The following is a 72,089-nucleotide window of genomic DNA, read 5'->3' on the forward strand; positions in this document are numbered from 1 at the left end:
TGTACCTTATAATTATTTTCAAAGACCTTACATTCCAACAAAATGTAAAAAAAAAGTATTATATTAAAGATTTACAGAATACTGATAAATTAAATATAAAGTTAATGAGGTGGTTATTAATGTAAGAATAATGGAGGTTTGGCACATATGCAAAGTACCTGTAATGGAGTCTTCACATAATAAGATCCTGGAGAAACGGCTTCATACTTCTGAGAGAGCATTGATGACTGATAATTGCCTTAGAGAGACTTGGAAACATTGCAGATGTTCTGTAACTGCTTTTAGTTTGCTAGCCATATAATAAAGAGGAATGGCTTTGATTGGTTCATTTTCATCCTTTTCAACTGTATAGGAATTGTACTATGCTGTAATAGTCTTTGAAAATCAAGGGTCATCCCTTTCACCATAATAAGAAAATCACCTCAGTAACAGTGGCCAAAACATTTCTACTTCCCTTTCCACCATGAACCTTTCCCCAACCCCTTCTAGTACCACCCCTAAAGCTACAGAGGGTATATTATCATTAAAACTTGAAGAGCTAAATTCTCTAAACTGTGATGAATCTCTTTAGTCTGGTGTATGCGCTTTGAGTGTAGAAGGGGGAATAAGCTAAGAGATTGTCACTCATGCATAGAATGTTTAATTCCATTGCAATTTTATATATATATGTATATATGTATATATGTGTGTATGTGTATATATGTATATATACATACATATATATGTGTATGTATATATATGTATATATATATATATGTGTGTGTGTGTGTAACTATCACCTACTGTGTGCAAGGTGCTGTGAATACAATGACAGAAGTATAAACAGTTCCTCCCCTCAAGTAACTTACATCCTACTGATTCTCAGTTCCATTTCACAATATAAACCAAAAAGGACACTGGAGCCGCTATATTGCTAGATTTAAACCTTTCCTGTAACCATTTATGTGAAATGCCAAACTAAGGGAACTGATCAAATTGATCAAAGGTTGATCATTAGAACTCTATGTCTAGGATTTTACTAGGGGATACAAAAGTAGTCTAAAATATGGACCTTGGCCTCAAGAGTATTACCATCTAATTAGATAATTGAAGCTAATCATATGACAATTCTGAACATAACAGCTTGGCTCTCTAGTATACATATTCTTTCAGCATGCAATTGGATATGACTTTTAATGAAAGTTCTGGAAACAGACTGAATGTAGTAGCCTTGAATTCATCTAGGTTGTTCCAAATCTTCCCTAAAGACCTTTTAGTATATTTGGAATATTTTTTGCTCACTTCAGGGAAGGTCTGTTTTCTGCTTGACTCCCACTTCCATCAGGGATACAGAAGTAGTAGCAGGGTTGTGTGTTTCCAACTGGAAAAAAAAAAGCATCTGAATGAGACCTCTGCTCTTAAAATGCTTTGTCACCCTTTAAACCTAAGTGTTAAAGACTTTCTTTTTGTTTGATCTGAAGTGGAATACCTTTTAGTGTTCCTATAAAAAGCTGTAAATACTGTTAGCAATCCCTTTACTATTGATTCATTTCCAGGGCTCTAGCTAATCTGGTTTAAAGATTAAAATTCTTCAGGTGTTTATTTTGCTAATGTTGCTGGCTGTAGAGCATTAAGAAAGACAACAAAGTAAAGAGTATGTCAAAAAGAATACTGAAATTTCACCCATTTTCTTCCTATTTAAAAAAATGCCTCTTTGGAGAATATTTTGAATGCTATGGGGAAAAAAGGTGTCTCCTCTCTTCAGTGTACCCTTTGTTTTCAGGCAGTAACTTTTTTTTTAAATGATCATCTGAATGAAATATCTACCTTCGGCTAGGTACCTGTTCATAATTTTCTTTTTTTAAGTTTATCTTTCCTGAAGTAAAACCTGGATTGAGTCAATTCCAGATTTTTTCTTTTATAAAGTATACCACATCTCTTAAACCTCAGCCATCTCATACTTTCTTAAGTCATCATGTCAATGCAGTAGATAATTTTAATTGTCTATTATGTACATGGCATGGTGCCGGGTGCTTATATCACACATTACCTAGGAAACAGTTGGAGCATTGAGGCATTTTGAGCACCACAGTAGGCAAATTGGGGAGATATTTTGGCAGAGAGTTCTTTGATTTAAGTTTTTCAAGGAATAACAGTACTTATTCCCTCTCTTCATAAAACCAGCTTTAGGTGGGATATGTAGGAACAAGAAGACGGATCTTTATACTTGGGGGAGTGAACAAGTGAATTTGCTAAACTCAAGGATGCTCTGCTCCCACAGAGATCCTCCATCTATTGTCCCAGTATTTTTCTCCCTTTACTTATATGATCTCAGTTCCCTAGCCTCAGGCTGGAATATCAGTCAGTACCAACTTGTATTTATCCAGAATCACTTCTTGAAAGAGCCTACAACAATTACATATGGGCTATGACCTTTGTCTTTCTCACCTGGCTGAAAGGCAGGTGCTATATTATAGAGAAACAGAAGCATGGAGAGGCTAGCATCACATAGATATTTAGCAGCAAGTCAAGACCAAGTTCCAGGTCTCCTGATCCTCCTCAATTTTTGACCCACTAGTTACAACACACCATTTGCCCAGGATGTTATTTCACAAAGAGATTTAAATGAATAACAGACTAGACAAAACATCAGTAAGATTATTATTATACACCAAATCATTCTGTCTTCCTGACAATGTATCTATCACTAGGCAATATGAAAACTGCTGATCACATCCAAGTGAATGAATAAATGAGTGAATGAAAACACGTCTATTAAGTAGTACTATTGGCCAAGCATTGTGCTAAAGTCTAGGGATAGAAATTCAAAAGCAAAGACAGCCCCCATCCCCAGGGAGATTGTATTTTAATAGGAGAAGGTGACACATTTAAGAATGATGGCCAGTGAGAGGTCTAGAGAGTGACAGCCATCGTGAGGGGGCCACAGGAAAGCAGATTGGCATACCCCATCTTGGAATAATGACAGAGCTGATTTGATCTTAGTTGATACTTGCAGAACAGAAGAGTGTTGTCAAAGAAAGAGGATGAGTACTCTGTTAAGGCCGTTGATAAAAAGGTTGTGGGAGAAGAGTTAGTGAAGTGAAGCTTTACTGATGCTTTCGTAAAATAGTGATCTGGGAGAGGCAGTCACTATCTGGAGATCAGTGCCTCAAGGGCAGGTATTCTTCAAGGGCATGGTCTCTAGGGAAGGCAGCAACTTGCTAGGCAATTGCTGATGTGACAGCACAGATCACAAGATAGACAGATGAAAGAGGACTCAAATTTGAGAAGTTACCTCAAATTTTTTATGGATATAGGTAGTTTCTAGTTATTTGTGCCACTTAAAAAAGGTTCTATATTTTGATTTGTCCATATTTCTTCTTTTTTAAAACTTGGTATATAGGCTTCCACTGGCCAGCAAATGTGTATAAGAATATAAATTATTTTTAGTGTTAACCTGAGCAAAATATAATAAGCATTAGACTATAGTGGAACAATCATTGGACTCCAAATCATTCATAAGGCAGGTTAATATCTCTATGCTATTAAATTAGTGCCCATATGACTATGAATACTTCTGTGCCATTCAAATTCTACCGTATTCAGTTTCTTTATACGTCAAAGAATAGAGTTGGACTTGGTGATTTTCAAGCTTTCTTCCTATTCTAAATCTTGTGAAACTATGAGCAAGACAGAATCGTTAGAACTAAACGATAATGCAAAGTAACATTGAAAATAAAAGGAAAATAATTTGCATCATTCTTGTCTTTTCGTAATAGTAGTCAACTTAAATATTCAGAAAGATTTAGTGTACCATAATACTGTTCCTTTATATTAGAATGTATACAAAAATATTTCAGTGCCTTTATATTTTGATCATTAGATGAATTTGTGATCTCAGTGATGTAGGCATGGCAATTAATCAACAAGCATTGATTATGTACCTACTATGTGCCAAATTTCAGTCTGGCAAGGGGGAACAAACAAAAATGAAATAATCTCTGCCCTCAAGGAGCTTGCATGCTTTCAGAAGGGACAAGATATACACATACAAGTAAATACAAAATATATGAAGATTGCAACCCATCTCTGGGGATGGGCCTGACAGGCTTATATTCTCATAATTCAGATTTAAATTTATATTGAAATGAGCCACTTGTAGGCATTCAGTAGGTAACAAAGGAGGTTTATAGAGTTGTAGCAACAAAAATACTTTAACACTTAGCTTGGGTAGACATGGCTTCCCTCATCTTCATATGCTCTAGTGAGAAGAGCCAGGTGTGGCAACTTGTGGTATTTTGTCTCCAACACCACGTGGTTTTGCCTTTTTATGTCCTAAGGTGACCAGGAAGTCACATAAACATGGGCAGAGGCTACCAGAAAGCTTCTTCAAGGAAGGTGCAGCTTAAGGCCTAGCTCCATGAGGTAATCTAGTCTCAGGGACAGCTTTGTACCTTTCTAGCCTAATCTGTGTTGTGTGGATAGCGGGAATACCTGGTAAATGTCCTCATCCTTTGTAATTCTAGTCTTTTTGTTGCTGCAATCCTCTGCAAAGAGTCCAGCCAACATTCTAGGAAACTTCCTCAAAAGTTCTTGACATTACATGGGTACCAATGTATTACACAAGCTGTCAGCCTATCATCTCTCAGTCTTACTGTGTCTCTATCCCATTCCCATGCCTAGTAATAATATTTTTGAAGAGATTTTAACACCATTTTTGATGCAAAGTTTTCCATTAGTGATTTCATAGATGTAACATTTTTTGTTGTTGTTGATGGTGGTATCTGACGTGTACTAGCTATGTGACCCTAGCCAAGGTCTCAGTGGTGTAGGAAGGACCTAACAATATCAGTTTTAGAGAAGGCACCAACCTTGATTGACAGGAGCTTCCCCATATAGGAGCCCCATATACCATTGCTAATCCAGGTTCAGTCCCTATTCCTACCTTGTCTGGCTTTATTCAGCCTTCTAAAGGAGTCATAATGTTATATGATGAAAAGAGCACAGTACTGGGAGTCAAGAGTAGTGGTTTCTAGTCCTGGCCCTGCCAGCAATAGAAAAATCATCTTGAACAAGTTACCTAACTTTTCTGGGACTCATTAGAACTAGATAAGCCTTCCAGATTTAGTCTTCTATAATTTAATAATCAGATTTGATACAACTTATACTTCTTGAAGAACACAAAGCATTGAGCAAATGAAGAATGAATTATTTTTTACTTAATTAGCATTGATCCTTCACTGCTGAGTTCATTTTTACATTTATAGATCCACTTAAAACTTGCCATTGCCAATAAGTTATTCCTTATTTGTGTAAGGAACCCATTAATTTTTAAGACTTGTTACTTTTCACATTTGTGAATATACAAAATGAACTATCTAATTAGTTTTCATGAGTAGTGATTTATTTTCTTCTATGTGTCTAGAATCTTGCTGGGTACTAGTCAAGGTTCTATAATGTCATAAAATAGTCAAGTTACTGTTGGGGAAGCAAAGTATATGGGCACCCAGGAAGCAAGTAAAGAACATCATCACATGTATGTAATTAAATATTGGATTTTAGGTGAAGAGTTCAGAGAAGGAGCAGATCTATTTGAACTGAAAGTATTGGCCAAGATAATACTTCACAGAAACGTAACATGAATTAAAACATAAATTAAAACACTTCATAGAAATGGATCATGAATTAAAGCATTAAAAAACCTAAAACATAAATTAAAATGTGAATTAAAGCATGTGAAGTAGGTAGGCAGGGAAGGGAGCTCTGATGCCTGGTAAAGTCCTTGAATTTTATAATTATCTTTCTTAAAAGTTGATTTCTATCTTAAACAGCTGTCTGGAAAGTAACTTTTACCTTTGATATCTCTCTCCCTTTATTGTGACCCAACCTTTAAAATTTAGAAGTATGGCAAATAATTTTGCTAAAGTTGTAGAATGCCTACAATCCAGTTGCAGAATTATGTGAAAATGATCCCTTCTTTTATTACTGGTTTCTTCCTTTCATTCCAGATAACTCTAGTCCTTTTGAATAGACTCATCCTTCTGCAACATTCTTATCTGAAACGTCATCCTGCGCCTTCCTGTCTTTTACTAAGCAGCTGAGATACTTCCTTTAAGCTCACCTTTGATATAGTTACTGCACCTTAAATTGCAACTCCCAAACAAATGGATGTCTTGATCCTGGTGAAGAGCAAGATGTGATTCCCAATCATTCACATACATACATGCATACATACATACATACATACATACATGTATATATGTGTATGTATATATAAAAATCTATGTATGATATGCATAAATACATATATGAATATATATTTATATGTAGATATATTAGTATATATTATTTATATATAGTACATTATTTATATACAATGTATAAAATACATATATGAATATGTATTTATATGTGGATATATTATACATAATATATAATTATATATTATGTATTATTTATATATAACATATATAAAATCCATATATATTTATATATAATCCATATTATATATATATATATACACATATATGTGTATATATATATATATGAAATAAGTTGTATGTCCACAGACAACATTATAATACAATTGTTGCTGTTATGACTAGTGAGGTTTTGGAACTCTCAGAACAAATAATTCTCAATAATTCATTCAGATGAGCTTCACAGTTTACAATGTATAAGGCTTACCCTGTGAAATAAGTAAGGCAAGTATTATTAACCTTGTTAGTTCAGATTATGAAAATGGGGCTCCAAGAAGATGTGGCTTGTCCACGGTTACATGAAACTCAAACCTAGGTCTTTTGACTCTAAGACCAGGGTTCCATCTACTACATTATAGTCCCTTACATGCATCATTTGATTTGCAAAAGGAACTTAAAGTTAAAATTGAGTGAGGCATGCAATATATTCAAATTTCATTTCCTTCCTTTTGTTAATGATAAAATATTATTTTTAAAACAAAGGCAGGCAGAAACCTAAATAGTGATGGAAACAAAATTCTTTAAAATACATGTCTTCGGTCACCATATTAAAACAGGATGGTGTGATGGAAAAACTGGGTTTGGATTCTGAAGACCTACATATGAACTTCAGTTTTTCCACTTACTGATTGTAATGCCTTAGGTGAGTAGTTCAATCCCCTTAGGTCTCAATTCCCTCAACTATAAAGTAAAGGGATTGAGTTAGATGATCTCAATCCTATTATCCTCTGACTACTCACATCTGATTCTGTGCCTATGGTTGTCTAATGCCCTTCTGCTATACCTCAAATGTTGAGCCCAAATTTCCGTGTTATAGAATACAACCTTTAACTAATAATGCATTTGAGAAAGATGACAAGATTAGTAAGTTCAAGACTTTATTGATGACTCCTAAGTTGGGTTTAGGCACAAATGGCATTCCTCTATGTTAACTAGACTATATAAAGAGTAGCAGCTGAGGCAGAAGGAGAAATTCAAGTCAAAATCCCAGGGGAAGTGGAAACAAACATTATAATTTTCCCCAAATTCTTTCCTATAATGTATTCATGAATTGTCCCATCTAGTCCTATCTCAATTCTTCTTCCCAAAGACCCCTACCTAGTAAGCCCAAAATTAATGTGATGGTAACTGTGTTTACTAACCAGCCTTAAGTTTAATGTAGTATATTTTGTAGTGAGATTCCCCACTCTTTGGAGTTTATCTTCTTTTCATCTTTTAGCAGTAGCTATAATTCTTCTTACCACTATTTCCCCACAAAGCTTCTTTCTTCTCTCCCAGAACAGTCTCTAGTCCTACTATTCAATCATTCATGTTGCCACGATCAGTCCTTCATCATCTCTCACCTAGACTACTATAGTAACCTCCCAAATTGTCTTCTTGTTTCTAGTCTTAATCCTTTCCAAGTCTGTAGATAAGTCACTTAAATGACCTGTCTTAGTTTCTTAATTTTTAAAACAGCAATGATAATATTTTCCCTATCTACCTCATATTGTGGTAGAAGTGATTATTATTGTGAAGACGAAATGACAAAATTCATTTGAAGTGCTTAGTAATCATAAAATGCTTTAAGAGTGTAATTTTGCAAGACTATTATTGCATTATCATTACTTTGTAATTATCTCATACACTTGCACGTAAATAAGGCACTTACTAGATTTGGGTCAGTTTTACAATGAAAATTAGTTCCATTTTTATGAACCATACAAACCTCTCTACTTGCTATTTCCCAAAATTAGCATTCAGTCTCTGTCATTGGTGCTGCGGTACAAGCTGTCCCAATGCTTTGAATGCATTGTCTCTTTACTTCCACCTTTAATAATAGACTATAAAATCTTTGATAGTAGAGGGGCTTTTTTGTTCCATCTTTTTATCTCTAGAACCTAGGGCACAGCAGGTGTTTAATAAATGCTAGTTGGATTAGACTGGGTTTATTTGAAGGGTGGTGGGCATAGTGGGTAGAGCACTGAACTTAATGTCATGAATGCCTGGGTTCAAATCCTTCCTCATAAACTCAGTAGTATTATAACTCTAGGCAGATCACATAACCTCTCTGGGCTTCATTTTCCTAATTAATATATGAGAGGGCTGGACTTGATCACCTTGTCTATCCAGACAAGTCTAAATGTCTAAGTATATGTATTTCTTAGTGATAATGTTTAGTATCATCCAAGTCAATTAAGAAAAAAACCAAAGGATTCAACAGGCTTTCTCTTCTTTCAACCCTGCATGATACTCAGTTTATGTCTGTAGGTAGTAAACTAATACAAATACGTCTGAGTCACATCTTTACAACTGTGATATTACATGAGGAATCTTATAGTAAAGGATATTAAAAAGTAAGTTGACAAGAGAAGATAAATGTATAAGATGGTATCATAAACAATAATAAAAAAAAAACAGTGCTTCCCAGCATTTACCACATGCTTCCAATTTTGAAAAAAACAAAAACGGCCTTTTACATGAAGTCATTGTTGGCATGGAAAGAGCAGGCATATGATCTGATGTACCTAAAATGTCGCTGCCTGGGCAGGCTCACATTGTTCAAATGCACTTATCTTTGTTATTCTAAAGCTGAGGGGACCTCTTTATTAATGTCCCCACTCTATCCTTCACAAGGTGGTCTCTTAAAGTCTCTAGGTCCATATTTCCCAAATCACAAAACAATTAAAATAATTCAGGCAATACATGGATGTTAGTATTTGCCATGCATACTTGAATGCTTTCTGTTATTTTAGTAATAACACTGGCTATCTGACATGAAGCTCATGATCACATTACTCCATTAAGGCAGTGTTGTCTCATATGCTCATGTTTTGTCTTCCTACTATACCTTTTACAAGCAATTTTTGTGGGCATCAACACCTGCACATTGAACAAATTACAAATTAAAGATGTAACAAAATTCTCTCAATGTGGTAAGTAATGCAGGGATTGCATTTCATTGCAATGAGAAAAGGCCTGGGACCACAGATGGTTAGCTACAGGAAGTAATGCTGCTTTCCAGTTCTCCACAGGATTCACTGCTGAACAACAAGAAAACAAAGATATTAGAATATTGTATAAAATGAGATCATAGTCTACACAATGACATGCAGGGACACCTAACTGACATCTGGTCCTGGAACCTCATAGCTAACTCTCCATAGGAATGACTATGAAAGGACTCTCTTCTGAATGAGGTTTTGAAATGCCAAATCACACTGAGCTAAAATATATACCAGTAAGAAATGTAATTCTTTGATAACATTATGCTCAGACTGATTTGGAATTTCAGCTGGCTGCAAAAGAGGCAGAATCAGCAGATATTGTAGCAATATCCCACCCAGGCTATGACAGGGATAAATCCTTCAAAAGTCAAAATAAATGAGAAAAGTAGCTTCCTTAAATTCCATAATTGTTCCTAAGATTGATCTGATAGAATGTGAATTATAAAGGGATCATAGATAACTTTAGCAGAGTGAATTGTTATTCATTTGAATGGTGGTAGAAGAAGGTTTTTTAAATGTTTAGAATGCTGAGAGATTTCAGGCTTTTGGAGCTCCCCAATTCCCCTTTCTAGTCAGTTTCTTCAGAATCTTGCATACTTCAACAATGAGATGCTGCTAATGCACTGAATGTACTTATTAGAATTCAGATGTCTTCTATACCCATAAAGTACACAAGAATTTCTCTGAGAGATGAAAACTACCTAAGTCACAGAACTAAGATGCCTTTAGAATTCAAGATTTTTTTAACTCAATACAAAAGTCTAATAAAAATAAATCTAATCAAAATATAATCAATAAGTTGAGAATCTATCATTTAACATTAACTCTAAAGATTCATCTATGCATTTATGTTCACGCAAAGAAGATGGCATTAGATTGTATCATCAAAATCCTGTTATTAAAGCTAGAAATTCTGTCACATGTCAGGTAACAGGAAAGGAAGGGTAAGAGAGACATAAACACACCACACACGACACACACACACACACACACACACACACACACACACACACACACACACACACAAACTGAGAGACATAGACACAAAGCCAGAGACACAAACAGATATTTTAGCTCATATATGAATTTATGTTCATACAAGGAAGATAGCATTTGATTGTGTTACCAAAATCCCATTAACACACCTAAAAATTCTGAGCCACATGAGGGGTAATAGAGAAGGAAAGAGAAGGGAGAAACACACACAGAAAGAGAGACAGAGACACAAATATAGCCAGAGACAGTGAAAAAACATGTAGAAACACAGAGAGAGGAAACAGAGAGACAGGGAGAGAGACAGAGACAGAGAGAGAATGCAGCACAGCCTAGCACCCATGAATTGACAGCCTCCTTTGTTCATTCATTTAGAAAGTGTTTCATCTTTTTTTTTTGATGTTACAAACATTTATAAATGATTCCTAGTCTATGGGAGGTCTCTTGTAACAAAGGAAAGTGATAAGCAAAACTAGTAATACAATGACCACATCTGAAGATACTTTGCTAAAATTAGTTCTTCAGAGCAGTTCCTGATGAGACTCTTTTCTTTCTTCAGTGACTTTTAGAGTAGTTCTTTCATTTTTACTTTTGCCTTTCACTTTCATCCCTCAGGAAATGTGGATCATATTTACATCTTACCTAAGGGATTAGTTATTTGGTAACTGGATTATTTAAATGTGGGATACAGCTGAACTTTACTGTTTCCTTCTACTCTGCCATGTTGGTCCTGAGAGTTCATCTTCCCTATTTATTCCTAAAGAAGCATCAGGGAAAGAAGAAAAAATAGGAACATGTATTTGGATATGACTACCTGCACATCAGGAAGAGCCAGAAGGCCTAACTCATCTATATCTCTTCTTACTTTCTGTTTTGTTTATATTTTAGTGTTCTCTTTTTTGTAAATTTTAAAAATTTTATTTTAAACCTAAATGCAAAACAAGAAAAGAAAAAAAGACACAGCAGAACATAAGAGAGTATTCAATATAAAATGTATATATCTATAAATGAATATAAAATAATAAATTTCCATTTCAAGAAAACCTAAATAATAAGCAATACAAATTGTTTTCAAATCTGCCCAGCTTTTCTTTTATTCCTTCTAGCTTTTCTTTTGTTCTCTACTGTGCACTTTTTACTTTATTTTCCTCTTCCCCCCCCCAAGAAAGCTACAACTAATAGGAATATATACATACATAAACATATATTTTTGTATATATACACACATATACATAGATATCTATAAATATACACACATATACTCATACACATATATGTAAGACAGTACTATGCTTATTTCAGCTTATCATCTGTTTCTCTGAAGGTGGATAGCATCATCCTTCGTAAGTCCAAGTCTTTCCATGTTTTTCTAAATCAACCAGTTCATCATTTCCTACACCACTGCAACATTTCAACCCACTCACAGCCTACATGAGAGATTCTGAAATTTTCTTTTTTGCTAATTTTCTCCATTCCTTCTATTCTTGTCTACATAGATTTTATTATACAAGAAAATTTTAATTTAAAATAATCAAAATTATCTATTATACACTTCAACAATGCTCTCACCTTATAATCTAAGGTCTGATACTGCTGAATCTGCTTTCCTGGTTTCTTTGATGTCTCTGATCTTTTGTGCTTTCAAATGAACTTTGTTATTTTTTCTAGCTCAGTAAGAAAAAAAGATAAGTAATTTAATTGGTATGACATGGAATAAATAGATTAGTTAGGTGAAATTGTCTTTTTTTTTTGTTATATTGGCTTTACCTACTCATGAACAATAAATATTACTTCAATTATTTAAATCTGACTTTATTTGTACAAAAAGTGCTTTATGTTTATATTTATATAGTCCCTGCATCTATTTTGTCAGGTATACTCATAGATATTTTATACTGTCTAGTTATTTTAAATGGTCTATAACAAAATTGAATAATATTACTGAGACATAGTGTAGTTTCTCTGTTTTTCTCTTTTGATTAAATCTATTTCAGCTTTAACTTTTTCTGAGATAGTGTTTACTATGCTTTTTTTTACATAATAAATTATATTCCAGCCCTTTATTTTGTCTTTGTATGTATACCTTATTTTTATAGTATTTCCTGAAAGCAGCATATTGTTGAATTCAAAATTTTAATCTGCTAGTAGTTTCTGTTTTATGGGTAAATTCATCACATTCACATCCTAAGCTGTAATTATTTGTTGTGTATTTTTCTCCTTCCTCTTTTTCCTCACTAACCTTCTCATCCTATTCCTATCCCTTTTCACTCTTTTGCTTTACTTCTACCTGCTACTTTGCCCTCCTATTCCTTAACCTACCTACCCATCCAAGAGTCCCTTCTCTGTCATCTCCCCCACCCTATCCCCTTGTCCTCTTATTTCTTTCTGAATTTAGAAGACTTTTATGCCCTTCTAGATATATATGGTGTTCCCTCCTTAACCCATTCCTGATGAGAGTAACATTCCAATACTATCTGCCCTTCCCCCTCCTAGCTTCTTCTATATCAATTTTTCCTTTTATGCCTCATTTGTATGAGGCAATTACTCTTTTTTCTTTCTCCTTACAGTTTTATTTTTTAGGATCACCCCATCATATGCAGCTCAGTCCAAGCCTTTCATTAAAACTATCCAAATAATGATGACAGTGCTGTTAGTTTTTTCACATATAAGAAGTAAACAATTTGGCCTTATTGAGTCCCTTATAAATGGTCTTTAATGTTTACCTTATATTTCTAATGGATGTTATATGTCAAATTTTCCTTTAAGTTCTGCTGTTTTGTCACAAATACCTGAAAGTCTTTTAGTTTGTTAAATGTCCACTTTTTTTTTTCATTCAGAATTATATTTAAGTTTGCTGGATAAGTTTCCCTTGATTATAACCTCAGCTCTTTTGCTGTATGAAATATAATATTCCAGGACCTATGGTTCTTCAGTGTTGCAGGTAATGCTAGGTCTTAAGATAATCTTTATTGTAGCTACATGATATTCAAATAGTTTTTTTTCTTGTTGCTTCCAGTATTTTTCCTTAACCTAGAAGCTTTAAAACTTGGATATGATATTCCTGTAAGTTTTCTTTCTGGGATCTCTTTCAGGTGGTGATCAGCAGATTTTTTCTACTTCTGCTTTTCTACTTCAGAGCAAATTTCCTTGATAATTTCTTGTAATGTTATATCAAGATTATTTTTTAATCATGATTTTCAGGTAGTTCAACTATTCTTATATTGTTTCTCTTTGATCTGTTCTCCAGATCAGTCTTTTTTCTGATGAGATATTTCACATTCTCTTATTTTTTCATTTTTCTGATTTTGTTTTGTGATTTCTTGGTGTCTTAGAATATCATTAGCTTTTCTCTGCCCAATTCCAGTTTTCAAGGAACTATTTTCTTTCTTAATTTTTTCATTTTCTATTTCAAGTACTTATCATAGCTTTCTTCATTTTCTTGGATTGCTCTTATCTCTAATTCAAAATAAAATTTTTCTAATTTTTTCTAATTTTCTATTTTTTTCCTCAATCTCTTTTATTTGATTTTTAAAGTCATTTTAAAGTTCTTCTAAGAACACTTATTATGCTTGGGGCCATTTCACATTTCTCATTGAAAAAGGAGTGGCTTTTTTAGCTCCATTATCTTCCTTTGAATATAAACCCAGATCTTGTCTATCCCCTCTTTCTTCTTAGCTTACCCATTTTTTAAAAATTTGTTTTCAGCAGCTATTAGTGTAATCAAGTTTTATTCCTAAGGTATGAGATGCCCCAAGCCCCAAGTTCTTCTTACTGTTATTTTCTGTAGATTGTCCCAAAGCTCAACCTTGGGCTTTCCTCTCTATTCCTAAGCCTCAAGTAGGGCCCCCAGCCATGCTGTTCCATGAACAATCTTGCTCCCTCTGGTGGCTGAAAACTTCAGCTGTCCTCTTTCCCCTGGAATGGAAACCAGGAACTCTGCTCAGCAAATGCCAACAGCCAGCAAGGTCCATCCCCTGCCCCCACTACTGTACTTACCAGGTGTGTGTTAGCTCTTTCTCCCTCACAACCTCAGCCCCAGTGGCCTCTGGTCAATATGGCTACACTTGGAATCCTTCAACAATGGAAGATCCTCCAATTTTCTCCTACTCAGTCTTCAGACCCATACACAATTCATGGAATGAAAATTTCTAAGGCTGAAGCTGACTCTGAACCTCAGCTTCCCCCAGGGATTTTTGTTTGTTGATTCAGCAGAGTTGGCCTGGAGGTGTTTGTACTTCATTCAGGCTAAACCTCTGCCCATGGAAGTCAGGTTTTTCCGGGGCTGTTCTCAAGTTGTCTTAGGAAAACAATTGTTTTACCCTGACTTGTTTATATCTGCTACTCTATGCTCACTGTGAGGTGATGTTCCATCATTTTTTTTCTTTTTTTTTTGTGGAGGAAATTTGGAGACTCAAAGGTTTTCTGACCTACTCTACTATTTTCCCAGAATCCTCCCCATCTTTTCTTTCCATGCTAGCATCTAGTGTGATTGTGTCCAGAAAGCACATAGTTTATCAATCAAAAGAACTACTTTCTACAAATGGCCACTCAGCTCCGCTATAGCTAGGGAGTTGATATAGTTTCTGCCTATACTCTGAACAGCATAACAATTAGAAATACCCTTACCAAAGAAGCAGCTCAGATATGAAGATTCAAATCCTTCTAGACATTTATTAACTGGGAGATCTTGGGAAAATCACTTTCCCTCTCTAAGCCTCTCTAAAATAAGAATTTTGGGCTAAATTGCCAGCAATATCCTTTCCAACTTCTTGTGAGGCGAAAAGCATTGTAAACTTCCTGTTGTTAGCACACCAAGCAATGCAGTGCTATTGAGCTTCTAAGATGAGAAAGAAGCAGATGTTGTCAATGGTTCCAACTAATGGAGCACTTTAGTCTCATGCTGAAGCTATTATTGGAAAGAAGCATTTTTAATATTTATTAATAGTGTTTGTGAAATATCCCAATTATAGCACTCGTGCAAAATGTGATAGTACCTTGAGATAGAAGAGAACAAAAAGCAAATGGAATTTTGCCTTGGCAAACACATAAGTGTGTTTGTATTGTGTCTATGAGCATGTTTTCTTATACTGAGAATATTTGGAGGTGATGGGGTATGTGATTTATGTGCTAAGGCACATAGTGTGTTACACCTAAGAAATACCAAAGGGATTTGGTTACAATAAATCTGTCACAAAATCAATGAATGCTGTGTCAGTTGAACCAGTTTGTTTTTTTTTTTTAACCATCAGGATATGTAGAATTTTAATTATTTTTTTTTACTTTTTACTTTACTTTACACTAGGACTCTCACATGGGAGAAGAAAGGAAAAGATTGAGTATATTACTATTTTCCTTTCCACTGGTACATAATATTTTCCTGAACTTAGTGGGTGCCTAGTCAGTAAGTCAGTCTATTAGCATTTATTAAGTGCTTCCTATATGCTAAGAACTGAGAATAGAAATAGAAGCAAAAAATAATGGAGGTTCTAGAAGGAGTCAATTAATTAGAAGAGGGACCGCAGAGATAGATGATAGCTTTGTTCTGTGACTGTACTTTGGCATAAAGGATTCCCTCCTGGAAAGACTTCCTTTACTGACCCCTTGCTTTCTACAACAAGGATCATAATGTCATACTCCCCCAGTGCAAGTATCAATAGGTTAAGTCCTTGTCCAGGTATACAGTTAATGTCTAAGAAAAGACCTGTGCACTAGCCAGAGACATGGAGGAGAACAAAACATGTAAAACAAAGAAAGTCAGTTCAATGCAAAGCTTTACTGGAAGCAATGAGAAAGGAGGAAAGAAGAAAGAGGAAAAGAGGACCCAACACTTAACTCAGACATGCACACTAACATAGACTAAAACTCATATAAGGGCAATATTACATTGGGGAGCACAAAGACACCAACCAGTCCATCCTGCAGGAAAGGGATACTCTAGTAGGAAGATGTGCTCCTGCTGGAGGTAAGGGTGTGCTTTCTGGGATAAAAGAAGAACTGAATGAAAAAATCCACATTATTTATTCATCATGATTAATCTTATTAACAGCCATCAAAATTCTCTGTGGAAAATGAAAGTTTGTTTTTATTTCATCCGTTTTCCTTAGTCATGGACATTGGATATGGATTTCACAGATACATGGAATGGATAAACCTCCAACACATGAATCTTAATTAGTGGGTAATTTTAAAAACATATTCTATATCTTACCTTGTGTCTTCCATTAAAAAGAAAATAATTTACTTGGTCAGTTACATAGTTCAAGGACTGCTTATGTCAAAAGAGTGACTGTCAGCCTCTTGAGACCTTTACTACTCATGATATGTAATGATAATACCTACAAGTATACCTACTATATGCTTTGTTGAGAAGCATGATGTCTTTTTAATTGTAGGACTAATTATCACAAAACAGGATCATAGATATAGTGCTAAAAGGTGTCTCCAGCATTATCGAGTTCACACCACTCTCCCTCATTTTAGAGAAGATAAACTTAAAGTTCATGGAGATTGTCTTTTGTCCAAAAGTCACACACATAGTAGGAATCAGAGGTGAGATTTGAACCTAGGTTCTCTGACTTCAACAGAGAGTCTTTTTCCCCACTAAATCTAGTTCTCTTCTGGATGTATATTACACAGAACTGATAGATAATAGATGGGACAGGCTCTGCATCCTTGGAGGGAGTAACCATATTGATAAGATCAGAGACATATTGAATTATAGGAATATTCTACAGCTCATGTTGAAGTATACAGGGGTAAAATAAATAAATGTAGGTAACCCAGTAGGAGACCTCTGTAGTCTGGAAACAAACTCATTTGTTTTGACAATCAAAATCACCCTGGGATACCCTAAGTAGTAGAAAAGCAAGAGTGAAGCATATTAATTTTCAAGGTTTGGTTCATTGAAAAGTAAGAAGACAAGGCATCAGTTAGAGAAAATTCAGGGAAATCAAGACTGATGAGTTCAAGAAAACAGAACATGTACCATGCTTTAAAATGAGTACTAAAGAATTGAAAATGTGATTGTCTCCTTTTTGCTTTGTTGTTGTTTATTCATTTTAAGTCATGTCTGACTATTCATGACCCTTTGGGGTTTTCTTGACAAAGATACCAGCTCGAGTGGTTTGTGTTTCCTTCTCCAGCTCATTTTGTGGATGAGGAAACTGAGGCAAACAGGGTTAAATGACTTGCCCAAGGGCTCACAACTAGTAAGTATCTGAGGCTGGATTTGAATTCAGGTCTTCCTGACTCCAGGCCCATTACTCTATCCACTGCCCTGTGCTTTTCACTGGACCTTATGTAAATACTTTTTCAACTATCTTCATAATTTAGTTTATTTAATATGATTTAAATATATTCAATGCTTTTTCTTTTTTATGATATCTTAATTATAATTGGAGATTAACCTACAAACAAAAACAACAAAAAAACACCCTTTAAAATATATGTTTTAAGAAAAGGCTTGCAAATACTTAAGAGAGAGTCAGCAGCCTAATGGTAGCTCCCATCTTGCATTTAAGTCCTTCAGACGGAGAACACAAAAAGAGAGGCAAAAACACAGAGGACAGTGTAAGTTGGCAACTCTCATACAATTTGGCATTTTGCTGAGTTGTCTGAAGTACTAAGAAGTTTGGTGATTTGCTGAGAGTTGTACAGCCAGTAGGAGTCAGAGGTAGGTCTTGAACCCAGTTCTTCATTACTCTGAGGCCAGATATTTATCCACTATGCCATATAAAGGGTACCTGGGTGAAAGGTCAACTCAGACCTCTGATATTAGCAGCTTCCAAAGTCTTCTGCTGATGTGATTATGCTCCTCCACTAGGCCAATTCCCTATTGGTCTCCACTGAATAAAGGGTTTCTACTGGACACATTGTCTTTGCCAGGTTATCATCTCTGGTAGGCTTAAGAGGGTGCTGTTGAATGTTGTTCTGCTGGTCTCTTGGTCACCACTAGCTACTGCTAGGTATAGCTGTACTGGGCAAATAATTACAGGGCTCCTTTCTGCTTCTAGCTTCTCACTTCAACTAGAATCTTTATATGGGACCTTTTCCTCTGACACAGCCTTTCAGTAGAAAACCTCAAAGCTTCCTTCTTTGAAGAAAAATGTAGAAACTCTATCAAACTCATTCATCATGTGTGTATGTTGGGGGAGGGCTATTTCTAAGATGAAAACAATAATAGAGAAACCAACCATTTCCCTCCCATCACCTCACAAGTAGCACCCAGTCTGATTTTCTTAGATCCTTGGAAAGAAAAGACTTTCACATCCAGGAGAGTCTTTGTTTCAAGTACTTAGCTCTTGGGACACCAAACAAGGTCACTCTTAGCTATGAATACCATTAGAACTTAATTTCCTGATCACCAAATTTAATGTCTCAGTCAGAAGCCTCACTCTGTCATGAGTGTCTGTTTAATTCTGATTGCTAGGACATACCTGGTCAGCTAGATGGTGCAGTGGATAGAACTCCAGGCCTGCAATCAGGAACACCTGGGTTCAAATTCAGCCTCAGTCCCTTACTAGCTGTGTGACCAAAGGCAAATCACTTAACTCTGTTTGCCTGAGTTTCTCAACTATAAAATGTGCTGGAGAAGAAATGGCAAACTACTCAGTATCTTTGCCAAGAAAACCTTAAATGGGGTCACGAAGAGTCAGACATGACTGAAACAACTAAACAATAAAAACCTAGACAGCTGGTCCAGAGGCTATCCTGCACCAAAAAAGAAATAAGACTCTTGGAGTTTATGGTCCTCAGTTTTCCTTTCTTATATCATTTTAATAAATTCCTCATTTATTTATTTATTTATTTATTTATTTATTTATTTATTTATTTATCTGTTTGTTTATTCATTCATTCATTCATTCATTCATTCATTTATTTATTTATTTATTTGTCTATTTATTTATTTATTTATTTATTTTTAACATTCATTTAGAGAAAATTGAGTTTCAGTTTCTTTATTCCCCCATCTGCTGTTTCACCACTACTGAGAAGGCAGAAATGTGATATCAATTATACATGTGAAATCATGCAAAACATATTTCCATATTACTCATGTTGCAAAGAGAAAAGCAAAAAAAAAAAGTGAAAAAATATGTTTTAATCTGCACTCAGACTTCATCAGTATTCTTTCTAGAAGTGGATGGTATTTTTCATCATGAGTCTTTAAGAATTGTCTTGCATCATTCTATAGAGTATGACCAAACAGGAGATAGAGAGTATTGAATCTTTCACAGATGATCACCATTGCAATATTTCTGTCATTATATAAAATGTTCTCCTGGCTCTGCTCCCTTCATTTTGCATCAGTTTATATTAGTGTTTCTAGGTTTTTCTGAAACCATTCCCTTCGTTATTTCTTACAGCACAATATTATTTCATCACAATCATATACCACAACTTGTTCAGCATTCCCCAAATGATGGGCATCCCCTCAATTTCCAATTTACAAAAAAAGCTATTATAAATAGTTTTTTGTATACATAGGTCTTTTTACTTTTTAATTTGATCTCTTGGGATATGAAACTAGTATTGGTATTGCTTGGTCAAAGGGTATGCACCTTTAGACATAGTCTCAAAATATTCTTCCTAATGGTTGGACCAGTTCACAACTCCACCAACAAGGCATTAATGTCCCAATTTTTCCGCATTCCCTCCAGTATTTGTTATTTTCCTTTTCTGTCATGTTAGCCATTCTGATAGGTATGATGTGGTATCTCAAAGGTGTTTTAATTTGTTTTCTTTAATTAACAGTGATTTAGAGCATTTTTATACAACTTTTGAAAACTGTTCATATTCTTTGACCATTAATCAGTTGGAGAATGGCTCTTATTTTTATAAATTTGGCTAAGTTCCTTGTATATTTGAGAAATGAGGCTTCTGTAAGACAAAGTTGCTATAAAAATTTTCCCATTTCCTATTTTCCTTCTAATCTTGGCTACATTGGTTTTGTTTGTGCAAGCTTTTTAATTTAATATAATAAAAATTATCCATTTTGCTTTCCGGGATTCTCTCTATGTCCTGTTTAGTCACAATTTTCCCCCCTTATCCACATATCTAACAGATAAAATTTTCTGTTCTCCCTGAATTTGCCTATGATATTACTCTATGTCTAAATAATTTATCCATTTCAACCTTATCTTGGTATACAGTGTTAGATGTTGGTCTATAACTAGTATCTGCTGAAGTACTTTCCAGTTTTCTAGTAATTTTTGTCATATAGTGAGTTCTTACTGCAAAAGCTTAGATCTTTAGGTTTATCAAACACTAGATTACTATGGTCATCTACTACTGTGCATTATGTACCTAAACTATTCCATTTATTCACTACTCTATTTCTTAGCTAATACCAGGTTATTTTGATTATTACCACTTTGTAATATAGTTTGAAATCTGGAATGGCAAGGCTACCTTCCTCTACATTTTTTTTATTGATTCTCTTGATATTTTTGAACTTTTGTTCTTCTAGATGATTTTTCTTAATATTTTTTTTTGGCTTTATAGAAAGATTCTTTGGTAGTTTGATTAGTATGACACTGAATAAGTAAATTAATTTATGTAGAATTGTCATTTTTGTTATATTGACTTAGCCAACCCAGGAGTAATTAATATTTCTCCAGTTGTTTACATCTATCATTATTTGAGTGAAAAAATGTTTTTTAATTGTATTCATACAGTCCCTGAGTTTGGCTGGCAGGTAGAATTCTAAGTATTTTATATTGTCTGCAATCAATTTAAATGGAATTTTCCATTTCTATCTCTTCCTACTGGTTTTGATTGGTAATATGCAGAAGTACCAATGAGTTATGTGGGTTTATATTATATGCTACAACTTTGCTAAAGTTGGTAATTGTTTCAACAATAGATTTTTAGTTGATTCTTTAGAATTCTCTAAGCTTTTTATTGTCTGTAAAGAGTGATAATTTTGTTTCCCCACTGCCTATTCTATTTCCTTCAATTTCTTTTTCTTGCTTTATTGCTAAAGCTAGTATTTCTACTACAAAATTGAATAAGAGTAGAGATAATGTCCTTGCTTCACTCCTGATCTTATTGGAAAGACTTCCAGCTTATCCTCAATACAGATAATGTTAATGATGATTTTGGAGAAATACGATTTATTGTTATAAAGAAATTTCCACTTATTACTGTGCTCTCTAATGTTTTTGATAGGAATAGTATTGTATTTTGTCAAAAGCTTTTTCTACATTTATTGAGAAAATCATATGATTATTGTTGTTTTAGTTATTTATGTGTTCAATTGAACTTACAGTTTTACTAATATTGTAATAGACCTGCATTCCTGGTATAAATTCCATCTGGTCATAAAGCATAATTCCTGTAATATATTGCTGTAATCTCCTTACTAGTATTTTATTTAAATTTTTTGCATCAATATTAAGGAAATTGGTCTATAGTTTTGTTGGTCTTTTTCTGCTTTTGCTATTCCTGGTTTAGGTATCAAAACCATATTTCTCTCATAAAAGGAATTTGGTAGGACTCCTCTATATGAGTTTTTCCAAATAATTTATATCACATTAGAATTCATTATTCCTTAAATGTTTGGTAGAATTTATTTGTGAATTCCTCTGGTACTGGGGTTTTTTATCTTAGGGATTTCATTTATGGCTTGTTAATTTTTTTCCATTAGGGTTATTTCAGTAATCTAGTTCCTCTTCTGTTAATTTGCATAATTCATATTTTTGTATAGATTCATTCATTTTACACAGATTGTCAGGTTTATTGGGAAAAATTGGGCAAAATAGTTGGAAATAATTGTTTTAATCTCTTTCCTTGATGGTGCATTCATCCTTGTCATTTTTGATATCAATAATTTGGTTTTCATCTTTCTTTTTTTCAAAAAATAAAATTAAATAATGATTTGTTTATTTTATTGGTTTTTACATAAAAGCAGGCCCTAATTTTATTATTAGTTCAATGATTGTCTTTAACTTTTAATTTTATTTATCTCTCCTTTGATTTTTCAGGATTTCTGTTGTCATGTTTAATTAGACATTTTAAATTTTTTTTGGGGGGGGGCAGAGCCAAGATGGAGGAGTGAAAGCAGTGACTTGCTTGAAGTGTCCTCCAAACCCCTCTAAATACTCATAAAAAATGGCTCTAAACAAATTCTGAAGCAGCAGAATCCACAAAAAGACAGAGTGAAACAAATTTCCAGCCCACGACAACCGGGATGATCGATCAGAAAGGTGTATCACGCCAGGCTGGGAGCACAGCACAATGTGGCGTGGGCGCACAGGCCGTAACAAACCAGGACCAGGCCTCAGAGGACTGAATCGCGGGCAACTGTGGAGGTTTCCAGACTCCTCAATCCGCAAATGCCAAAGACAACTTAGAAGGTCAGTGGCAAAAGTCTGTTTCTGTCAGTGCTGAGAAAGGAAGGCAGGGTTTCAGCTCCATTCCCGAAGAGCGTGGCCCTGGGAATGGGGCATCTGCTTCCCGAGCTTTCAGCCCACAGACTGAGGGGGAATCCAGTGGCTGATCAGAGGGGGACTGCAGGGATCTCTTTGCCAGTGCTGAGGCAGGAATCTCTTGCTATGCCCGTGTTTGGATATGGGCCACAGTTCTGGGTGGCGGTGTTGGGGTGAGGAGGAGAGCTGGCTTGGTGGAGCTTGTAGTAGCTGTGAAGAAGAACCCCTCCTCACAGTTACAGGACAGAAAGGAGTACTTGTAGTCACAGATCAGGAAAGGATTAAACACCTCGCCCCTTATCATACCACCTTGGAAGAACTGAAAATTTAAGGTCCCTACAAGTATCTCTGAAAACAGCTGTACAACCCCCCCCCAAAGCTTGGGACAGTACATTCTCCACATTGGAAGCAGATTCGTACCTTAACAAAGAGTTTAAAACTCAAGTAACTGGCTGGGATCATGAGCAAGCAGTGCAAAAAGAGTCAGACTATATTATCTTACTTTGGTGAAAAAGAAGATCAAAATATACAACCAGAAGAAGACAACACAGTCAAAGCCCCTACACACAAAGCCTCCAAGAAAAATATGAATCAGTCCCAGGCCTTGGAAGAGCTCAAAAGGGATTTTGAGAAGCAAATAAGAGAAGTAGAGTAAAAACTGGGAAGAGAAATGAGAGTGATGCAAGAAAATCATGAAAAACAAGTTAACAGCTTGCTAAAGGAGACCCAAAAAAATAGCCTAACCCAAATGGCAAAAGAGGTCCAAAAAGCCAATGAGGAGAAGAATGCCCTAAAAGGCAAAACTGGCCAAATGGAAAAGGAAGTCCAAAAGCTTACTGAAGAAAACACTTCCTTAAAAATTAGAATAGAGCAATTGGAAGATAGTGACTTTATGAGAAATCACAACATAGAACAAATCCAAAAGAATGAAAAATTAGAAAACAACGTGAAATATCTCATTGGAAAAACAACTGACCTGGAAAAATAGATCCAGGAGAGAGAATTTAAAAATTATTGGACTATCTGAAAGCCATGATCATAAAAAGAGCTTAGACATCATCTTTCAAGAAAATATCAAGGAAAACTGCCCTGTTATATTAGAACCAGAGGGCAAAATAAAAATTGAAAGAATCCACAGATCTCCTCCTGAAAGAGATCCCCAAAGGAAAACTCCTAGGAATATTATAGCCAAATTCCAGAGTTCCCAGGTCAAGTAGAAAATATTACAAGCTCCCAGAAGGAAACAATTCAAGTACTGTGGAAACACAATCAGGATAACACAAGATTTAGCAGCTTCTACATTAAAGGACTTCAGGGCATGAAATATAATATTCCGGAGGGCAAAGGAGATAGGATTACAACCAAGAATCACCTACCCAGCAAAACTGAGTATAATCCTTCAGGGGGAAAAATGGTTATTCAGTGAAATAGAGGACTTTCAAGCATTCCTGATGAAAAGACCAGAGCTGAATAGAAAATTTGACTTTCAAATACAGGACTCAAGTGGAACATGAAGATGTAAACAGGAAAGAGAAATCATAAGAGACTTATTAAGACTGAACTGTTTACATTCCTTCCTGGAAAGTTGATATTTATAGCTCATGAGACCTTTGTCAGTATCAGGGTAGTTGGAGAAAAAAAATTATATGTATGTATATGTAGATAGATATTATTCATTTAAGTATTTAGGGATATGAAGATTCCTCAAAATATTGCTTTGGTTGTACGCCACAAATTTTGGTATGTGGTTTCATTATTGTATTTTGCATTTTACTGAAGACATTGATTGTTTCTATGTTGTATAACTTGTTCTTTGATGTAGTCATTCTTTATGATTTCTGATTTTTAATTTATGCTTCCAAGGCCTTTGTTGAATGTGATTTTTGTTGCATTATGGACTGAAAAGGGGTGCATATAATAATTCAGCTTTTTTTCATTTGTTTCTGAAATGCCCTAATATCTGGTCAATTTCTTTGAAGTTGTTATATAAATCTAAGAAACAGATATACTCCTCTCCACTTCCATTCCATTTTCTCCAGGTTCTATCATATCTAACTTTTCTAAAATTTGACTCTTATTCTTAACTTCTTTTTTATTTATTTCATGATGAGATTTATCTAGTGCCAAGAGGAGAAAATTGAGGTACTGTTTTACTGTCTATTTTCTCCTTTAACTCATATAACTTTTCTTTTAAGAATTTGAATGCTTGGCTATTTGGTGCATATAAGCTTAGCATTAATATTACTTCATTGTCTATGGTACCTTTTATCAGGGATATAATTTCCTTGATTTTATATTTTAATTAGATATAATTTTGCTTTTACTGTGTCTGAGATCTGTTTTTCATTTTTACATCAGCTAAAGAATAACAGATTCTGCTCCAGCCTATTATATGAACTCTGTGTGTCTCTCTCTGTTTCAACTATATTTCTTGTAAACAACATATTATTTGGTTCTTATTTCTAACCTATTCTACTATCTACTTTTTTTAATGGGTGAGTTCATTCCATTCATATTCACAGTTAAGATAATCCTTTATTTCCCTCCATTCTACTTTTTCTGTTTCTTTTTCTCTCTTTCTCTTTTTGTCCTGTCCCTCCTCAAAGTCTGTTTTGCTTCTGACCACTACCACATTTATTTCCTTCTTTTATACCATCTCTATTATTCCCTTCCCCTCCTGCTTCCTTGTTGAGAGATATCTATTAAGAGAGATTTATGTACTTAACTAAATGTGTATTTCATTTTTTCCCTTTGAACCAATAAAGTTCAAAGTGAGGTTCAAGTATTGCCTGCCATCAACATCTCATTTTCACCTCCAATGTAAGAACTCTTCCTTGCATACTTCTTTTATGTGAGATACAATTCCCCATTCTTCCTCTTACTTCTTTTCCCCCTTGCATTCCTCTTTCTCATCCTTTGCTTTTTTTCCTGAGTTCATCTCAACATAATTAACACCCAGCTGCACCCACTGTTTATGCATTCTCCTTCTAACTGTCCTAATAATGATAAAGTTCTTAGGAGTTATATACATATATACATATATATATATATATATATATATATACATACATATACATATATATGTATGTATATATATATATATATATATCATCACCCCATACAGAAATGTAAACAGTTTAACCTTACGAGTTGCCTATGATTTCTCTTTCATGTTTATCTTTTTATACTTCTCTTTTTGAACATCAAATTTTTTTTTTTTGAATGTCAAATTTTCTGTTAGCTTTGGTCTTTTTATCAGGAACACTTATAAGTTGACTATCAAATTAAATATCAATTTTTCCCCTGAAGGATTATACCCAGTTTTGCTAGGTAGATTATTCTTAGTTGTAATCCTAGTTCCTTTGCCTTCCAGAATATCATGTTTCAAGACCTATGCTCATTTAATATGGAAGCTGCTGCATCTTATGTAATCCAGACTATAATTACATTTTATTTGAATGGTTTCTTTCTGATTGCTTGCAATTTTTTCCCTTGACATGAGAATTCTTAAATTTGGATATAAAATTCCTTTTCATTTTGGGGTCTTTTTAGGAAGTGATAAATCAATTGTTTCAGTTCCTATTATAGTTTATGGTTCTAAGTAACCAGGGCACTTTTCCTTTACAATTTCTTGAAATATGATGTCTAGGCTCTGTTTTCGATCATGGATTTCAAGTAGTTCAATAATTCTCAAATTATCTCTCCTTGATCTACTTTCCAGGTCATTTGTTTTTCTGATGAGATAGTTAACATTTTCTTCTACTTTTTTTTTATTCTTTTGACTTTGCTTCTTGATGTCTTATGGAGTCATTAGCGTCCACTTGAACAATTCTAAATTTTAAGGAATGATTTTCTTCAGTGAATTTTGTTCCTCTTTTGCCATTTGGCCAATTCTGATTTTGAAGGTTTTATTTTCTTCAGTATTTTTTGTGTGTGCCTCTTTTGCCAAGAAGGCTAATTCTCTTTTTATAATTTCCTTGCATCACTATAATTTCTTTTAACAAGTTTTTCCTCTACCACTCCAATGTCTTTCTTTAGTTCTTCCAGGAAATCTTGTTAGGCTTGTGTCCAGTTTGTTTGATGTTTTTTTTTTCCTTTGAAGCTTCCCTTATTGCTGTTTTCATATTGTTGTCTTCTGAGTTTTTGTCCTGATCTTTCCTGTTATCATAGTCCTTTTTTATGGTTAGTTTTCTTTTTTGTTGTTTGTTCATATTTTCCTCAGTCTATTTATTGACTTTGAACTTTTTGTTAAAGTTCGGCCCTCTTTCTGGGTTGGAGTGGAGCACTTTCCTAAGCTTTAGTCTTTTTAGCCGCTGTTTTCAAAGTTCATTCTGGGAGTCCATAGGTTTTTCCAGTGCTTCCAATTTGGTATGATGCCTGAGCTCTGATCTTTACCCAGGAGGTGCCACTGCTCCCCTGTAGCCACAAGTGCTAGTACTCATATATGTTTTGGAACTGTGACAAGGGTCCCTGCTTCCCTACTGCTCCAAGCTCTAGCCCTTCTCTCCTGCCCTGGAACTGTGGCCCAAAATTACGTATGGTCAATGCAACAAAGCCCTGTTCCCAGTGTCAGCAAATTCTTCTGTAATCTCTTTCTGACAAGTTGTCTATTCCCCTTACTATCTCTGGGTTGAAAGGTACTGAAACTGCTTCTGCTGCCACCTTGAAGACCCATAACTTCTGCTGCTGCTGCATATACTTTAGACCAACCCCTACCCCAGTGTTAGGGTCCTCTCTTGTAAACTTCCTATGTTATCTTAGGCTGGAAAAAATATCTCACCCCAACTTTTTGTTGACACTGTCACTCTAAAATGTGATTTGAAGTGTTCATTTAAAGTTTTTAAGGGGAATGTTGGGAGAGTTAAGCTGGGTTGTTGCCTATACTCCACCATCTTGTCTCTACTTCTGTTGGTCCTTAGTTTTTCAATGCCCAAAATCTTCTATTCCCTTATGAAAAAGAGTGGTGGAAAAGACACAGAAAAAATTAATCCTAGGGGGCAAGGTCATTATTTCTTGATTAGGTACATTCATGGCTTTTTAGAGGTATTTGTCTGGCAAAACGCTTTGTTAAGCACCATGTGCCGGGTACTTAAATTAACTATTTTATTTGTCATGGGGTTGGGGGAGGGGGAAGGCAGTAAGTTTTACCATAAAAAACAAATGGAAGTCTATAGCTAAACACAAAGAATCAAAAAAGATTAGTTTTTCAACTACATAGGAGGCTTCATGCACTTTATTAAAATCAACCCAAAGTTGTTGCTTTTCAAGACCTTTTTGTCTTCTAACTCTGTCTTCCAGAATCCGAAGAGATTTGAGTGATACTGGGCATGGCATGTAACATTAAAAAAATTAAATTGCCTGTATCTTAATGGACAATCAACACCTAACCACTGATTCAGCTATTTCTATATAGTCAGACCATCGTCTTGCTTGCACAAAGATTAAAATCTACGTCAAATTCAAATTAAAAAATAGCAATGGGATGAATACATGGTGTACAATCAAAATAGTTCTAGTCCAGTTTGTTTAAATAAACTACTGTTGCTGGAAAATGATGAGTGGATTAAAAAAAAGGATGTTTACCTAAATTATCATTTCCAGCAGTTTTAGCTAATGTAAAGCAATTCCCACAATAAGGAGATTAAAAAGGCCTAGCAATCAATACAGACAACAAATATCTGCCTTTATATTAATCAAAGAATTTTAAAGATGGAAAATACTCCAAAGATCATCTCTCCCAAATAGCACATGAAACACAAGTCCTCTACAATATACCTAAGTGATCATCCAACCTTTATCTGAAGACTTCTAATGACAGGGAATTCACTACCTACAAAATCTGACAATTCTATTTTTGTATAGTTCTAATTACATGGAATATTTTCTGTACATCAAGCCCAAATTTGCTTCTTTGAAATTTCTACCTCTTGGTCCTCATTTGACATAGGTGCTTACTAAATGCTTGCTGGCTTCATTTGACATCATTGCTTCTATTACAGTATTGAAAGAGACACAGATTTGTTCTGTGAATCATGGATTAAAGTTTCCCATACTTAATAGTGAGATAAAGTGTGGTGAGAATAAACATGGGGGAGGGGAGAGAAAGCCATTGACACAAATCAGGAAGAAAATAAGCATTTATTAAGTACCTACTTTGTGCCAAGTGCTGTCTTAAGCACTTTACAAACATTATCTCATTTGATCCTCACATCAAGGCTGGTTTGTAGGAGCTATAATAATATCCCTTTTACCATTGAAGAAACTGAGGCAGATGCAGATTGACATTCCCAGGGTCACACAGCTAGTATATATGTAAGTCTTGATTTGAACACTGATCTTCCTGACTTGAGGCCTAGCATTCTATCCACTCTGCTATCCAGCTGCCTCTATAATTATACTTGGCAGAATAGTACAGGTACAACACCAAATGGAACCTAAATTGGTTTTGATTTACCTTTCACATATTGTCACTGTTAAGTTAGGCTGTTCATTGCATACTTTATCCTGATGTCTTGTGCATTAAAATTACAAGAATAAGTGATGAGGATATCTATGGTCAGAGTCACCCTGAAGCTACCTAATTTGCATAAGCTGAGCTTTTTTTCACTAGAGAAGGTTGTAAGGCAGCAAGTAATGGGTATGTAATATACTGCTTAAAATGTGAGCATTCCATTTAAATATAAATATGTTTATTGACCAATTAATATAACTCATTTAAAATGGCACGAGGGGCCTACCTAAGACCTCCTCATGCTCACATCAAGGATCAGGTCACTTTCCAATCTTTGAATGCCATTTAAACCAAGCTAAAAATGTCAGGTGTAATTAGGATCCAATCTAGGGAGTAACTAGGATTCATTTATTGAAACTCAGAAACATCCTAGGTATTTTTCCTGCAGGTGTCCCATGTGAAAATGACAGCTAATCATGTCAGCACAAATGTCAGACATTCAATAGACAGCTCCCATCAGAAAGATCATTCTAAGAATGATTCATTTTAAGACATTTCTCATTTGTGACAGTTATAGGTTAGTCTCAGACTGGAGATGCTTGCATACTTAATTGACTGAAATTAATCCCTTGCACAAAGGAAAATAGTTAGAAAATTGTGAAGACATAGGAGGATGCACTTGGATGTTTTGGTGAATGTATTTCATGGAGTGTGAGATGCATTGAATGGGGGGAGGGAAGAAAGGACAGTTATGTGGATATCTGTACCATTTCATAATGATTAGAAATTTAAAGAAGGCTTAAAGGCCACCCTAATATTTTATGATGATTATAAGAAAGAGTCTCCCATCACTCTCTAAGAGAAATTCTGATAGGAGGAAAGGCTATTAACTTGCATTTGTTAAAGTTGTAGCCAAGCCTTTTGGGAGCCCTACCAGGTGAGGATTTGCAAGCTGTATCAGGAAAGGTGTTAAACAGCTGAAAAGATTTGGCTGGCTTTGGTTCATAGCACTGGTTACAGAAGAAGGATCTGATCCTCTACCACCCTGAAGAATTGTTAAAATACAGGTCTTCTATTTCAAAGTGAAACTCAGGTAAATTTATACTAATTGGGAATATTCCAATCCTATGTTTGCAGTATGTTTTCTTTTCAAGGCTATTCCCAAATTACTTAGTATAATACTTTACCAGAAGTTGGGATTTCCCATTATACTTAAGGCATAAGACTTAAGATGTGATTGGGATGGAGAGATTTCTTGGGATAGGTTTAACACATTAACTGGAGAAGGCTTATATATAGTTAAGTTTAAGTACATAGAACAATTTATTAGGTGATTGGATCGTCTCTGCTACCCTAGCATTTTCTCCAGAATAGGAAACAAAAAAAACCTAAAAATTCTCCAGCCTCTATTTTTACAACATTCAGTGCCCTGATCAGCTATCAAATACTTATGCAAAATTTCACAATTAACAACAGATGGCTTTTGTCATTGTGGACCAGAGGATCAAATTGATCAAGCAGTGTTCTTCCCAGAGCATGTTCACTCATTTCAATTAATGAAGACTGCCAAGTTAATAATGGCTGATATTTCTGCAGTGTTTTAAGGGTTACAAACCCTTTATCTCCGTTGAGCTTCATAACTATATGCTGTAGGAGATAGAGCAGGAATGAAACCAAAGTTAGAAAAGAGTAGGGATGCAAACCCTTCTCATCTGCCTACAAGTCTGGTATGCTTTTCTCTGTAGCATGGTCCTAATTTATAGTTTAATCTTACAGCTGAATTCAATGTGCACATCACCAGGATAGTCTCTATAGCCATATTCTCTATAGTTCTAATGGACTTAAAGCATTAATGCTGAAGATGAGGTGAAGAATCAATTAGCATAGGTATGTATATTGCCCAAGAACCCCTGATAGATGAAAGGGGCACACATAGTAAGAATGAGGGAGGGACAGCTTGATTGTTCAGCATTGAAACTCCTAAAATATATATTAAAAAAAAAAAAACATAGGAAGGTCCTCAATGCTTGGTTGTATCCTCCATAGAGGATTTGTGGAAAGAAGTTTTTTTGTTTGTTTTTGTTTTTATTTTTTGAGTCATTTTTCAGTTATGTCCAACTCTTCATGACCCCATTTGAGGTTTTCTTGGCAGAGATACTGTAATGGTTTGCCATTTTCTTTTCTATCTCATTTTATAGATGAAGAAAACATGCAGCTAGTAAGTGTCTGATGCCCAATTTGAACTCAGGAAGATAAGTCTTCTCGATTCCAGGCCAGGCACTGTATCCACTATGCTGCCTAGGGACAGTCTATATCTATATAGAGGGAGACCACATTCTTATGAGATCACATACTAGTGGTATTAAGGAAATAAGCACATGAGAAAAACAAAAGGTAAAGTCATTTAGTTGAAAAAACACAGACCTGGGGATCAAAAATCATAAACTTTGACTTCCTAAGATTGTCAATGACTGATGTAGGCAGTTTCCTCATGCAACTTCTGTGCCTCCTTTGATAAGTGAATCCTTAAAGGTCTATCACTATGGACAATAGTAAAGCTGCACATGTATTTCATATGAATAGCTCTATTAGTCAGTGGCATAAATTTAAATTCTGTTCCCAGCCCTGACCCCAAGACAAAATTTTCACAGGTTTCTTATCCTCAATCTTATACCTAGAATGAATACCCTATTATATACCTTCAGAAGTTCCTTGCTTTGGGGTGAGCCTCTCTGCATGAATTCATCAACTAAAAAGGTAGAAGGAGAAAACTCACACTCCTTTTGGATATCTCTATCTATCTATCTATATATATATATATTTTGTTTTTAGTTCTATAAAAGCCAAAGTTCGCCTCCCTACAATTTCTACCCTTTGTTCCTAGTTTAGCCATTTGAGGCCTAGTAGACCAAGTTAAATTTCTGTTTCATAAGACCATTATTAAATATCTGAAGACTCTTCTCAGGTCCCCCTTAACTCTTTTTCTTCTCCAGGTTAAAGTCTCAAGGAAGGTTTCAATACCTCTTTAAGAAAAAAACAAAAACAAAAAAACAAACAAAGAAAACTAGCCTGACTTCCTAATTAGGTGGAGGGGGAAAGGTCAGAATACAGCTCCTACTACCCTACAGAATGATTATCAACAGACATTCCTGGGCTGAAATTTATACTCCTATACCTGGCTTACACTCTGCATCAGTGCCTCGAACTCTGGCAATCCTGAGAAATCTAGGTTTCTGCTGAACCGATTTTAATATTTATTGTTCCTTCACCAAAAATCCTCAGCTGTCATGCTGAAGACGATGATAGAATCCATTCACCATCCTGATCAACCTCTAGATGTCCTCTTGCTTGTCAATATCTCTCCTAAAGAGAATCAATTAGAAATTTCATTAAAGAGCCCTAGCAATCTAGGATGTAATTTAGTCTATCAGTCAGTCAATAAACATTTATTAAGTGCATACTCTGTCCCAGGCAGTATGCTAAGTTTCGAGGATACAAAGAAAGGCAAAAGACAGTCCCTGCTTTGGAGGAGTTCACAATCTAATCAGAACAAAGACATGAAAATGACTACATCCCCAAAGAGGAGAGAGGTTGGTCAAAATAATGAGGTGATTTTTGGAATTACTGAGACATGGGAGAGAGGACAATTCCTTCCACTTTGGATAGAATCTGAATCAGGATTATCATTGTCATAAATAAAACATTGGTTCATCGGAAACCTAGATTTCTCAGGATCACTGGAGTTCAAGGGACTGATATAGAGTTGGAAACCAGGTGTAGAAGTATAAATGTTAAATCAGGGGTGTCTGTTGATGATTAGGGAGGTTATCTGTAAAGAATGTCAGAGTAGTAGAAGCAATACTCTAGCCCCTTCCCTCCACCACGTAACTAGTAAATTAGGGTATATTTTCCTAAATAATTATTGAAACCTTTCTTGAAACTTGATTGACTCAGAGGATTAACCTCTAAGGTCTTCATAACCTTACTGCAAAGCAGCCATAAGTTGCTCCAAGAGACCTCTAATGTTTGACTGGTAGCTCACAATGGGGAACTCAGACTGGTGGATAATAATAGAACTCTCAGGAAAGATTCCCTCAGCTGAATCAACTCAAAAGGTCCTCAATGCCTACCTTATTGAATATCCATCTCTTCTATAGCTAAGTAAATCTCTTTTTCTTAACTGTTGAATGGCCTATGAATATATCATTTTGTTCAAATATCAAACTTAACCTAAGCTCCCAAGGGTTGGTCTGAATCAGGCTCAGCCAAAACAATTAGCAGTATATCTATTTGTCTATATGCTGTCTCAAAAATATAGGCTTTTTATGAAGGATTGTATTCCCCATTCCTTTCAATCAATCAATCAGTAAACATTTATTAAGCACCTACCAAGTGTCAGGCCCTATGCTAAGTGCTAGGGATACAAAAAGAGGCAAAAGACAGTCTTTGTCCTCAAGGAGCTTACAACCTAGTGGGGGAAACAACATCCAAGCAAATATATGCAAAGCAAAGTTTATAAAGGATAAATAGGAAATAATTAAAGGAGGGAAATCACTGGAATTAAGAAGTGCTAAGGAAGCCTTCCTGTAGAAAGTATAATTTTGATTGATACTTAAAGGAAGCAAGGGAGGTCAGTAGTTGGAGTGGGGAAGGGAGAATATTTCAGGCATGGAAGATAGACAGAGAGTGTCTAATTCATGGAATAGCCAGGAGGCCCATGTCGCTGATCAAAGAGTATGTGTTGGGGAGCAAGATGTAAGAAGACTGGAAAGGTAGGAGGGGGCTAAGTTATAAAAGGCTTTTGAACACCAAACAGAGTATTTTGTATTTGCTTTTGGAAACAATAGGAAGCCACTGAATTAATCACTTTAGGGGGGATACTTGAGGCAGGCAGACTCAGCAGCAGCTATTGAAGTAATCAAGTCATGAGGTGATGAGAACTTGTACTATAGTGATGATAATGTAAAAAGAGAGAAGGGAGTGTGTTGGAGAGATGTCACAAAGGTGAAATTGACAGGCCTTGGCAATAGATTGGATATGAGAGCTGAGAGAGAGTGAGGAATTCAGGATGACTGTTAGGTTGCAAGTCAGAGGAACTAGGAAGATGGTGTTGCCCTCTACAGTAAAGGAGGAGAAATGGGGGAGAAACTTAAATGGAAAGATAGTGAGTTCTGTTAAGGATATATGGAGTTTAAGATATCTACTGGAATCCAGTTTGAGATAGATAGCACTGATGGATAGATGTGGTCCCAATACAGATTTGTGGCAATGACTCTTAACTCAATTATTTAGTTATGACCATGGACCCAGATTCTATCCTTCACTGAAAGTTTCCTCAGCCTGGGAGGGCTATGATTTAGAGGAACTGCATTGACAGAAGGCTGCTATCAATTGAACATTGTATACTGTCTCCTTTGTCTTCTCAGAAAATAGTCAAATTTAGACTTGAAATACAGAAGTTAAAAATGAATAGAGCTATCCAAAAGTGGAATGGAAGTAGTTTTTTTCTCCTCATTAGGGGTCCTTTCGCACAAAGTTTGAATGACGATTGACACGTATATAGTAAAGGAAATTCTTGTCCTAGCATGGGTTAGGCCACTTCTTTTCCGAAGTACTTTCCGTGCATAATAGGGACTAGCATAAGCACAAAGCACCCTTGATGGGACTCTCCATGTGGAAGAGACTAGGAAGCCTGCTTCAAGGAGAATTATGATACCATATAATGGAAATAAGTTGGAGAGACCTTGGAGCATGCATAGACATTAGGTAATTAATAGCATCAGCTAGTCATGTGGCAGAGAGCACATTCTTTCATTGGCAGTATTTGCAGACCTGGAGCTGGAGGCATCTTCAAAAGGCCTTTGTTGTGTTTGGCTTTTTCTTGGGGATCTCTGCTCTTGGTTTTGTCCCACCAGTGACAGTATCTAGTGAGAGGCAATGCTATAAGGGGAGAGGCCTTGGACTCTCTTCCTCTGAGGAAGGCATATAGACCCATGAACACGGGCCTTCATTCTTTGCCTATCTCAGCTTTTATTCATTTTAGGTGGAGATTAATCTAGAGTCTCTATAATTGTGAGTCTTGAAAGTTTATTAGAGAGAGCCACTGGGAGTCCAGGAGTCTAGCAGTCTGGAAGTAGAGTCCATGTTGGCTTTTTTCAGATTGCCAAGTATCGGTGTTTGAGGAATTGGGAGTGACTTTCAGGATCAAGCCCAGAGTAGATGAGAGGACTCATCTGGCAAAGATGTCTTAATTGGACCTGAACTTGGTGGGACTGATGTGCTTTAGAAAAGGTTCTAAGTCTGAGCCCACTCTCCCCAAAAGCCTAGCTGATAGAGGGGAGTGATCCCTCCCACATGAGAAGTCCTATCAGTGGCATGCTGTGTATATACCAGTCTCTGTTATAGTTGGGGAAAGTGTTTGTTCTTTTGTTCTTCCTATATCTTCAAAGTAAATATCTCTTTGTAAAAATCAATTGATATTAATTAGTTAAATTCAACTGGAGTGCTTGTCATTCACTGGTGGTAAATGGTCGGGTGAACATAACAGTGGGTCCTTGAACTAATAGCTTTGCAGAAGAGACTACACATATCTTTCAGTGGTACTCCTTAGAATCTTGAGAATAAGAAATGACAATCTAGGTCTAAGAATGGGCACCAGAGTATATTTGTCACACAACACTAAAATTGTGTGAAATTATGATTGTTTCTCTGGGACTTTCTGCAAATGTATTATAAAAAGGGTTTGCCCTTGGTCTCTATATCTCTTCACTTGAAAGACGAGATTAAATGTTTGTTGACTAAGATGATTCCTGAGTTTTTAGGCATGCTCGTATTGATGACTCCTATATAGGTTAAACAACTAGAGAAAATGGTGTATGCTTATGTTTTTTCCCTTTATCACATTTATCAATTTTCATTATTAGTAACACGAATAGGTCATTATGGAGTCAGCCATCAAGAAACATTAAGTGCCTACTATGTGCCAGGCACGATTCTAAGTATTGGGACTACAAAAAAAAAAAGGATAAAAAAGAGTCCTAGCAATTACAATTATATGTTACATCTTTTTATCATCTTTTTTCCTCTATTTTTAGTTATTATTTTGATATTTCCTTTAGCAACTTAACTGAATTTCAGACCATTGACAAATAGATTCCTATCTGCTAAGATAAAATATATTTAATAATAAGAGCTAACATTTATATACTTATTGTGTTCCAGTCATTGTGTAAGCACTTTATGATTATCTCATTTGATCCTCACAACAACCCTGGGAGGTAGAAGTTGTTATTAGCTCCCATTTTGCAGATGAAGAAACTGAGGCAAACAGAATTTAAGTTATTTTACCAGAGTCAAACAATTAGCAAGTGTCTGAACTCAGATCTTCCTGATTCCAGGCCCAGCTCTTTATGGTAGGTATCACCTATGAGCCTTCATTATATGTATTTGGAGTTCACCATGTCTAGTAACTTCCAACTCTCTTCTCAAAGAAAGTTTTCATCACATCTAGGTGTGAAGCTTATGTGTGCATTGTAAACCATTAATGTCTTCTGTTTCCTAATCCTGAACTAAATTTTCTACTTTTCATTTTCACCTGGACCCATGCCTTTACATTGCAATCACTGAATATTAAAACATACGTTGACTTTGTAGAGAGTATCTGAACAAATTCTTTGGTGCATTTCTCTATATCTTCATCTTCTGTAACAGATATTGATAGATAAGATAAATATTCATAATGATCGTTTTGCTTATGCTGAGTTAATTAGTCATGGTTCTTTAGTGCTGGGAATATGAAGAAAGTAGCATTCAATGTGAGATGACTAAGTGCCAGATGAAGTGATGCCTTTGGGCACATGACAAAATTAAATTTAAAAAATGCCATTATTTACTTGTCTAAGGAGAACAGAGGAATTAACTTCCCCATTAGCCACAACCCTTCTGCATCTCCCATTTTCATTTATAGCGAGAAAGTCAATGTTAAGATGATTCCATTCTTCTACTAGTGTAGCAAGTCTTCCAGCATGTGACAAGGACTTTACTTTTAGAGTAACAATTAAGTCAGATTTTATAGACGCTTTGAAATCTTGATGGTTATTAGCATTCTCCTTTCTGGTTTCTGCTACTCTATTGCCATTGTTGTAGAAGATGAAAGGTTACGATTAGGACTGAGTCCTCTGGCTTTTGTTTAAAGTGTTACCATGGCCATATAATATATCACATAGCAGACAACTTAACAGCGATGCAACTCTCTACAAGGGCTAGTCCTCAGAATGCATATTCAGTCTGTTGTAGGAATTGCACTATAAGATTATTCAGCATGGTGGAGGCTCTGTTATAGCTAATTCTCTAGAGGACTAACTTTTGAGAACCCTGTTTCACTTCCATCATGGATGATGAATTGGAGAAGGATTTTTGTGAAGAATAGGATATGTAGTTTTGTTTGTTTTGGGTATATTCATAGTTCCTATTTAAAAAAAAAGAAAAAAGAAGAAAGCAACTAGTCCTAAGTAGATAAGCAGAATGAATGTTATAATAAAACTACAGAGAAGAATTCATAGTAGCCTCTTAAAAGGTGGATTTCAATTATCCCCTGTGTCACCTAACTGCCAAAGGTCACACAGGTAGTAAATGACAGAGGTGGTTGCCTTATTCTTTATCCTATTTTCATGTTGGTTTTTATCTTTACTCTAAATAGACATTAATCTGATAGCTAATTCAGATAGCTAATTCAGAAATCATTGTACACTGTAATTGTGCTATTTCTTGTCAAGATTTAGTTAGGTTCATGTTTTGTGAATGTTGTTTCTTACATGCTGCATGAAGTACTTTATAAATCTCTCTTTGAGAAAAATGGCATTCATTTCTACTCAACTCTGGCAACTCTTGTTGCCTTGGCTTCAAGTGGGACAATGATGATAATCAGAAATTCATGCAAATATCATTTAGGCCTTTTTTCCAAGGCACATTTCATTATGGTTACGAACCTCATAGGCTAACAACTAATGTTGGAAGGCAACTCAGATGTCATCTAATTCTGCCCTCTAATTTTGCAAATAAAGAAACTATGGCCTTAGTGACGTGGTCAAGTTCACACTAGTGGTAATCGTCATAGGTGGGATTTAGACCTAAGTCTTCCAACTCAAAAGCCAGTGCTCTTTCTGCTCTTTTCTACTATCTTCATTAAATTAAATAGCCAAAATATTTCATTAAAAAAAAGGGGGGGTGGGGCAGCTAAGTAGTGCAGTAGATAGAGCACTAGTACTGGAATCAGGAGGTCCTGAGTTCGAATCCAGTCTCACACACTTGACATTTACTAGTTGTCTGACCCTGGGCAAGTCACTTAACCCCTATTGCCTCACCAAAAAAAAAAAAAAAGCAAAAACAAAACACTATCCCTTACACAAATAACCATAATTCTCTGTGCAGTCACTCAACCAGGTCAGAAATTTTGAATTTCCTTGATCCACCATTACCATCTGCCTTTGTCACAACATCACAGCTGCTCTCAGCTTTATTCTGATAACCTGCATGACAACTGTCTTGAAGAACACCACTCATTGCAACACAGAATGCTATTTGCTCTTACTGTATGGAATTGGGCTGCTGAGCTTATTTGCTTAACACACGGTGTTGATAAGCTTAGACTGTTCTGATGTGGCTTCTCAACCCTGATAGCTCAGGACTCCTTTCTTTGTTCTACGTATCTCATAATATACTGAGACACTGGACCAGGCCCTTGTTGTCTGTCTTTAGTTTTCCTTGTCTTCTCACAGGATGAAATATCCTTTGCAGCCTGGCACAAATCTCACAGGATTTCCTTCCTGCAGACTCCAATTAGGCCCATAGTAGAGGTCAGAAAGTTCATCAGTAATGTCATCCTTTCAGTCAGATAGACTTCTATTTAAAAAGTAAGGAGATAGATAGATAGATAGATAGATAGATAGATAGATAGATAGATAGATAAAGATAGATGATAGATGATAGATAGATAGATAGATAGATAGATAGATAGATATAGATAGATAGATAAAGATAGATGATAGATAGATAGACAGATAGATAGATAGATAGATAGATAGATAGATAGATAGATAGATAGATAGGTAATAGTCATGAGGCTTCTGAATTTTCCAAAAACCTTTTGACCTATTCGATTACTTTGTCCCTATTACTTGCAATGCAGTTTTCACTTCCTTCTCCTATTCCATCTTTTGGCTTGAACTTACTTAATACAAAGCTATATGTTGACCCGTTTGAAGGGTCTTGTCAAGGGTTTCGTAGAATTTCTTAACTTCAACTTCTTCAACCTTGGTAGCAAATTTTGGGATTATAGATTTAAAGCTGCACAGGACGTTATAAGTCATATACTAGTGGTAGTGGTACTAGCAGCAGTAGTAATGGTAGTGATAATGGTGGTAGTGTAGTAGTGGTAGTGATAATGGTAGTAGTAGTAGTAATGATAGAAATAGTAGTGGCAGTAGTAGTAGTATTGATGGTATTGGTAGTAATAGTGGTAGTAGTGATAGTAGAAATACTAGTAGAGGGGTAATAATAATATTAGTCATGGTAGTAGTAGTAGTAGTGGTAGTAGTAGTAATAGTAGTAGTAGTAGTAGTAGTAGTAGTAGTATTGGTAGTGATGGAGGTAGTAGTAGTAGTTGTGGTGGTGGTAGTGGTAGTAATAGTGACATCAGTGAGAGTAGTACAAATAATCAATGCATGTAGATGGCTTTAGGTACTATGTGAGTCTCACATTTTTACTCCTTACTCCTAAGCTCCTAACTGCTACTTTGCCACTTTCATTGCAGGAACAGGAATCTGAGTAGGACTGAGGCCTAAGGTTGTATTTTTATTTATTTCATATATCGCCATAGCCAAACACATCATCCCTCAGTGGCCAACTTTATGGTGAGATACTTCCCCAAGCTTAATTGGTCCTTGGCCAGTAGGGACAATCTGTCCTGTGGCATTACCAGAATGTATCCTCCACTTGCCAGCCTCGGGGAGCTTATCAGTTTAGGTGGGCTGCTCAGGGATAGAGTATTAGACACAGAATCAGCAAGATCTAAGTTCAAATGCAAGGCCAGACACATATTAACTATTTGATGCTGGGCTAGTCAGCTAACATGTCAGCCTCTATTTATTCATCTGTAAAATGGGGATCATCATAGCACCTATACCCCAGAATTATGAGAATAAATTGAGAATTGTGAAGCTCTACACAAACCTTAAAGTACTGTATAAATACTAGTTTCTGTTATTATTCACTCTATGCCATTATTAGCCTTTGGAATAGGACTTCTGTCATAGTTACATTTACTTATAAGGTGTTCATCCCTTGTAATTTAGTTCCTTAACAGAAAATTTAAAACTAAGTTATTAGACATATTGAAACTCAGGCCATTGTTGGTTACAGTAATAACCCAAACATTTCAAAGCACTTCTGTGCAAAACCTTTCAACCATCTTAAAGGCTAAAACAGTTTTCAGATGTCTCCAAAATGTTGCCACCAAAGTCCCATGCAAGTTCCTGGCCAAGAAACTTTACAGAGGAAGTGGGAACAGCAGCTGGCCTGTTGAAACATTTGTAGGAACATTTGTGCAGTTAGCTTGGGCCAAAAACAAATATTTTTTTTTCTTTCACAATGATAGAAATAAACATTTTCATTTGGGAAATGTTTGCCACTAAAACATGTATCCTTAACTGAAATAAACATTTAAGCTGGTAGGTTGTGGCCAAATGTGTCTCTTTTCTAAAACAAATATTTCGTTTTTCAAATGTTTGCCAATGCAGGTGTTATTATACAAGCTATGTGGGATGATGGAAAGGGATCTGGGTTTGGAGTCATAGCACCTGGGTTTGAATTCACAGCCCTGTAATTTACTACCTATGTGACTTTGGGTAAGTTGTTTAACCTCTCTGGTCCCCAGATTCCCTACCTCTAAATTGAGGGGATTGGATAAGATAATTTCAAAGAGCCCATCTATTTCTAGACCTAAATATATTCTAGGTGCTTTTCTTGAATCATATTATTATTTTTAAACATATTTTCAAATAGTCGTGTTGTAAAGAAGAATTAGAACCAATAGGAGGAACCACAAGAAAGAAGAAACAAAACAAAACAGAAAAAAGGAGCAAATAGCATGCTTTGATCTGCATTCAAGCTACACAGTTCTTTCTCTGGATGTGGATAGGATTTTCCATCATGAGATATTTGGAGAAGTCTTAGATCCTTGCATCACTGAGAAGAGCTAAGTCTATCACACTTAATCATTACGCAATGTGGTTATAACTGTGTACAACGTTCTCCTGGATCTGCTCATTTCACTCAGCATCAATCCATGCAAGTCTTTCCAGGTTTTTCTGAACTCTGCTTGCTCATCCTTTCTTATAGCACAGTAGTATGCCATTACATTAATATATCAAAACTTATTCAGTCATTCCACAATTGATGGGCATCCCCTCAATTTCCAATTGTTTGCTACCACAGAAAAAGCTGCTATAAATATTTTTGTGCATGTGGGTCCTTTTCCCATTTGTATGATCTCTTTAGGATACAGCCCTAGAAGTGCTATTGTTGGGTCAAAAGGTGCATATATTTTTATAGCCCTTTGGGCATAGTTCCAAATTGGTTGGATCATTTCACAACTACGCCAACAATGCATTAGTGTTCCAATTTTCCCATGTCTTCTGCAACATTTATCATTTTCCTGTTTTGTCAAGTTAGCCAATCTGATAGGTACCTCAGAGTTGTTTTGATTTGCATTTCTCTAATCAATAGTGATTTAGAGCATTTTTTTCACATGACTATAGATAGCTTTAATTTCTTCCTCTGAAAACTGCCTGTCCATATCCTTTGACCATTTATCAATTGGGGAATGACATGTATTCTCATAAATTTAACTTAGTTCTCTATATATTTTAGAAATGAGGTCCTTATCAAAAACACTGTTTATAAAAACTCTTTCCCAATTTTTGCTTCCCTCCTAATCTTGATGTCATTGGCTTTGTTTTTGCAAAAATCTTTCAATTTAATGCAATCAAAATTATCCATTTTGTATTTCATAATGTTCTCTATCTCTTGATTGGTGATAAATTCTTCTGTTCTCTATAAATATGACAGGTAAACTATTCCTTGCTCGTCCAGTTTGTTTACAGTATCAGCTTTTATATCTAAATTGTGAACCCATTTTGAATTTATTTTGGCATATGGTGTAAGATTTTGGTCTATGCCTAGTTTCTACCATACTCTTTTCCAGTTTCCCAGCAGTTTCTGATAAAATAGGGAGTTCTTATCCCAGAAGCTGGGGTCTTTGGGTTTATCAAACAGTAGATTACTATAGTTATTGACTACTAGGCCTTGCATACCTAACCTATTCCACTGACCCACCACTCTATTTCTTAGCCAGTACCAAGTTGTTTTGATGATTGCTGCTTTATAATACAATTTAAAATCTAGAATGGCTAGGTTACCTTCCCTAGCATTTGTTTTCATTAGTTCCCTTGAAATCCTGGACCTGTTGTTCTTCCAAATGAAACGTTATTATTTTTCTAGCTCTATAAAATTATTTTTGGCAGTTTGATTGGTATGACACTGAGTAAGCAAATTAACTTAGGTAAAATTGTCATTTTTATTATATTAGCTTATTATATTATATTATATTATATTATATTATATTATATTATATTATATTATATTATATTATATTATATTATATTATATTATATTATATTATATTATATTATATTATATTATAATATAATACTTAATATATTATATTATATCCATGAGCAACTGATGTTTTTTCCAATTATTTAGATCTGACTTCATTCATAGGAAAAGTATTTTGTAATTGTGTTCATATAATTCTTGGGTTTGTTTCAGCAGGTAGACTCCTAAATATTTTATGTCTACAGTAACTTTACATGGAATTTCTCTTCCTATCTCTTGCTGTTGGGCCTTGTTGGTAATATATAGAAATGCTGATGATTTCTATGGGTTTATTTTATAACCTGCAAATTTACTAAAGTTGTTTATTACTTCAAGTACTTTTTTACTTGATTCTGTACTGTTCTTTCAGTATATTATCATATCATCTACAAAGAGTGATAGCTTTGTTTCCTTTTTGCCTATTCTAATACCTTCAACTTCTTTTTCTTCTCATATTATTTTTTAATATTTTATTTTCTCATCAATTACGTGTAAAAACAATTTTTAACTTTTTTTTAAAATTGAGTTCCAATTTCTCTCTCTTCCACCCTCCCCTTACCTCTCATTGAGAAGGGAAGTAATTTGATATGTTTATACATGTGCAGTCATGGAAAACTTATTTCCATATTAGTCAAGTTGTGAAAGAAAACACAGATTCCCCCCTCAAAAAAAAAAAAGAAAAAGAAAGTAAGAAAAAAAAGCATGCTTAATTCTGCATTCAGAGTCCGTCAACTCTTTCTCTGGAAATGGATAGCATTTTTCATCTTAAGTCCTTCAGAATTGTTGCGAATTATTGTATTGCTGAGAATAACTAAGTCATTCACAATTGATCATTATACATTGTTCTCCTGGTTTTGTGCATTTCACTTTGCATCATTTCATGTAACTCTTTTCAGATTTTTTTGAGAGCATGCTGCTCATCATTTATTATAGTATTCCATCACAATCATATACTACAACTTTTTCAGAGATTCCTCAATTGATGGACATCTTCACAATTTCCAAATCTTTGCCACCATTAAAGAGCTAGTATACATGTTTGTGTACATATAGATGCTTCTCCTTTTTGATTTTTACCTCTTTGGTATGCAGACCTATTTGTGGCATTGCTGAGTGGTATGCATGGTTTTATAGCCCTCTGGTCATAGTCCCAAATTGCTCTCTGGAGTGGTTGAATCACCTCACAACTCCACTGACAATGCATTAGTGTCTCAACTTCCCCACATTTACCAACATTTGTCATTTTCTTTTTCTGTCATAATAGCCAATTTGAAAAGTGTGAGGTGATACCTCAGAGTTGATTTAATTTGCATTTCTCTAATTAACAGAGATTTAGAGCTTTCCTCAAATGACTATAGATAGCTTTGATTACTTCATCTGAAAACATCCTGTTCATATCCCTTGACCATTTACCAATTGGGGAATGGCTCTTTTTTTTTTTTTATAAATTTGACTCAGTTCTCTATATATTTTAAAAATGAAGCCTTTATTAGAGAAAGTGATTATATGTTTTTGTCACAGTTGATTACTATGTATTTCCTTCCATCCTATTACCCTCCCCACCCCATTTATCCTACTCTCTTTTCTTTTTCCCTGTCAATCCTCAAAAGTGTTTTGGTTTGACTACTTCCTCCCCTAGTCTGTTGTCCCTTTTATCAGCCCTTCTCTATCTTATTTCCTTCCTTTTCTAATTTCCTGTTGTTTAAGTTACATTTCTATACCAAATTAAGTGTGTATACGCTATTTCTGATTGAGCCAGTTCTGGTGATGGTAAGGTTCAAACAGTCATCTCCTTCCTCTCTCATCTTTCCCTCCACTGTAAAAGCTCTTTCATGTCTCTTTTATGTGAGATGATTTATCCCATTCGACCTCTTCCTTTCCCCTTCTCCCACTGCATCCATCTTTCTCACTGCTTATTTTATTTAATTCTTTAGATTTCCATCATATTCACTCACAGTTTCCTCAGTCTATGCGTACTCCTTCTAACTGCCCTAATAATGAGAAATTTCTTAGGAGTTAAAAGTTTCATCTTCCTATGTAGGAATGTAAACAGTTTGACCTAATTGAATCTCTTATGATTTCTCTTTTCTCTTTACCTTTTTATGTTCTCTTGATTCTTGTATTTGAAAGTCAAATTTTCTATTTATTTCTGGTCTTTATATAAATGAATACTTGAAAGTCATCTGTTTCATTGCATGGTCATTTTATTTCCTGAAGGATTATATTCAGTTTTGCTGGGTAGGTTATTCTTTGTTGTAATCCTAGATCCTTTGGCTCCTAGACTATCATATCCCAAGCCCTGTGGTCTTTTAATGTACAACTTGCTACATTTTGTGTGATTCTGACTATGGCTCTTTGATATTTGAATTATTTCTTTCTGGCTGCTTGCAATATTTTCCCCTTCAACCTGGGAGGTCTAGAATTTGGCTAAAATATTCTTAGTTGCTTTCATTTTGAAATCTCTTTCAGGAGGTGATCAGTGCATTCTTTTAATTACTATTTTCCTCTCTGGTTCTAGCATATCAGGGCAGGTTTACTTGATAATTTCTTCAAAGATGATGTCTAGGCTCTTTATTTGATCATGGCTTTTAGGTAGTCCAATAATTTTTAAATTATCTCTCCTCAATCCATTTTCACATCAGTTATTTTTCTAATGAGATATTTCACGTTTTCTTCTTTCATTAGTGGTTTGATTTTGTTTGATTGACTCTTGATGTCTCATGAACTCATCAGCTTCCACTCAGCCAATTCTAATTTCATACCTCTTTTTTTCATTTGGCCAATTTTGTTTTTAAGGAGTTCTTCTCTTCAGTGGACTTTTGTGTCTCTTTTACCACAAAAAATACAGAGGAAAATAGCACCTTAAAAAAAAAAAAGGCTAGTTCAGATGGTAAAATTCATTGAAGAAAAATCTTAAAAAGTAGAATTGGCCAAATGGAAAAAGAGGTAGAAACACTCATGGGAGAAAAAAATTCCTTAAAAACTAGGGTGAGAGTGGAGCACAGTCAAGTATAGGTCAGGCCCCAGCCAAACAGCAGCAGGCCTTGTGGGTGAATGAAAAAGTGGTGGTAGCACTGGCTTCCAGAGCTCTCAGCCCGAAGGTCGTAAAGGGGTCAGACTTTTGTCTGTGCTTGACTGTGCTCCACTCTCATCCTGGTGCAACAGACCTTTCCTGCTGACTTTCTAAATTGCTTTGGCTGGAGAACTGTTTTATGTTATCCTTTTGTGGGTTTTGCCATGCCAGAATTTGTTTTGAGGTGTTATTTAAAGATTTTGGGGGGAATTTTGAAGAGCTCAGGTGAGTACCTGCCTTTTCTCTGACATCTTCTCTTGAATCATATTATAAGGAATAATATTTCCTTTATTTTGAAATTACTCATAAATATGGAAAATGGATAGCTCAAAGGAAATAGTGAATAATAAAATTATCAATAAATTGATTAATTATATATTATATGTCCATTGTTATGTTTAGAGGAGGGACAAATATGAAAAATATGACTATAGTCTTTGACCTCAAAAAGTTTACCATCTAAGTTATTCATTGTTGTCCTTCATACTTGAAGAGGACCAAAATGGCAAAAAGACATGATATTGTGGTCAAGGCATAGTGTGTCTAACTTTGGCTGATAATACAAACTCAGAAAACTCGACCACAGATGAAGCACAAATAATCCATATGAACATTTGAACTGGAGATGTCTCTAAATTTGTGCATCTCATGTTTCTTTTGAGCTACTGCAATTCTGCTTTGCTCATGAAACACAGTGCCTTCTTTGATGTGAGTGCACCATGCTGGACCATATAGGTAAAGAAAGAAAAATAACACAGAGAAATTAAATGGCAACAAATGGTACTTTATATAACTAAGTGCTAGGTAGAATGTTGTTTTTTGTCCTCCATTTTCAAAGAGGACCAATTATATCACAATGTTAGGGTGGGGATAGTGAATGAAGGGTTATGTCTTGACTTGCCCATTAATTAAATTTAAGTGAGTCAGAGTTGCATGAAGTCATCACCTTTATTATCTCTTCCAGGGACACTGAAGTGCAGTGGCAGCACATAAGTCAGGACAACTGGCAGTGAACTATGATACAATGAATGACCTTGGTATCTTTGATGTCTAACTAAGCTCTAAGCACTCCGGAGCGTCTGCTTCAGCTGTTTTTCTGTCCTTTGGAACAAATTGTTCCCATCTGCCCATTCCACAAGGGGAAGTCTTCACATGTTTGGGGTAGACATCCCCATAATTCACTGACAGGTTTGAGGCCTATCAGTTACCCTCAAGATGGTTTAGCTCGCCTTCTGAGATGGTTTCACTGTAGGTAGAATGTAATGGAGGTAGAGGTCAATGTGGGAGATAGTAGTTGGGAACAGCCTCTTCACTAAACAAAGCTCTACAATTTTGATGTGATAGATGTCGAGTCCAGCATTATGACTGGTTTTTGAAAAAGCCTGGATTACTGAATGTCCAAGAATAATAGTTGTGGGATTTTGACAGGAAATAAGGTATAAATAGGAAAGGTTACATCCACCTAAGGTGCTCAACATTGTCTCAAAAGATGGGTACAATCTAAAGAACATATGGTTTTGTTATCAATCACATAATTATCTAAAGTGTTAGTTCTTAATATCATGTGTGTATATTTCCCTCTGTGTGTGTGTGTGTGTGTGTGTGTGTGTGTGTGTGTGTGTGTGTGTGTGTACTTGTGTGATGGAACATTTCTTAGTCTGGTGAAACTTATGGACCTCTTCTTTGAATAAACATTCTGGATAGGAATATAGGTCCTCTTACCTCTTAGAGCCAGGGCTATCTGAAACAGACACAATGTCAAAATGAACTTCAAAAACTCAAGGAATATATGGGTTGTTGAGGGATAGTATTCGGGGAATAAGTGCTTAAGAATGGGGAAACTTAACAACGTGCATTCCAACTGGTTGCTTTCATCATTTTGCAGTATATCCTAGGGTTTGTTTTTGTAGGTGTTTTTGTCTTTTTAACCTGGTTTCACTTAGTCAGGTCCTTCTTATCTGTTTCTTTTGAATTCTCCTCAATAGGAACAGTCTTAAAGCCATAAACTGCCTTGAGTAACTTTGTGTCAGAGAGAGATCAAAACTGAAACACAGGCTTTTGGTCCAGCTTACACTTGGGAAAATTTGCAGTGCTTTCAATGATTCCAAACTTTTTTTAGGTCCTGAGGAAACAGAGTCAAAAAACAAATAGTTCTCTGTCTTCAAGGAGCTGACGTTCTATCTGGGAAGACAACATGAACCATGAATGAATATAAATATTTGGAACATATTTCAAAAGAAATACAGTATTGTGTATAGATTAGCACATTTGGAGATGTGATATTTATTTTACTTTTGTCTAAATTATTCTGTATTAGGTAAGATATTAACTTGACCAGCCAATATCTGTTTGACAATATTTAGGTAATGAGTCTTCTTCTAACTTTCTCTAACTTTTTGACCTGAATGTCAGAGAAAATTAGTGCTCCCGTCTCCAAGCCAGAGCAATTATGATTCCAAATTGGCCTAAAAAATTATGGCCTGAATTTTTTTTTTGGTGAATAGTAAATATGGCAGAGCCTTAAAATCTAACTCTAAATAAATACAGGCATTTATTATTCAAGTAAGCATATAGTAAATTATGTTAAAAAATAAAAACTGTATAGAATCCTGGTCTTGTGAGCATTCAATTTAATTTAGCAAGTATTTTATAGCAATTTTAAAAAATGTAACAAAGATGAAGTGTATCCCCCCCTCAATTCTGAATATAGATTCACAGGTTTTTCTTCTTTTTAGTACACATAAATAAATATGAATGAATATTCAATCAAACATATATTCAAATCATTCTCTCCCCTCTTCCATCAAATGGCATATTAGCTACTGATAGCATATTCTAGCAAATATTTCCAATAAGATTATATATGTATACTTTTTCATGAGGTTGGTTTCCTTATAAATCAATAATTTAAATAAATTCAGTGTATTATTTGAAAAAAAATTGGGGCAGCTGGGTGGTACAGTGTATAGAGCTCCAGCTTTGGTGTCAAGAGGACCTGGGTTCAAATCTGACCTTAGACACTTGACACTTACCAATTGTGTGACCCTGGGCAAGTCATTTAACCCCATTGCCTACTCAAAAAACCCCCACAATTTTTAACATAATTTTTAAAATTTGATTTCCAAATTCTCTTCCTTCTTTCCTTCCCTCTCCCTCACTGAGATGGCAAGCAATTTATATAGGTTATACATGACTTAGTGTATTGAATTCAATTCAAATTGCATTCACTGAACACTTACTATCTTCAAGGCAGTATGATATATACTGTTGTAAGAAGCTAGTGGTTCAGTGGACAGAACATTTGACCTAGATTCAAGAAGAGCTAAGTTCAAATCTTGCCTTAGACATTTACTAGCTGTGTGACCCTCAGCAAGTCACTTAACATCTACATGCTTACTTTCCTTATCTGTAAAATGTGAATAATAACAGCACCTACCTCTCAGGGTTGCTGTGAGGATAAATTGAAATAATATCTGTAGAAGCATTTTACAAAAGTTAAAATTCTATATTATTGCTCTTATTATTATCTTGGGTGCCAACATGGATATAATAATATAGCTATCCCCAAGCAGACAACATTTTATTGGCTCACAGGATAGAGCTGGAATGGACATTATAAATTATCTAGTTCAAGCCTCTCATTTTATTACTTTTAAAAGTTGTTTTTTATTGATGACTTTTGTTTTTATACTAAAGAAATGAATTATATAAAATACCATTCATTGTCATTTATTGTGTGTATGATTCTTGATTTGTACTCCCCTCAAAACAAACAAAAATAAATAAATAAAAATTCCTTCTGTCTTTTGATCCTCTTATAATTCTTCAGGGAATGGTAGACAGGCACAAAATAGGGCTGAAGGTATTAAACATCACATAATTTTTAGACTACCTGCAATTTTTAATTTAACTTTTGATTCTGTAACTGTGAGACCCAATAACCATGAGTAGACATGCTACTAGAGGAAATCAAGCAATTTAATCTTGACATTCTTGCTAAAAATGAAATTAGAGAAATTGCCACCACTAAATGACAGACAGCCAAAAGAGTCGTGTTGGAGAGGCAAATAAAGAAGTTGGAAGGGTTGATTTTATGATACAGCCACAAGTAACAAAGACAGTATCATAAGAATTTTGATCCTCTTATATTGCATTGTCCATATTAATATTCACAAGAAAATCATTGTGAGAATATTTATGTCATAGGTGCCAGCAATAGTTGAAGATGGTGAAGAAGTAGGGAAAGTCTGTAAAGCACATCATGGTGCCCTCCAAGTTAAATCAGTATATATTTTAACTTGTAGTATAAATGGATGAAGATGGTAACAAATACATTAGGAAATATGAGTTGATGATAAAGAACGAGAGAGACCAAAGACATGTAGACAATATAGAATCTTCACACTGACAAATCATAAATACTTGCGTTAGAAAAAGTTAGATGGTATTAGACATGACAGATACCAAATAACATTACAAAAAATGAAATAAATTATATTTTAACTGACAGGGAAAATCATAACTGATATGGGAGTCATTCATGAATCAGATTATTTATGTACAGGCAGACAACTGACTTGTTACAGAAGAGATCAAAATTAGTACAAAGTCTAAAGAAAGCAGGAAAATTAAAATATGAAACATATAACATTTATTTACAATTCTAAATTAACCTATCTCAAAAAATTATTGATGATGAAGAATCAGATATAAATGAAAGAACTAAGAGGTTACAATAATGTCATATAGAAATTTAATAAATATAAGTGAATTTGATGGCATTACAGTATAATGAACAGAGAACTAGTCAGTATAGTCTAGACTCAAGATCCTCCTCTGACCCACACTGTGTTACTCTAAAAATGTTACTTAACTTGTCAAAGCCCCATGAAACTTTCTAAGATTATAAATTGCAAAATAGTTGTCATTTTGCATAGGAAGAATATATCTCACTAGAAATTCCATGCACTTTGAAGTCGTAGTTCCAGGCATTGGAAGGACAACAAAATAGTCTAAAAAGTACCTTACCAAATACATAAATCACTTGTAAGCAGTGATATGATAGCTGTATAACATTGTTTTAAAATAAAACTTGTTCTAAAGTGTTAATAAGAAGAATGTTAGATGATTATGAACAGTATCAACTCACTAAGAAGAGAATAGTGAAGGGTAAGACTAAAAGAAATTCATGAGACCCCTAACTATGCAAAATTTTCCTGAGGTCATCCTGAGGGAAGGAGGATAGCAAAGATAAAAAAATGGAAAAAATCTGTAAATATTTTTTATAAGTGAATCAACATAATTATTAAGTCCTTACTATGTGGCAGGAATTGTGCTAAACACTGGGGATGCAAAAAAAGAGCAGCAAATAATAGTCCCTGTCTTCAAGGACCACGCATGTTAATGGGGCAGGATCACACATAAATAATAAAGCATATACAAGATATATAAAACAACATGCAGGCAGACAGAGATAAGGGAGGTCAAGAAGGATAAAAAATGAGAAAAATCTATTAGATTTGATAATTAAGAGATCATTGGGAACTTCTGACAACATATTGTAGAGTGTCTAAAGTAGAGTGAGAGGAAGTGGAGGCAAAGAATGAAGACAGCTTTCTGAAGTTGGTTGGAAATTAAGAAGGGGAAAAGAAATGGTACGCTATCTAGTCAGGATGGTAGAATCCAGTCAGGGATTTTTTAAGGATTAGGAAGATAGGAGTGTTTTTGTAGATAGCAAGGAATAAACTAGGAGATGCAAAGATTAGATAGTTGTAATTGTAAAAAGGACAACTTTTATCATCCTGAGAGATTGTCTCAGCCTCGTCACTCATACCTCATCAATATCCTCTACCCCTCTGATTGAAGGATGGAATAAAGAACTCCTCCCAGAACTTTTATTTAAGGAAAGATCCAGCTATTTCTTTATTTTGCATTCAGCTATACTCTTTTAAACTTTTATTCTTCATCATGCTCCTGCAATGAGTACCTCTCCTTTCCCCACACCCTACTTTTCAGCTTCTTTTTCTGTGTTGTCTTCCCTCATTAGACTGTAAGCTCCTTGAGGACAGGGACTGCCTTTCCTTTCTATAATTGTATCTGCAATACTTAACATGTTGCCTGACACACAATAGATACTTAATATATATTTATTGACTGGGTACATGTGAAGATGTTGGCCTGGGAAAAGAATCACCATAGTGAAAGAAAAGATCATGGAGGAGGATTTCTGAATTCTATGAAATGAGAAGGGAATAAAGGGAAGCTTTCATTGAATAGCCTCAATTTTTTAAAATAAACTATGAGATGAGATCCTAAACTAACTATCATGGGAAGATTAAAGAGAGATACAGAAGTTTAGAAAATTCACTGTGGAGAGTGAGATAACAAATAGAATGCTTGCCTCTCTGCAATGAGGGTCCAGTTGATGTTAGATAACATGAATGTATAGCATACCCATTTAGCGTGGTTTCATGATTTCATCAAGCTCCATTCATCAGTAGTTAAAGGTGTGAAGGTATTGGATAATGGGAGCAAAGTAGTGTTAGAAAGATGGAATTGACAATAGGACAAGGAGGTAATGGAATCAAAAGTACAGGATAGAGATGAGTTGGTTCACTGAAGGATTGAGATTGGGAAGAGAGGAGAGAGTATAGCAAATATGCAGGTGATAGCTTGGAAAAGAACCGAAGGGTAGAAGGAATGAGTGTTAGGAGTCACAAAAAAAAAAAACAAGGAATGAGGGAACATGATGATCTTGAAGTATTCTGGAGTTGATGAACATAGATTTAGAAGACTTATGAGTGAATATTTCTTTGTGAAATTAATTTCTGCCAAACTGCTTTCTAGATTTCACAGAATTTCTTTGTTGAGGAAACTTCTTCCCTAAATAATTTATGTTTTGAGGTTTATCAAACACTGGACTTCTATTTTCTATTGTTTCTAATTATTATTTATTTTATTCTAATGATTAATTCTTCTATTTCAAAATGAGTAGGAAATAGTTTAGATATTATGAATTTATTATGTGATCTGAGGCCTGATAATATGATGATCCCTCTTCCAAATGAATTTCATTTAGTTCTATAAAACATCATATTGGGAATTGATTTGTGAAACATTAAATTTCTAAGTTGTATCATTTTTACTATATTGGCATAGACATAAAATGAGTAGCGATCATTACATAAATTATTTGAAATCTTTTTGGTGGTTGTTGTTGTTGTTGTTGTTTCTGGGAAGTGTGATTTGCATTTATATAAACCTGTATGAGGCCTGGTAGGCTAATGCAAAGTTATTTTAGTCATTTTAAGTTATTTTGATGCAATTCTTTTTATGGCCATTTCCTCCTGGTTTTGTTGCATAGAAATTTTGATCATTTCTGTGGTTTTATTTTGCATCTGGCAATTTTGCTAAAGCTAGTAATCATCTCCATTAGTTTTGTCGCATTACCTGTGATTTGCCAAATAAATTATTAAGTTATATTCAGCTGAGGATAATGTTTCTTCCCTCTACCAGTATTTATATTTAATTTTACTCTCATCATATTGCTATAGTTGGTGTTTCTAGAACCCGTCAGACAATAGAAGAGTATGATAACTTTCTTTATCCCTGTTTGTGATTAAAAAAAACCTTCTAATTCTTATTCATTGCCAATAATGCTAGATTGACTGACTAATTGACTGATTTAAATTTTAGTCATTTGCTTTTGGTCATATTAAATTAACTTCCATTTTGGTCATATTAAAATACTCCATTTCGATGCCTTTTTATTTTAGGGGGAGTGCTAATACAAATAATTGCTGCATTTTGTCAAATGATTTTTCCACTGTTATCAATTGATATAATTACATGTTCTTTATTGGTATTTTTATACAATTAATTATCATAGTTGTTTTCTTAGTGATGAACCATTCTTATAACTCTCCTATGTAGCGAAATTCCATATTATTTTTGGATGTATTGTTGTAGACGCCTTCTATTATTTTATTGAAAACTCTCAAATTAATATCAACTAGCAAAATTGGTGCATAGTGCTATTTCTCTGCCTTTTCTCCTCTTTGCTTTGATATTAAGGTAATATCCATCTTATAGGAGGAGCTTGCTAGAATATATTCTTTTTCAATAATTGAGAATGATTTTTGCAACATAGATGCTTATTAATTTTTAATGTTTGATAAAATTAATTTGACATTCTATCTGGACCAAAACCCATCATTTTACAAATTAGGAAAATGAGACCCAAAGGGACTAATTGTCTTGCCTAAGATTATATAGGTAGCAAAGCTAGTATTCAAATTTAGATATTTTGACCTCCAATTCAATACTCCCCCCGTACCTTCATCATATTTTCTCTCCAATAAGATAAGACATATATGAATAACAATAAGTCAATTTGGTGTAATAGGGAGTACAAAAAATAAAGAAATGTAATTTAAAGTAATATTTTTTATTTTATTAAACATTTATTAAAATCACATTTCTGTGACTTCCTTTCTGGCTTTGGATGAGTCACTTAGCCTTTTGGGGTCTCAGTTTCCTCATCTATAAAAGTTAAAGATTTGAAATATAAAATCTTTAAGTTCTCTTCCAATTATAATCAATTATTCTCATCTAATAATGTAGAAATATGCATGCATACATGCATATATGTATATGCATACATATATGCATGTATGCATGCATGCAGCACAATGAAGTATTATGGAAAATGGAAAGAAAGAGGTTATTCTAGCCAGGAGTCAAAGAGGCATTATGAAGGGAGTGGCATTTGAACTAGTTCTTTCATGGGTAACAGAAAAAAAGATGAGCAAAGGCATGAAATTTGGACTTTTGAAACATCCTTGAATTACTTTTCACGCAGGAAGGTCCTGAAGCCTCAATTTCTAATTGACTGGTTCCTTCCAGAACCTGCAATTTAAAGAGAAGGCCCTGACCAAAGATGTCTTCATCTATCTCCTGCCTACACTGCTAACTCACCTCTGTGAGACTTCATTTTCTCCCCACTGGAAAAGATTCCAGTGAGGTAGAATAATAAGACTATCTATCTATCTATTTATCTATCTGTCTGTCTATATATGTACATATATATATATATATATATATATATATATATATATATATATATATATATATATATATGAGTCTAAATCTAATAAATAAATCTTATGTCTAATCTTATGCTTGGTTTAAAAAAATGATCTTCTTTGTTGTTGTTCAGTCATTTTTCAGTAGTGTCTAAGTCTTTGTGGTCTCATTTGGGGTTTTCTTGGCAAAGATGCTGGGGTGATTTGCCTTTTTCTTCTCCAGCTCATTTTGCAGGTGAGAAAACTGGTGGTTTAAGGAAGGGGAGCGCAATTGTTTGTAAACCTTAGATTGAATTTCATCCTACCTCCAGCCTCCAGAAACATCAGCTTGTCTAGGAGATGGGTCTGTTTCTTTACACTCTCTAAAAAGAAAACTGCAAATAATGGGAAAAGAAGCAATAAAATCCTATTTCTGAATCCTTTAAAATAGTAGTTTGGATTAACAATAGCCAAGAATGGGAAAAAATTCCATATTTTTCAGAAATAAGCATTTATTTTTCATGAAAGTCAGTTTTGATCTGCACAAGAAACCTTATAATCTTACATGCAGATCAGTAAGCACAGGTAGCACTGTTCCAAAGGCTGCACAATAGGCTAGATGTCAGGCTGTTTAACATCTGTGTCCCTTTTCTATAAAGACTAGAGTTGAATAATTTCCTCACAGAGTTTAGCTATTTATAAAATGAATAAAGACAACATTGACTTTGTGGTTAACAGGCACAAAGTGTTCAAATATGTAGTAAAATTAATTATAGAAGCTAAAGATCACTAACACACACCCATGTTGTTAATAAAAAGGCATTTTTACAGATGAGAAACATATAAAATAAACACAAAAGAAGGAAGAAAAGGAATATATATGTATGCATATGTATATGAATGTATATATAACACATATTACATATATTATATATTCAAAAATAAAGAAATTAAATATGCTATATTTTTAAACAAAAACACAATAAAGTATAATAAACTTGAAAACATATGAGCAAAAATTACAAAATTATGTGAAAATTGAAAAATTAAAATCCATTAAACAAGGTTTGTTTTAAAAAGAAATAAGGAAAATAATAACAGAATATTTAAAAGCCATTTACACTAATAACACTAGACATCAAAATCTGACATATAGTCAAAGCAGTTATGTGGGAGAAGACTAATTTTTAATTGTTGAATAACTACATATGAAAAAAAAATAGTATATGATAAATGAGGTTTGTAGCTACAGGAAATATAAAAGAGACAAAATAATAGATCAAAATAAAATTTAAAAGAAAAATAAAGTGACTATGGTGTTATGTCTAATAGTAGAAGCAGAGAGAAACAAAATGGAAAAGTTTGAAAAATGAATTGATAAATAAAACTATTTCATGCTTTTTTGAAATTAACAATAAAATTGACCAGTCAAAAAATTAAAAAAAAGTTTTTAAAAAATGAAGCAACATAAAAACATAAAACACAATAAAATTTAAAAAGGAAAGGAGTGTGATCATGATAAATGCAAAAAGAAACTTTAATAAAATCTTTAATACTACACACTGCTCTAATTTAATGAATGAATACAAAGAAAATAGAAGATTGTTTACTAAAACACAAATTACCAAAATTGACATAATAGGAAATTGATTAATTAGAATGATCTTGGAGAAATTGATAAGACAAGTTATTAAAGAGCCTCTCTAGCTTGAGTGAAAGGAACATTTAGGCTGATTTTGCAGGGAAATTCTTTTGGATCTTCCCAGAACAAAAAATTCCTATCTTACCTAAATTATTTTTTAAAAAAGTGAAAAACTGAATTTTGTCCAATGAATTTTATGAGGTAAATTATATTGACTTTAAAATATGACCCAAAAAAAAACAAAAAAATTATGTCCCTCATATTATAAAACATTTTAAAAATTATTTCTCATTACAAAATAGGAAGCATAATTATAATTATTCCAATGAGAAATATACATAATATAAATATATTATATAAAAATTTCAGAGTTGTTAATTCATTAAAAATGAATTAATGATAAAAACATCAAAATTAATAGGAAAAGGTATTCTTCAATACGATAAGATAATATATCTTAAACTTCAAACAAACATAATGTGAAATGAAATGCAAGTATTGCCCCTAAATATATGCATCAAATAATATTTATTGTCCCTCCTTTCATATGACATAGCATTAGTAAAGCTCGTAATTCCAATATGAAAGGGAAAAAATTTTAGAGGAATTATTACAAATGAAGAGGATGAAATATCATTATTTGAATATAACATATCTCCAAAATTCAACTGTTTTAAAGAAAAGAAAATAAGAAAAGAATTCAGCAGTCATAGGATATGAAGTTAGTCCACCAAAAAAAATACAAAAACAACAAAAAAAGAAATAACATGTACCTTCTTTTTACTAGCAACAAAGATTATGCTTAAAGTCAAAAAGACATCATTAAGATGTAAACAAAAATAAATTTGTGAAATTAAATCTATCTCAAAATTCACAAGACCTGTATAAATAAATGCATTTAATAAGTATAGTAAGTGAAGTAAATTTAAGGGACTAAATAATTGGCAGGACATTCAATATTCACTGATGGATTATATTATTATAACAAAAATTTTGATACTTATTGAATTGATCTACATATTTCTGCAACACCACTCAAAATTTAAAAAAAAAAGAATTTTCATAGAATTTGATAAAATCACATTGAAATTTGATATGGCAAAAACAAACCAGGGAAATAGGCAAAGATAATGGAGTTGGAGGAAGCAGTGTGTCTCAACTTTCTTGTACAAATATTTTACCTAACAAGAGAACTCAGAAGAGTTATCAGACCAAGTAGCAACTGGGAAATTAAGGGGAAAGCCACATTTTTCCAGCTCAAGGTCAGAAATCCTAACTGTGAAAGAGGAATGGACCTCTAGTTCTGTTGTGCTGGCCCCAGGGTGGATCTCAGAGTCATCCCTCAGGAGCAGACAAGAGGTGGGGGGCATGTCTTACTTCTGACTTCAAAGTGGGATCTCAGACTCAACATAAGGCTGAGTGAGCTGTACAGGGACTGGAAGCAAGTACTGACATATGTGTTCCCAAAAGTAACAGAGCTACACAAAATCACCCAATAAAAACAACAGAACTTCTAGAGAAAATGAGGTAAGGTTGACCAATTCTCAAAATCTTTGTTAACCTACATAAAAAATAGAACTCTAATAAAAGTGGTAGCACATCTTTTTACTTATTAAATGATTAAGGAATGCATAAATACTATAATAAATAAGAGTGGCCTCAATCCTAAGCCTTGGGGGCAAAGGTCATAGCCAAATGGTAATGGGGTAAATGTAGGGATATTGCAGATCAGTTCTCTACCTACAGTTCCTACCACACCAAAAGATATACAAATGAATATGGCACTCGACCTTGATAAAGACCTAGAGATTGCTTGTGGAAGGGCACCAGAAGAGTTGTAGTTTGTGAGTCACTGCTAAATGATATAGCTTTCTGAGTTCTCTTCCTGTTTCTCTGAAGAAATCATGCAGATTAATATTTCTTTTTTCATAGTATTCCCTTTAGCACACATCCAGGCTTCCCAAGCACGTTTTATAGCAAACCTGATGGTATAAGACGTTAACCAATAGCTTTTAGTGCTCTGAACCTTCTAGCCAACTAACAGCCATTAATATCTGCTGGAGCATCACTCATTGATGAGCCTGCATTTGTGTTGCCAGACCCAAAAATGGGGCCCAGAGCTGGCAAAGTTTATAGATCTGGAGAGCAACAATCAGTACATACTCCAGATCCAAATGCTGAAAATGTACAGTTCCCTAATGAGAGTTATCCCAGGTGTCTTTGATGAGCACAGTACTTAAATAATAATGCTAACAATAATGGCTAGGATGTTGAGGTTTGAAGAACCTAAAGTCTTTAGCAGGATTCAAATTCTAACCTTTATGACTCCATATGCAATACTAGCTGCCTTAGTACTCACAGAATGCAGTGGCATGATCATACATAAAATTGCATGGGATCATTTAAAGCTCTGAAATCCCCAAGAGTATACAGAACCTGATCTTTACACAAAATCTCAATTTAAGGAGTAAAGTTGGAAGATTGAGTAAACAAACAAAAATTCATCAATCATAAAGAATAATTTTTGAGCTGGGAAATATAAAGCCCAAATCCAGAAAAATAACCAAAATATCTACAAGCAAAATAAGATGGAGAGAGAGGAGGGAGGGGGAAGGGAAGGAGGAAGGAGAGAGAGAGAGAGAGAGAGACAGACAGACAGACAGACAGACAGACAGAGAGACAGAGAGAGAGAGAGAATATCTTTTTAAGTTACAGAATGATATTATAAAGTAAATGAGATTTCTATAAAAAAGAATTGGAAAAGAAATTAGAGTGCCATCAGGAAAAACTTGAAAAGAGAATTAACACCTTACCATGATGTCTGTAACATTACCTTTAACAGACTTCCTGACAATGAGAATGAATCAAATACAATTTAATTACTTCATGAGAGAAGAAATGTTAAAAGTCAAAAGACTGAAAAATATTTTTAAATAAATTATCTTTCAGGGAACAGCTCAAGAAAAGATAATTTATGACTTATTGGAATACCTGAAAACCATGATAGTAGAAAGGGTCCAGATACCATATTTCAAAAAATTATGGAAGAAAACTGTCTAGATCTTTTAGAATCAGAAAATAAAATGAAAATAAAAAGAATTCACTGATTAATTCCAGGAAAAAAATACTAAAATGAAAATTCCAAGCTTCTCATAACCAAAATCCAAAATTTTCAGATTAAAGAAAAACATTCTATTGACATCCAAAAAGAAAAGAAAAGGCCAAATAAGAACCTGACCAATGGTACTTTTTTTTTTTTCTCAAAGCATGTGAAGTATGCTCTGCTTGCTGCAGACACTGGGTAGCCTGCTTTCACAAAGGCATGATAATCTTTAATGGAAGGGCCTCCACATGCTGATTTGAAACATCACAGGAATTCTGTAATTGGTTCTAGTCATCTAATCAAGTGGTAGAAAGGTGGATTTTGATTAGCTGCTGAGCCAGAAAGAGGGTGCGTTTAAAATGCACCATTCATACAGAGGAAGCCTCTTCCCCCTTCATGTTTTGCTGGGTTGATAAGAATGATATGCTATAAGCCTGTGTATGGGGAGAAGCTTCAGGTCTTTTTTTTCACCAGGGATGAAATGTGCCACATAAATATGAGTCTCTATGATTAGTATGCTTTGTGTGTTCTTTCCTGCTTTGGGGGAATGAATATTGCCAATGACACCAATCTCATGAATGTCTTTAAAGCATGTAATGTGTTTCTAAATAAAGTGAGGAAGTAAAGCAGAGCCAAGATGGTGGAGAAAAGGCAGAGACTTGCCTGAACTTTCCCCCAAACCCCTCCCCAAAACCTTAAATAATGCTTCAGAATAAGTTATGGAGCAGCAGAATACATAAAAGGTGAAACAGTTTTCCAGCCCAAGACGACTTAGAAGTTTGGCAGGAAAGGTCTGTTGCACCAAGGTGAGAATGGAGTGCAGTCCAGTGAAGGCACCAGCAAACCAGCACTAGGTCTTGGGAGGCACTAAATCAGTGGTTCAGTGGCAGTTTCCGGATCTCTCAGCCTATAATGGTAAAGGGATTAGACAACTGTTCAAAAGGAGATTACGGCAGTCCCTTTGCTGATCCTGGAGACAGAACTCTGTTGTGTTGTCCAAATTTGGATCAGGGTTTCAGTCCTAGATCTCAGTCACAGGACAAGGAGGAACAAATCAGAGTTTGCAATTCCAGGGGAGCTGGGACCCTGGTCACAGTTTCAGGGTAGAAAAGAGTTGCTTGTGATTGCTCACAGGCCAAGAGAGCAGTAAACACACTTCTCCCCAGATCATATCATCTTGGAAGAGCCAAAATCTTACATGTCCTCAGAATTCTCTTGTTCTTGGTTTTTTTTTTGTCTATGTTTTCAATTTTACTACGTGATTAACGCTGAAACATGTTTTGGATGACTACACATACATAATCTATATCAAATTCTTTGCCTTCTCTCTTTTTTTTAATTTATTTTTATTTTATTTTATTTTATTTTATTTTTTCCATATGCTTTTGAGTTGAAAATTTTTCTCCCTTTTCCTCCCCCTCCCCCTCCCTAAGACAGCACACAATCTGATATAGGCTTTACATTTACATACTCATTAAACATATTTTCACATCAGTGAAGTTGTAAGTACAAATTAAAACCAATAGGAGGAACCATCAGAAAGATGAAACGAAATTCAACAGAAGGTGAAAATAAGTGATAGCGATTCGACTTCCATAGTTCTTTCTTTGGATGTGGACAGCATTTTCCTTCCCGAGGCCTCTGGAGATGTCTTAGATCTTCGTAATGCTGAGAAGGGTTCAGTTTAACAATCTTAGTCATTGCATAACGTGACTGTTATTGTGTACAAAGTCCTTTTGGATCTGCTCACTTCACTCATCATCAGACCACATAAGTCTTTCCAGGTTTTTTCTGAAATCAGCCTGTTCATCATTTCTTGTAGCACAATAGTATTCCATTACATTCATATACCACAACTTGCTCAGCCATTCCCCAACTGATGGTCATCCTCTCAATTTCCAATTCTTTGTCACCACATTAAAGAGCTGCTATGAATATTTTTGTACATGTGGGTCCTTTTCCTATTTGTTTGATCTCTTTGGGATATAGCCCTAGAAGTGCTATTGCTGGATCAAAGGGTATGCACATTTTTGTAGCCCTTTGGGCATAGTTACAAATTGTTCTCCAAAATGGTTGGATCATTTCACAACTCCACCAACAATGTATTAGTTTCCAATTTTCCCACATCTCTCCAACATTTATCATTTTCCTGTTTTGTCATGTTGGCCAATCTGATAGGTGTGATGTGGTACCTCAGAGTTGTTTTGATTTGCATTTCTCTAATCAATAATGATTTAGAGCATTTTTTCATATGACTATAGATGGCTTTAATTTCTTCATCTGAGAACTGTCTGTTCATATTCTTTGATCATTTATTGATTGGGGAATGGCTTGTGTTCTTATAAATTTGTCTTAATTCTCTATATATTTTAGAAATGAGGCCTTTATCAGAGAGACTGGTTGTAAAAATTCTTTCCCAATTTTCTACCTTCCTTCTAATCTTAGTTGCATTGGCTTTGTTTGTGCAAAAACTTTTCAATTTAATGTAATCAAAATTATCCATTTTGCTTTTCATAATGTTCTCTATCTCCTGTTTGGTCATGAATTCTTCTGTTCTCCATAGATCTGATAGGTAAACTATTCCTTGTTCTCCCAGTTTACTTATGGTATCAGCCTTTATATCTAAGTCCTGAACCCATTTTGACTTTATTTTGGTATATGGTGTGAGATTTGGGTCTATGCCTAGTTTCTGCCATACTCTTTTCCAGTTTTCCCAGCAGTTTTTTTCAAAGAGTGGGTTCTTATCCCAGAAGCTGGGGTCTTTGGGTTTATCAAATAATAGATTACTATAGTCATTGACTACTGTGTCTTGCATATTTAACCTATTCCACTGATCCACCTCCCTATTTCTTAGCCAGTACCAAGCAGTTTTGATGATTGCTGCTTTATAATACAATTTAAGATCTGGAATTGCTAGGCCACCTTCCCCTGCATTTCTTTTCATTAGTTCCTTTGATATTCTGGACCTTTTTTTTTCCAAATGAATCTTGTTATTATTTTTTCTAACTCTATAAAATAATTTTTGGTAGTTTGATTGGTATGGCACTGAATAAGTAAATTAGCTTAGGTAGGATTGTCATTTTTATTATATTAGCTCGCCTACCCATGAGCAACTGATGTTTTTCCAATTATTTAGATCTGATTTTATTTGTGTGAAAAGTGTTTTGTAATTGTGTTCATAGAGTTCCTGGGTTTGTTTCGGGAGGTAGACTCCTAAATATTTTATAATGTCTACAGTAAGTTTAAATGGGATTTCTCTTTCTATCTCTTGCTGTTGGGCTTTGTTGGTAATATATAGAAATGCTGATGATTTATGTGGGTTTATTTTATAGCCTGCAACTTTGCTAAAGTTGTTTATTATTTCAAGTAGTTTTTTACTTGATTCTCTAGGATTCTCTAAGTATATCATCATGTCATCTGCAAAGAGTGATAGCTTTGTTTCTTCTTTGCCTATTCTAATGCCTTCAATTTCTTTTTCTTCTCTTATTGCTAAAGCTAAGGTTTCCAGTACAATATTGAATAACAGTGGTGATAATGGACATCCTTGTTTCACCCCGATCTTATTGGAAATGCTTCTAGCCTGTCCCCATTACATATAATGCTTGCTGAAGGTTTTAGATAATGCTATTTATTATTTTAAGGAAGACTCCATTTATACCTATGCTTTCTAGTGTTTTTAATAGGAATGGGTGTTGTATTTTATCAAAAGCTTTTTCTGCATCTATTGAGATGATCATGTGGTTTCTGTTGGTTTTGTTGTTGATATGCTCAATGATGCTGATAGTTTTCCTAATATTGAACCAACCCTGCATTCCTGGTATAAATCCTACCTGGTCATAGTGTATTATTCTTGTGATAAGTTGCTGCAATCTACTTGCTAGTATTTTGTTTAAAATTTTTGCATCTATATTCATTAGAGAAATTGGTCTATAATTTTCTTTCTCTATTTTGACTCTTCCTGGTTTAGGTATCAACACCATATTTGTATCATAAAAAGAATTTGGTAAGACTCCTTCTTCACCTATTTTCCCAAATAGTCTATATAGTATTGGAATTAATTGTTCTTTAAATGTTTGATAGAATTCCATGTAAATCCATCTGGCCCTGGAGATTTTTTCCTAGGGAGTTCATCAATGGCTTGTTCAATTTCTTTTTCTGAGATGGGGTTATTTAAGTATTTTACTTCCTCTTCGTTAATCTGGGCAATTTATATTTTTGTAAATATGTATCCATTTCACTAAGATTGTCAAATTTGTTGGCATATAGTTGGGCAAAATAATTCCTAATTATTGTTTTAATTTCCTCTTCCTTGGTGGTAGCTTCGCCCTTTTCATTCTTGATACTAGTAATTTGGTTTTCTTCTTTCTTTTTTTAATTAAATTAACCAAAGGCTTATCTATTTTATTGGTTTTTTCATAAAACCAGCTCTTAGTTTTATTTATTAGTTCAATAGTTTTCTTAATTTCAATTTTTAATTTTTCCTTTGGTTTTCAATATTTCTAATTTGGTGTTTAGTTGAGGATTTTTAATTTGTTCTTTTTCTAGTTTTTTTAGTTGTATGCCCAATTCATTAATCTCCTCTTTTATTTTATTTATGTAAGCATTTAGAGATATAAAACTTAAGAACTGCTTTGCTGCATCCCATAGGTTTTGGTATGTTGTCTCATTATTGTCATTCTCTTGAATGAAATTATTGATTGTTTCTATGATTTGTTGTTTGACCCAATCATTTTTTAGGATTAGATTATTTAGTTTCCAATTATTTTTTAGTCTATCTTTCCATGGCCCTTTATTACATATAATTTTTATTGCATCATGATCTGAAAAGGATGCATTTAATATTTCTGCCTTTCTGCATTGGATTGTGAGGTTTTTATGCCCTAGTACATGGTCAATTTTTGTGTATGTGCCATGTACTGCGAGAAAAAAGTATATTCCTTTCTATCCCCATTCAGTTTTCTCCAGAGGTCTATCATACCTAACTTTTCTAATGTTCTATTCACCTCCTTAACTTCTTTCTTGTTTATTTTGTGGTTAGACTTATCTAGTGCAGAGAGGGGGAGGTTCAGGTCCCCTAGTATAGTTTTGCTGTCTATTTCTTCCTGTAACTCCCTGAACTTCTCCTGTAAGAATTTGGATGCTATACCATTTGGTGCATATATATTTAGTAATGATATTACTTCATTGTCTATGGTGCCTTTTAGCAGGATGTAGTTTCCTTCCTTATCTCTTTTGATTAGATCTATTTTTGCTTTTGCTTTGTCTGAGATCAGGATTGCTACCCCTGCTTTTTTTACTTCAGCTGACACATAATATATTCTGCTCCAGCCTTTTACCTTTACCCTGTATGTGTCACTCTTTTTCAAATGTGTTTCCTGTAAACAACATATTGTAGGATTATGGTTTTTAATCCATTCTGCAATCCATTTCGGTTTTATGGGAGAGTTCATCCTTTTCACTGGAGAGTTCATCCCATTCACATTCACAGTTCTTTTTCTCCATCCTTTCCCCCATTTATGCTTTTCTTTCTCCTTTTTCCTTTCCCCTTCACTAGTGTTTTGCTTTTGACCTCGGCCTCCTTCAGTCCCTTCCCCCTTTTATTATCCCTTTCCCTTTTCTTCCCCTTTAGTCTTACTGCTCTTCCCTCCCTTCTTTCCCCCCCCTTTTCTTTCCCCCTCCCTTTTCTTTCCCCTTTTCCCTCCTACTGCCTATAGGGCAAGTTAGATTTCTATACCTAACTGATTATATTATGCCCTTCTTGAGCCAAATCTGATGAGAGTAAGGTTCAAACAATGCTCCCCCCTTCTTTCCCTGTGCTGTAATATAATTTTGTGTCTTTTCCTGTAATGAAATTTACCCTTGTCTGCCTTCTCCTTTCTCAGTACATTTTCTAAGATCAGATTGATCCACTTATTTGGATCCATTTAACCCACTTGATTAGATTTTTTTTTATCATTACATCAAAGTCAACTAATATCCACCCTCTTTATGTATACTCCTTTAACAAGGTGTAATAACAATACAGTTCTCAAGGGTTGCAAGTCTCATATTCCCTTGTAGGGGTTTAAACAGCCCCCCACCTCCCATTAACAACATATTGTATCCTTCTGTCCCATTTACCTTTTTAAGTCCTTCTTGAGTCCTGTACTTGAAGATCAAATTTTTTGTTGAGCTCTGGTCTTTTTATCAGGAAAGTTTGGAAGTCTCCTATTTCATTGCATATCCACCTCCTCCCTTGAAAAATGATGCTCATTTTTGCTGGGTAATTGATCCTTGGCTGCATTCCAAGCTCCTTTGCCTTATGGAATATCATGTTCCATGCCCTGCGGTCTTTTAATGTAGAAGCTGCAAGGTCCTGTGTAATCCTGACTGTGGTTCCATGATATTTAAATTTTTCTTTCTGGCTGCTTGCAGCACCTTCTCTTTCATCTGGTAATTTTGGAATTTTGCTATTATATTCTTGGCATTGTCAATTTGGGATCTCTTTCAGGTGGTGATCGGTGGATTCTTTCTATGGTTATTTTCCCTTCTGGTTCTAGGACTTCTGGGCAGTTTTCCTTTATGATTTCCTGAAAGATACTGTCCAGGCTTTTTTTCATCATGATTTTCAGGTAGTCCAATAATTTTTAAATTGTCTCTCCTGAGTCGATTTTCCAGGTCGGTTGTTTTACTGATGAGGTATTTTACATTTTCATCTATTTTTTCATTTTTTTGTTTCTGTTTGACTGATTCTTGCTCTCTCATAGAGACATTAGTTTCCATTTGTCCAATTCTAGTTTTTAACAGATTGTTTTCTTCTGTTAGTTTTTGTACTTCCTTCTTCAACTGGCCAATTGTGTTTTTTAGGGACTTTTTCTTCAGTTACTCTTCTGTTAGTTTTGTACTTCCTTCTTCAATTGGCCAATTGTGTTTTTTAGGGACTTGTTTTCTTCAGTGTATTTTTTTTCCAATTGGCCAATTGTATTTTTGAAGGACTCTTTTACCTCTCTCATTTGACTATTAAAATCCTTCTTGAGCTCTTCTAAGAAGGCTTTTTGGGCTTCAGACCAGTTCATATTCCCTTTTGTTGTTGCAGATGTGGGTTTGTTGACATGTTGTTTCCTCTTTCAGAATTTCTGTCTTGATCTTCACTCTTCTCATAATATGAATTATGGTTACGTTTCTTTTTACTCATGGTGTTTCTTTTATTCCCTGGCCTTTAAAGAGATTGAGCTCTCCTGCTGGGGAACAGAGGGTACTGACCCAAGCTTCTTGTGTTGGGAGCCTAGGTCTTGGTCACTGGCTTTGCTGCTGGGGCCTCTTATGCTGGCAATTAGGCTGTAGGTTTCTGGCAGCTTACCTTGTGTTGGGCTGGAATCAGCAAGGCTGGAACTTTCAGGCAATTCTAGGTTGCCTGCTTTTCCTTTCCTTTAGCTTTCTTGCTCCTTTTAGATGGTGCTGCAGGTGTTTATCTGCCTGGGCCCCCTGCAGTGTTGTCTCCCTCTTTCTGCTAATGCACAGGAGATTCCTTTGCTGTGAGTGCCAGGCTCCTGTGGTTTTCTGAGCTGGTTTCCACGGTTCCCCCCCTCACTGAGGCACTTGGAGGTCCAGGTGTTGGTGTTTGCCTGCTCTACCACCTGGGCTTCAGGATCTCTTCACAATTGGAGGCTTCAAGGATCTTACAGCTCACCTGGTATTGGGCTGGAATCAGCAAGGCCAGGGCGTTAGGAAGCCTGTAGGCTTTCTTCAGCTCCTTTCAGATGAATGCGCAGGTACTTGTCCACCTGGGGCCCCTTGTATCTGCCTCCCTTATTTTTGCTGAGGCACTGGGAGACCCGTTTGCTGGCTGCTGCACTGCTGTTCCTCATCTTCTCTAGTTCAGTGTTCCAGGGTTTTTTTTTTTCTGGGGTGATATTTTCTGGGTTTTCAGAGGTTGATAGGGGAGAGTGAGAGCGACTACCTTTTCACTCCGCCATCTTGGCTCCCGGAAGCAGAAGTCCTTGCCTTCTCAAGAGGGAAATTCACAATTCTAGACTGCAGGCTTCAAGGTTATTGGTTCATTCAGGAGCACCATTCAAAACTGCTTCTTTTCTCCCAACTTAACTGTTGATCCCCTACTACAATTAATCTGGGGCATTGCTTCTTCTCTTCTCTACTGAAACAGCTAGTATAGAACCAAGGCTTCCTAAAGGGAGTAACTACAGTTTGAACCTAAGCTGTGATGACTTTAGAAGTAAACTCAGTGAGGTGAATGCTATGTAGAAATTGCTTTGATTTTGAATCCACTTTCCTCAAGGGTTCCCAGGAGCTTTAGGAATATGCTCCTGAGTGTTGTGGGGAATGTTTGTACTTTTGTTCCTGATATAGCTTTATAGCAAATATCCATTGTATAGGCAAATTGATTTTTGCTGATTGAATGAAACCATGGTATTAATAACTTAGTTGACACTGGGGAGAATACATCATAATTGGGGCCCATGTCAACAGTGTTAGAGAAAGATAGTCACAACTCTTCTAGGTTTCTGTTAGAAAGCTGAGGGAAAGTATTATCTAGCTTTGCCGTGGGGAACTTAAGTGTGAGTATGAGTTGGAATGAAGATCCTCAGAGTTTTATAAGGGTTACATAAGGAGCCACAGTACGGATCATACAGGACTTGGCCTCTTTTCGGTGCTCTTTTTAATTTTGTAGCCATCCATTTCAGATTTTTATGTGTTTGTTCTTCTTTCTATTTACTTTGCTGTAGTAATTTTGAATGTTGTTTTCTTAGCTCTGCTTCCTTTCATTTCAATCACTTCATGTTAGCCTGCATTCACCATTTTTTTCGTTTCTTAAAACATAGTATTTATTTACCATAATATATTAGCATTAATCATTCAAGGGGCATGTACTTTTCAGTTCTTTGCTTCTTCAAAAAGTGCCTTTATAAAGATTTTGTTATATATGAAGTCTTTCTTTTTTGTCAGTGGCCTCTTTAGGGTATTTGCCTAAGAGCAGAATCTCTGAGTTGAGGTGTATAGACATTTTAACCACTTTATTCATATAAATACAGATGGTTTTCCAAAACAGTTGTATTAAATCATAGTTTTACCAACAATGTATTAGTATTTCTATTTTTTTCTACAATCCCTCCAATGTTTGGTGTTACCTTCTTTTTTCATTTTTGCCAGTTTGATTAATATGGAAATAATGTGGTCTCTTTCATTTCCCATCAGACACTTTGCTTGGTTTTGACTCCCTGAGTCTTTCCCAGAACAATTTCATCATCTGAAGTCTCTTCATCATGAATATTGATTCACCTTTGATGTTCAACACATCCTTAGCATCTTCAGTTGAATCTCCCCTCTGATTGGGGGAGCTAATGCCCTCTGAAGGCAAAGCAATAAAACTCCCAAAGTCTCCCTTTATAGAGGGCTCAGAATTTTCTTTCTAACTTTATTTCCCATTAGGTATTCTGCTTAGTTTCAACTCCACAGACATCATGACATCATTCTGGGTACCCTATGGCAGCAAACACCCCACCAACACACTTTTCGGCTACTTTTTGTGCATTATCGTCCCAGAGACTGTCTTTCTTTTTCTTTTTCTTTTTCTGCATTCCTAGCACTTAGCACAGTGCCTGGTATGTAGTTGGCACTTAATAACTCTTTACCATTAGTCTTAATGAATAACTTCAAAATTCTAAAATTAATGATAACAAGTTTGAAAATTACTCCAAAATACATACTTGATCTTTCTTCACACATTCCTCCTTAGCTCAGTTGATCTAATCAATCAATCAATTAACAAATTTAGGAAGCCCCAATTTCAGAATTTCTGTCTTAGGCACTGTCTTAGGAAGTAAACACACATGAAAGTTAATATGTTTTTTGAAGGTGTTTATGCCCAAAAATACTTTTATGAACTCTGATCACCTTTTTCCCTTCTCTGATTGGGTAAGAAGGAAGTAGTCTATAGGCTAAATTGTAAATTAGTCATGGCCTTTGAGACCTTATTAATACTGAGATCTCCAAAAATCTTAAAATTAAGTTCTTAAAATCTTAAAATTTTATAAAGTATTTGCTAGAAGAGAAACAATATTAACAATAGTTAAATACCACTTTTCAAAATATGTCAAAAAGGAAAATATAAATGAAGACTAAAAGAAATAAGATGTTGGTAAGAATGACAATTGACCAATCTCCTTTTTACTTTGCTGAAAGCCCCATCTAACCTGACCATTTGTTTAGCTGAAGGCAGGTTCAAAGGACTATTCCACTTCTGCCCCTGATGTGTTGAAAGGACTTATTTGATCCAATTTGGACTACCGAAAACATTAAACCATAACTACATATTACAGGCTTTTAAAAACTCCAACAATCAACTCCTATTTATATTTTATTACTTCAGATTAGATTAAGGAAACAAAAAATATATTGGGAAGCTAAAGACTATAAACATACATTATAAATAATATAAATGTAAGATTATGATTAAATCAAAGAAAAATAAAGTTGTCTTAACACACATGCAGGATGTAGTCTAAAGAGACCATTTTGGAAACTTATGGGTTTTTTGTTTCTTTATTCCTTTTTTTAAGAAGAAATCATCTTTTCTACCAAAAATAGGTTTTATAAAAAAGTGTTTATTATTCCACATCACATAATAAAAAATTAAGCACAGGTTTCTTAGTTAATATTAAAGTTAATGCAAATAAAGTTAAGCTAAAATGAACTAATTATTTTAAGAAATTAAACCATAGATTCATTTTAAAATGAACTTATTTTATAAGCAGAATGCTCCTTTGTTGCTAACTGGTATGACGAAACAAAAAAAAAGGTGTTTATTATTAAACGTAATGAAAACACATACAATGATTGAAGACTATAAATAATTCATTAAAATAAAGGAAAATATATAAAATCAAATTGTTTATATTTCTTTGCATTCTTGAGACATTCTTTACTGAATAAAGAACCACATTTCCTCATTTCAATTTCTTCTTCAAAGTAGTCTTTAGCAGGAAGAGAGGATAGGAATATGTATAGTAGAGTTAAATATCTGGATTCTTACCTAGGAAGGTATAGCTTTAAATTTTGATTGTCACATTTGCTGTGTAAACCTGACCAAGCTGCTTGATCTGTCTGAGCCTTGGTTACCTCATATGGAGAGTGTGATAGAGTAGATGACCTCTAAGATCTCTTTTAGCTCCAAATTTATGATCCTGGAAGCTATAAAATGAATTGAAAAGTGTATTGGGCTTGAAGTAAAGAGAAATCTGGGTTTAAGTCCTGCCTCTAACACTTTATTTTATTTTTTAAATCACATCTTTAAACAATTTTTGACATTCATTTAAAAAAAAATAGTTCCAAATTGTCTCCCTCCCTTTTTCCTGTATCCCTTCCCTAAGATGGTAAGCAATTTGATATGGGTTATACATGTTAAATCATTCAAAACATATTTCCATACATTTCCATATTAGTCATGTCATGAGAGAAGACAGACCAAAACAATAAATAAATAAATAGATAGATAAACAAACAAACAAACAAACACATAAACAAATAAATAAGATGAAACTAGTTTTACTTCAATCTGCTTTCAGACACCATCAGTTCTTTCTCTGGATGTGGATAGCATTTTTCATCATTAATTCTTTGGAATTATCTTGGGTCATTGTATCTCTGAGAATACCTAAATCATTCACAGTAGATCACCATACAATATTGCTGTTACTGTGCACAATGTTCTGGTTCTGCTCACTTCATTTTGCATCAGTTTGTGTAAGTCTTTCCGTTTTTCTGAAGTCCACCTGCTCATCATTTCTTATAGCACAACAGTATTCCATTACATTCATATTCTACAACTTGTTCAGCCATTCCCAAATTGATGGTCATTCCCTCAATTTCCAGTTATTTGCCACCACAAAAAGAGCTGCTATAAATATTTTTGTACAGATAGGTCCTTTCCCATTTTTCTTTGATCTCTTTGAGATATAGACCTAGAAGTGGTATTGTTGGATGAAAAGGTATGCACAGTTTTATAGCCCTTTGGGCATAGTTGCAAATTGCTCTCCAGAATGGTTGGATCAAATCACGACTACACCAATACTGCATTAGTGTCCCAGTTTTCCCACATCCCTTCCAATATTTATCATTTTTCTTGTCTATTATATTAGCCAATGTTTTGGGCATGAGGTGATACCTTAGAGTTGTTTTGATTT

This window comes from Phascolarctos cinereus, unplaced genomic scaffold (genome assembly GCF_003287225.1).
Source record: "Phascolarctos cinereus isolate Bilbo 61053 unplaced genomic scaffold, phaCin_HiC Scaffold_4;HRSCAF=312, whole genome shotgun sequence".
NCBI classification, from domain to species: domain Eukaryota; kingdom Metazoa; phylum Chordata; class Mammalia; order Diprotodontia; family Phascolarctidae; genus Phascolarctos; species Phascolarctos cinereus.